The sequence below is a fragment of the Microtus pennsylvanicus genome, chromosome 21 (genome assembly GCF_037038515.1).
Source record: "Microtus pennsylvanicus isolate mMicPen1 chromosome 21, mMicPen1.hap1, whole genome shotgun sequence".
Classification (NCBI taxonomy): domain Eukaryota; kingdom Metazoa; phylum Chordata; class Mammalia; order Rodentia; family Cricetidae; genus Microtus; species Microtus pennsylvanicus.
Window position 1 is genome coordinate 15648630 of NC_134599.1, and position 56372 is coordinate 15705001.

At 39.0% G+C, this 56372-nt stretch overlaps 1 protein-coding gene across 1 annotated transcript; it reads right to left on the reverse strand.

Annotated features, from left to right (window-relative positions):
- Positions 1-239: 239 nt before the first annotated feature.
- On the reverse strand, positions 240-56157 carry Herc6 (HECT and RLD domain containing E3 ubiquitin protein ligase family member 6). Its single transcript, XM_075955503.1, has 23 exons — positions 55830-56157; positions 53802-53961; positions 52585-52661; positions 47927-48154; positions 46558-46655; positions 44619-44746; positions 40467-40603; positions 39935-40008; positions 37198-37316; positions 36317-36376; positions 33306-33405; positions 28685-28877; positions 25291-25454; positions 15583-15684; positions 14605-14712; positions 11003-11137; positions 9666-9809; positions 7237-7403; positions 5604-5667; positions 4739-4809; positions 2654-2837; positions 2446-2548; positions 240-1445 (listed from the first exon to the last, which is right to left on the reverse strand). Exons 1-23 carry the CDS (start codon positions 56056-56058, stop codon positions 1231-1233), a joined length of 3060 nt encoding a protein of 1019 aa, XP_075811618.1. The 5' UTR covers positions 56059-56157; the 3' UTR covers positions 240-1230.
- Between the last annotated feature and the right edge of the window lie 215 nt (positions 56158-56372).

Genomic DNA, 56372 nt, shown 5'->3' on the forward strand with positions numbered 1-56372 from the left:
GTTCCTTCTCCTAGTGATTTGTTTGTTTCTGTTGTTGCTGTCAGTAACAATCATTTTATAACCTTCTATGTTTATTAATTCACTTGGTTGCTTTGGAGTGCAGCGAACAACTCACATGTGAAGTCTGTTAAGTCTGATATCCCGCATCCTTACAGGAAAGGAGCTTTCATGGGAAGGACCTGTCACAATAGCATGTATACCACTCTCGGGACAAACCACAGGAGTCTGTGAAATCATTTCAAAGCTGTGTAATGCACTTTCCATTTTAACATTAAGTAAAACCAGTATGCAAGATGTGCTGGCCATTTCCCATAGTAGTTACATTGCTTTATTTATTTTATAACATCATCAAAAGACATATTTCAACTTCTTCACATTTTTCTAATGACATTAGATGAGTTTCTGATTGGGCTTAGTATTTTACCAGAATAACAGTACCCACATTTAAAATGGCTTCAGGAATGCTGTAATGAGTATAAGTATAAATATGTTCAAATAATCATAAACCTCAACACTTGGATTTTGAAAATAAATTATTTGGCAATTACTAAGTTCAAAAACTCAAAATATATTCCTTAATACAAAATATACATCTATATATCTCAAAACTATGCTGAAAGCAGTGTATACTTTTCCTTAATCTTCAGAGTTACATATTATTTCAAATCAATAGTTTACTATTGGTACAACAACATTTTAAATAAATATTATTTTTTTATTTTTAATTTACATGTATGAATTTTTTATCTGCACGTATGTCTCTGTGCCACATCTAGGCAGTGCCCTGGAGGCCAGAAAAAGGTATTAGATCTGCTAGGACTGGAGTTACTGATGGGATGTGACCAGTCATGTAGGTGCTGGGATTTGAACCCTGGTCCTCTGGAAGAGCTGCCAGCGCTTTAACCACTGAGTTCTCTCTCTAGCCCCAATACTGAATATTTTAAATATTTAGCATATTATTAAATAATAATTGTTGTTCAGAAAATATTTCATTCTAAACAAGCATTCTAATAGCAAGATTAGGAATATACCAAAAGTTTTACAGAATTTTATTTCACTAAAAGTATTAATTTATAACTTCTTTATCTCAAAAAACTGTCCAACTAATTATAAGTAAAATCCTTTAACCTTTTGTACCAATTGGATTAAGGAAAGACAGGAGAGCCCAGAAATCAAAGACCTAATTCCTAAGGCTGGTGATGAGAATGCTCAGAGTGGATTATTTCAGCATCAGGTCCATGAGGTAAAACCCTTGTTATTGTTGATTATCACTTGAAGTGCTTCCTTCATCCTTTCCATTGTAGAATATTTAGGCAAGTCTAGAATATTGTGACATGTCAATGCTCTTGGGTTATCCTCTTCACTGAAAGTTTGAGGACAACGAAATATTATTCCATCAAACTGTAGGCCTTTTATGTGAAACCTATCGCATCCTGTAAGAAACACTAGAAAGGGACAGTTTTGTTAAGGTATTGCATATAAAAAACCTCAAGATAAATAAGAAGAAATTAAGGATTAATAAATATTGAGGACACTTTTTGTACTGCACAGGGGCAGGTATAGCCTGGAAAAGTCATAACATTTGGGTTTTGTTCTCTACAAATTCATGCCAATAATATATGTTATCTCATCCCTACAGGGATGAGAACATGAGGGAATGGGATGGTTGAGTTTTGGGAGGGACAGAGTGGGAGTACAATGAAAGAAATATGTTGATAGAGGGTTAGGGAGAAACCTGGTGCTAGGGAAATTCCCAGGAATTCACAAGGATGATCCCAGTTAAGACTCCTAGCAATAGTGGAAAGAGTGCCTAAACTGGCCTTCCCCTGTAATCAGATTGACGAATACTCTAACTGTAATCATAGAACCTTTATCCAGTAACTGATGGAAGCAGATGCAGAGATCCACAGGCAAGCACTGGGCTGAGCTCTGGGAGTTCAGTCGAAGAGATCGAGGAGGGAGTATCTGAACAAGAGGGGTCAAGACCATGATGAGAAAGCCACCCAGACAGCTGACCCGAGCCCCTGGGAACTCATGGACTCCGGACAGTCAGTTGGGGAGCCTACATAAGACTGAAATAGACCCTTTAATTGAATAATAATTGTGTGGCTTGGCCTTTGCGTGGGGCCCCTGGCAGTGGGACCATGATCAATGCCTGGTTCAGGAGCTGGCTTTTTGGAGTGGGATGCCTTGCTCAGCCTTGATACAGTGGGGAGGGATTCAGTCCTGCCTCAACTTAATGTGCCAGGTATTGTTGACTCCCTGTGGAGGCCTTCCCTTTTCTGAGGAGTAGATGGAGGGGGAGAGGTGAAGAGAGGAGGTGGGGGGAGAAGGAGGAAGCGAGGGAGGGGGAACTGTAGTTGGTATGTAAAACTAACTTAAAAATTTAAAATTAAAAAAGAATGATCTGTTACATTAAAAATGAATACCTATTACAATACTTACAGAGGAATTTTTTCTTTTCATCCGAAGTTAATTCGTGGAAAGCCTTCCAAAAGAGTCGAATAGTTGGATGTGCTTTGTGATATTCTTTTTCATAGACTGAATTCTTGAGAACACAAGAAAAAAAGAGAGTTTTAGGGGGGATATGTATTGGTAATTGGAAAAGTCAGAGAAGGTTTTAGGGGGCATATATATCAGTAAACTCACTTACATTTTCAAATTGCTCCCAGTCACAATCAGCATTTCCAATTATTGCTTTCATTAGTTCTTCAGGATGGAACTGTCTAATTATATCCTGGTTACACACTGTGTAAAATCCTCTATGAAATTCCTCATAAATGGTTTTTACAGAAGTATTAAAAATGTAATCAACATACTTAGAAACGTACATTTGCCTTGAGGGAAGAAAAATTAAAAATGGCATACTTTATCAGTGACTACAACATTATCTATTTTGCTTTTTTACTCTATTGGGAAATAAAAGTGTATTTCTTCCGTGTAGTGCTATAAAAGTCTGTACAACACCAGAAGATGAAAACCTGGCCAGCTAGAAGAAAAGTCCTTAGAGACTATAATAGAAGGGTTCAGACTTTGGTATGTTCTGATTTATAATTCCAATCTGAACATAAGCGCTCCTTGACTTTCAATAGGGATATATCCCAATGAGCTCATTAAACAAAGAAAACACATTTATTTTTTATTTTTATTTTTTAATATTTATTTATTTATTATGTATACAATATTCTGTCTGTGTGTATGCCTGCTGGCCAGAAGAGGGCACCAGACCCCATTACAGATGGTTGTGAGCCACCATGTGGTTGCTGGGAATTGAACTCAGGACCTTTGGAAGAGGAGACAATGCTCTTAACCCCTGAGCCATCTCTCCAGCCCTGAATTTTTATTTTTTAGATCTTCTTCAGGGGAACCAAACTTTTAAGACAGAGTCTTGAAAAGTTTGTCATAAAAACAGCACGTTGAAAACACTTTCGGGAAAAGGAATCAAGGAAAATCAAAAATATTAAGGCAACAAATCAAATGATATGAAAAACTCCTATCCAGTCATCAGATTGCCATACAAAAGTAACGTTCTCAGGGCAGGCACTTCTTTTCCTCCCCCAGTCTCTCTTCTAGCAACAGCTAATTTGTGGAAACAAGTTCTGCAAGGTCTGTCTTAGGCAGAATGCACTTTTCACAGTGTGATAGATATCCTGGTGGCAAGTGACACAGTGTGAATGTGGTTTGACTCTGTCTCACAAAGATTTATATGTTGACATTTGTTTCTCCCATTGTTGGGTATTATGAAGATAGAAACTTGATCTGACTGTAGTGTTTATGGTGGGGCCTTGGAGAAAGATTCAAGTAACACAAAATTGCCACATAGAGCCCTGTGATTGAACTCTGGTCACCTTCTAAGGTGAGTGAGAAAGACCAAAAGGGACACATGTTCATGCTCCTTAGGTCTTGTCAGGTGCTGCCCGCTCACACTCAAGATGCTGCCAGCGAGAAAGCCACAACAGATGTACTTCTTAGATTTCCAGAACTATGGGACAAATAAAAATCTTTTCTTTTTAGTTTCCCAGTGTTTGATGTTCCATTATAGTGATGGAAAGCAGGCTAAGTGGGGCTACTCACACACACCCCCATCTACCCCTTAAACTGTCTTGTGAACTAACTTGTTTAAACAACCTCCTTATGTCCTCCCCATAACCAGTCATGTGATGCTGAATGGTTAACAGCCGTTTTCCAAGAGGAAGGTGGGGGAGAGTAGGGTATAAAAAGACAGAGGAAGGGAAATACAGAGAGAAGGCAAAGGGAGGGAAAACAGAAAGGACAGAAAGGAAAACCTCATTTGTAACATTTGCCAATTTTTCTAATTATTCTTGCCATGACTGACATCAAGTTACTAATACTTTAAATAATAACCTTTGAACATTGATGAAAAATTTGCAATCAGATTCCATAAGCTTATACTAGCTGGTTTATTTGATACATTACATGGTAGTCTATTTGGGTATCTGCTTTCTACCCACTCTAATATAAGTTACACATTTTGTCTTTTTTTCACAACTCCATCACTAGTATCTGGAATATAGTTTAGCATAGAATAGGGCCTAAAAGTCTCTTAGATGACAGAAATATTTATTCCTGACCATTTCTTTTCTTCTCCTACTTGTTTATTATTTTAAAAGACAAGGAACTAAAATGAACATCTGAGAAGTTCAAATATATTTTAAATGGTATTGATACAAACATGTTATGCCTATTCAAAGTGGATAGTTTAGGTCTTAGCTCTTACCTGTTGGTTTGGTCCACAGGTACAGAGATCCCATCTGGAATTAAGTCGTCATCTTTTTGATCCCAGTGTATCTGTAACCAAAATGCAATTGACTGATAAATACAAACCCAAGCCCACTGTTATTGTCAGTGCGTTTTCCCTATAAGATTTAAAATGACTCGAAATAGATAACCATTTTTCAGTTCAGTCTTTTGTTTGTTGCGACAGAGTCTGTATATGTAGCCCAAGCTGGCCTCAAGCTTGCTATTGTCTCATGTATCTCCTAGGATGCACCACCATGTTCAACTCCAGACTTTTAAACACACACACGCGTGCACGCACACACACACGCGCACACACATTTAGTTTCTCGCGATTTTTGAGACAGGGTCTCTCTATGTAATCCTGGCTAACCTGCAGCTTGCTATATAGGCCAGGCTGGCCTTGAACACAAAGAGATCTTTTGCCTCTGCCTCTCAGCTGCTGGAAATAAAGGCAGGAGCTACCATGCCCTGCCATATAAAAAAAAATTTAAACCCTTCTTAATACATGTTATATTTGTATATTTCAAGCACAAATTACCCTGTTTAGTTGAGAACATTGTTTGAATCAAATAAATGTTTGCTATATTCATATATAAAAAGTCTGTAGATATAAGCTATACAAAATGAAAACCAGATAAGAGAAAAATTGTTCAGAAATAAATTATCTTTTAAAATGTGGATATTCCATGTTGAAGGTTCTATAATAAAATGGCTGTGTGTCATACATTCCTTGGCATGGGTTCAGTCTCCAGCAATTCCTCACCAAAACAAAACAAACAAACAAACAAAACCCAAAAAACAGATTAAAGCTAACCTATAATCTAGGTTTTTCTGTTACTCACGTAAAAATACATGTCAAGTTTTTCAACATCAGCAGCCTCACAATTGAGAACTTCTTGCAAATTCCTATTGAAAAAAAATAGTTTAAAATTACATATTTGATATTGTAAAATTTTAAAGTAATAATCACTCAATGGGGAAAAATTAAGTAATATCGACATGTACAAAATTCAGTTTAAAATTTCTCTCCTACTCTTTCCCACTCATCTTCCTAGGATTATCTTGATTTAAAATTTGATTTGTTAGTCTACCTTGTTGATACTGCTGCATATTGTGAAATGATTACACAGAGAAGCCCTTACCTCTAACATGGGGAGAATTTATTTTGCAAAGTCTGGAGATGTCTTTGGTTGTCATAGTTAAAGGCTGTCATCTAGTGAGTAGTGTTCTCAGACACTATTAAACCCATGACATTGCCCAGAACAATGTCCCACAAAGAGAATTCAAACAACCAGATGCCTGAGGTTATAGTGCAGTAGATGTTCTTGTCCAAGAGGGAGCAGGCCCAAGGTTTAGACCCCAATCAAACACATTAATAGTAGAAAAGCTAAAAAAATCTCAAAATTGCCAATCTTGAGAAACTCTGCTTTAATAAAAATCTACAACTAATAGTCCATGAAAAAGAATCTTTTCTCTCAATCTTTAGTCAACACTTTAAGGAAAACTTGTTGGCAGGAAAAGGATATTTCACGTAAATTCACTCAGTTACTAGTGACCCTAAGCATGCTTTCATTTTTTGATAAACCATATGTGTATATATATATATATATATATATATATATATATATATATGTATGTATGTATACATATACATGTGTACTTATGGGACTATATCTATTTATAACATATATATTTGCACTTACGGCACTATATCTATTTAAAAACCACATGTATATGCACTTATGGTAGGCTAATTCATAAACCACATATACATACACAAAGCACTATATTTGTAAACCACATCTATCTACATAAATTTATAGCGCTATATCTCCTTATAAATAATATCTCTGTATACACATACTAATAGCACTGTATATATTTATAAACCACATTTATTAATATAGTGCACTTTTCACATTCCATTTGTAAATCATATCTCTGTACACACACAAATTTATAGCATTGGATCTATAAACCACTTCTATGCATATGGACTCGTACACCACTGCACCTATGTATAAAACAAATCTATACATCTATCCATTTATAGCACTATCTTTATTTATAAACTACATGTATATATGCATATACATACCTAGTACTGTATCTACTTATCAACCATATACATATGCACGTATACACTGCGTATATTTATCAATCATATATACATGTATGTGCACTTATAGCACAATATGTATTTATAGGATACAAACAATAGCAGATGCGCATTCTGAGGACTGTCCTGTGCACTTTCCACCTTGGAAAACAGCCCAGGTCCAAACTCTTTTTATTGTGTTGGTAGTGATCAGAGGAACATCTGACTTTTCTTCGCTTTGAAGGCTGCCAAGTCATGCTAATGCTCATCTGAAGGGCACACAGCATTACAAGTGAAGACCTTCCTTGTGTGTGATACGATTTATGCTTCAGCAGCTGGCCTTAATACTGTTCTTGACAAGCAACGCATGTACTTACGTTCCCAAGGAAAGACTGAGTTCTTTTAAATCTTCCAAAGTTGTCTTTTTTTTCAGAAGTTTTTTATACAAAGCCAGTGGGAAAGGAAGTTTGACAACTTTTAAGTTGGATAGGGAGAGTCCACACAAGATCCCAAAGAGGAAATATCTCTTCTTCTCAAACTTAGGCTAGAAAATAAAATAAAAAAAATCCTAATGTATTATACATAATTAGTTTTACAAAGACACAATTAGACTAATGAAGAACAAATTTTACCTCCCTTTTCTAATTAACATCACAAGTTAGACACAAACTGGGTTTAAAAAGAATAAACATTTCATACTCTCTCTAAGTTATAGTGAAATTTAAATATCTTCCATAACGTTCTTTCTGTTGTTTATGTTTGTTTGCTTGACACATACAGGATGTTCTCAAAACTCACTGTATAGTTGAGGGTGACCTTGCCTGTACCTCCCCAATGTGGGCTTATGGCCATGTGCCAGCACGCCCAGCTTCTTGCACAATTTTTAATATAAATTAAAAATACAGAACATTAAGTAGACTTTTGTTACTGATAGCGTATCTGAAATGTAGAAACAAACACTCAGGAGCAATTATAGTTTTCCTTTGTAACTTTAAGGTCCTGGCCTTCCGATTCACGGAGAAAAACAACCGTGAGGAAGGAAGGTGGTTCTGCATTGACGCTTCAAGTTAGCAGAACAAATGCCAGATGAGTGTGATGTGAACGCACACTCAGCAATGCAGCCCCGCGTGGAGGTTGACCATTGGAGTAGCTCTCACGGGCCCCTTTCTCACTCTGGCATCCTGTCTTACCGTGGCTTCTCTTAGCCTGCAGAAGATCCTGTCATGATACCCTGTGCCCAGAGTCCTCGCGAGAGCCAATGAATGTCAGCACTATGTATGCCCTTGGACTTCTAGAGCTCTGAGCTACATAGGCTGCTTAACAAAGAACTCTGGTAGCGCATTAAAGGGACAACAAGAATAGCAGGCTAATACAGCTGCCTTTACTTTTCCTCTCTGCATTGTGTAGTCCTGGGTAGAAAACCAAACCAAAACTAAGCTTTCCAGGACCAAACTGCAGCCCAAGGGAGGAAGTATCACTAGAATGACATTCGAGGATCCTTACTCCAGTGCCATTCTTGCGGTTAGCGGTCTGTGGGGGTCAGTAACTCAAAGAGTGATAATTCTCCCCACTTTCCTTGACGTAGTAACTCCTCAGAGAGAATTTTGAAATCAGTAAAAAGTAGAGTACAATCTCGAAAGGCCTCTCCTAACCTAGTCTGTTTGCTAGCCCTTAATTTGTAACATGTACTTTGGTGAAACTTTCCTCTTTTATCAAGCCATATGCTTTTTTTTTTAAATTGGGGGTATGTGTGTGTCTGTTTTCTACTGAGCAAAACAGTATGAATATGCTTAAAAGTGAGGGCTTTGCTGAATGTGGTGCATGCCTAATTCAAGTACTTAGAAGATAGAGGCAGGAAGATTGTGAGTTCAAGGCTAGCTTGGCATACATAGTTAGACACTGTATAATAAAATGTATAAAAAGACAAAATGAAAAAAATTGTAGTCAAATTAACTAACTTTCAAACTCAAAAATTACCTCTAGTATTCTATCAACAGTTTCTACTAATTTGAAACATTCTATACTATAACTCTCAAAATTAAGGAAAAACAACCACTCCTTAGAGATTACATAATCAGTTTTAGGATATCCATGTGATAGAATATCACTCCACAGTTGAAAAAATAAGAAATGAACTATGAGCACATGCCATGGCATGGATGCATCTCAAAGTAATTATATTCACTTGAAAAAGACAGATACTAAATTTGACCATATTTAATTTCATTTATATAAAAATATGGTTCACTCTTCAGTGACCGGAAGCAGAGCAGTGGTTGCTTAGGAAGGGTGGATGTAGGAGTGTGAGAGAGTCTTTGGCAATGATGTACACATTTGTTATTTCACTGGTTTGTAAGTATATCGTGAAATTGGGTATTTTCTGTGTCTATTATATTTCAATGACACCTCATTAATACTAAAATCTAATATGTATAGGAATCACCGAGGGGATTTTATATGAGTCATGAGTTCTGATTCTGTAGATCTTGAGTAGAGCCAGAGTGATGTTCTTTTATTTGTTTGTTTTGTTTTGTTTTCCTGAGCTCACCAGTAACAGTTCAAGCTGCCCTCAAGCTTTGCCCCTCTACATGTGCCTTGAACACGGGTTAAGTATGCAATACCACACCTAGATAAGTCTGGTTTTCTACATGCTGCCAGATCATGCCATGGCACAGCTACTGCTCCGTGAGTAAGGCGGTACTACTCAACATGGGGAAGCCGGGCCATACAGTCCTAATTTTACACTGTTATCTATGGTCTGCATATTGCAGCATTTACTATGTTTTATGAGAAAGACATAACTTACATTGACAGGAAACCACATGCTGGAGCTCTTTTCGGGATACACAAACATTCCATATTTGGGGTCTGTCATCTCTTCAAATATATAGTGGAAGAACTCTGAACTCGCCCCTGCACTCTTAGCACTCATTTCTTTAATAAATTCAACCTATAGGAAGAAAATTTATTTCAAGGCTCTTAGTCAAAATATAGCTTTTTGCCCTTAATGGAAAAACCTCGGGCCTGTCCTGACCATTCCTCGAATTCTCTAGAACTGCCAGACCCACACACTGCTTTATCTTCTCATACTCTATTTTCCTTCAGTGTTTGCTGCCGAGTTGTGAAAGCCAGGAGCCCACTGATTCTCAGGTTGATTAGACCATGAGTACATGGATCCTTTAGACTGACATACTCAACACTGGAAGAAGGAATAATATCTTCGTATAAATTTTGATATGCTTCAAACCCTTGAGCCATAACAATTTCCAGTGATTTAACCTTATTGTCTGTCTTCATATTAGCTTTTAGACTGTGCAGACTTGTCTCTAATGATCAGCCTTTTGGTTTCTCCAGCCTCTACCTCTGGTAAGCAGCCCTCTCAGTGACTGTGAGCTAAGCACCTTTGCAGTAAATTCGTTGTCATAGCACCCACTCCTGCATCTGGATTTCATGACCTAGTACTGACTTCATTTTACTCTGCCTGCTCTGACAATTCCTTTTCTGGCTAATTCCATTTCTTTCATTCATTTATATATCGAATACATGGTGCTGGAGATTGAATTGGGCCCTCAGGCAGGCTAGGCAAGCACTCTGCCACTCCCTGGCCCTATTGTTTGAATATGAGCATGCTTAAGCTTCATTCCTACAGTGTTCGTTCATCTTCTACTCTAGCTGAGAAAGCTTTTCTGCTGGTCTTTGAAAAAGCTCTTTGGCCTGGTCAGGACTCATAGTGAGGGCAAGGATTAGGAAGGACAGTCTTGTCATGCTTGGTCTATTTTTTATCTGTCTTGAAGCTAACATATTTCTTCTTAAGGACAGTCATTTTCTATAGAGGAAAGAATGTTCTATCGATATCCCCAGAAAGTATAAGAAAACTAGATACAAAGGGAGTCTGATTTCTAAAATCAAACTGTTTTGTTTTGTTTTCGACTTGAATTATTCACTGAGAAGTCATCCTCTCTGGTCTGAGTGTTATCCTCCAGGATTTGTTTTCTTTGGAAGCTTACCACATTCCATTCCCTTAATGGAAAGGGGGAGCTTCTAGAAACCTTAAGACCTTAATCACCATAGTTGTGAATGCAACTTCTTAATTATGAATGTCCCCTCCCACAATAAAAAGTTCAGCAAGACCTCTTTCTTTACCGTTAGTGGTTTCCTAAGGTCAGAGTTTTCAGCTTGTCCTAACTGGCACAAGGCATCTTCAACCAGGTGGCTTCGTCTGACTCTCAGTGTAAAGAGTACTGGTCTCATGCTTCCTTGAGGTGCCATGGTGTCACACTTTTAGAAAAAAACAATTTTCAGTTGGTTCTCCTTTGGACCTTTAAGGCTATCATGGATAAAAGCGAATGGTGAAACAAGCCTACAGTCTCTGTGAGTAGAAACTGGAGGATCAAACCTTCAAGATCTGGGGCCAGTGAGCTAGCTAAGAAGGCAAAGGAGCTCGCTGCCAGTCCTCCTAACCACAGCTTCCTCTCGGGAACCTATATGCTAGAAGGAGAGAACGGACCCAAGCAAGTTGTCCTCTGAACTCCGTATGTGGATGGCAACATAAACACAAACAGCACATAATTGTAAACATGTTTTAGAAAGAAATTAAAGACTGCCTTGATTAGATACCAGGTTCACATTCAAGGCCAGCCTGGTCTACCTGATTCCCCACTTTTTTACAAAAAATAACCGTAGCTTTTTTGTTTGTTTGTTTTTGGTTTTTTTTTGGGGGGGGGGTTGCTCCTTTTGTTTTTCTCTTGCTGAAGGTCTCACCAGGCAGCCAAACTTCCTTGAATTCATAATACACCCCTCCATAAACCTCCTGAGGGCACAAAGCACCGGGCTTGATTTACATCTAATATTTCTAATAAAATATCTTTTATGTCTTACTGCCAACACTCTATACATTTATTATTTAAGGAAGGTGCTATTAAACCTTTACAGTGTAAGATAATGCAATTACAGGATCAAACAAGCTGTGACATCTCATGTTTATGTGCAAAAATTAGTGACTGGGCATGAACAGTCAAGTTATTAAAACTGTCTAAGATCCCTTACTGTAGCATCAAACATGCTAAGTGAACGATCTGCCACCAGTCTTCAGAAGCCCAATGTTATCACCTAAACCTCAGAAATGACTCTAAGGGCTGTGGATGAGACAAGGGGAAATGTCAGCAATAGGAGGAAGACAAAGGGATGACGTTCTCTGAGAGGATACACTCTACAAATCATAACCGTCCATGTTGGAAGTCTCTAAAACTGCCGCCAGGAGTCACACTGTTTTGGAGCACTGTTCTGACCATTCTAAACAGGAGTGCCTTGAGCCTCCTAAATCATCCATACTTCTTCCCTACCATAGGCCTTGGTCTTGCTTTTGCTAAATTCCTTGGTATTAGGAGTTTAACAATGGCCTTGGCTAACCTTGATTTAACCTTCAACACACCTCAGAGCCTTCAGGTCTACCACATGGACAATAAAGCAATATTTAGAAATCATGATACAAGACAGTTCCCTTGGGGTCTGCCTTATAGTAGTGATAGCTTGATTAATGGATAACAAGTTTCTAGATTAGATGTGACTGCCCTTATAAGGTTTCTGTCATCTTAGATAAGGATGTATGTGACTCTGGACTGGGGAACTCCTACTGCAGATCTCTGCAGCCACCACATACTGAGACATTTATATAGTTCTACTAGATTGTTCTGTTATTCCCCTTTCCCCAATTCTTTATTGACTTCTGTGTTCAGAACTCTGTAGTTCTGAGATGCTTCAGCTACACTGACTTGACTTCTAGACCACATTGTCTAGAAGGATGCACAGGATGTCTGAGGGATGCACAGACCACTGACTGCAGCAGGCAGAAATACCTGTAATTTCTCTTGCCTAGTGAAGACCTGAATGGAGACTCTCCATCTGACCTTATGGTCCAAATTATCTCCACTTGTAAATTTTCCCACGCTCTCTTCTGTGAAAGTCCCTGAGCCTGTAGGGAAGGGTTAGGCTATGGACCCTATCACTGAAGATGTTGAGTACTTGACTCATAGAACATGGAGAAATCAAGAAGTAGATTTGGAAGCTGCATTCCTACTGACTCAGAGGCAGTACACACAAGGCAAACACAAGGGAAGTGTTTTCAGAACCCAACAGGGCAGTTGCACATATGAACTCATAGTGATTGGGACAGCATGCACAACAATTGAGCAGATTCAACCCAGACAAATCCCAGCGTGGAGTCATGGGACGAGATGAGTACAAACCCTCCACTTCTTGCTGAAGAGATACTGGTTTGTGATAACTGTTGAGAGGGGTGTGACTGCTGGTGGGCTCGACACCCAAGAGGATTTGAGCAACACAAATTGGACTAGGGTTTAAAAAGGGGACGGGCATGGGTGGAGAGAAAAAACATGAAGTTTGGTGGGTAGAGAGGTGAGAATGGATCTAGAGGGGTTTGATGAGACATTAATATGATGAAAATACAGTATATATGAAATTATCAAAGAAGTAATAAAATAGTATTAAATATTGATGCTTATAAGTCAAGCTCCAATGAATTAAAAAAAAATCTGAAGGCTGACACTAAGATCAGAGCAATAGTTAAAATCAGATAAAATGAGGAGAGGAAAAGAATAGCTTATTCGGGAAATGATGTCACGTACAGTCAGTGAGGACTGGAATGCAAAATGAGAAACTCAAATTAAACCAAATCATGATTGACTGCTCAGACTGGTACAGGCCACAAGGTCATTAGCATTTTCTGCTTTGGTGAAAGACTGAAAGAAGGGCTTTATACATTGCTGGTGGGAACAAAGATTGGCAAAATAAATACAAGGTTTACTCTAGCAACATTTAACAAATAAAGAGAAAAAGTTAAACATTGCACTGCTTTGTTATGTGAGTAATCAAATAGCCAGAATTAACCAAGAAACTTTTTTTCAGAATTCTAAATAATGACTTAGATATGGTAGGATCAGAAATACTGCTCTATTGAGACCTTAACAAAAGTAAGAGATGAAATAAAATTATTAGGTAACTTTTCTATCTGTGCAAAAGTGTTAAAGGTTGGTAAGAAATTCTAAAATGGAAGAAGCATGAGGTGACCCCTTAAATAATAAAATCAGTGCACACAAAAAAATGAGGTAACTGGAATTAGAAGATTGAAGGATTAAATGCTGGAAAGAAATTTGAGCTGGTATTTTTATTAAAATACTTCAGAAAACTAGTAGTGACTGCAAAATTAACTAAAGTAGTAGACCAACACATGTTTATACCTTTTGACCTTGGTCATGAGTACCACTATTCTTATTTTATATATGTTTGAATTTTTGTATCAAAAATGGTAACCCATATTGGCTTGAATATCATTTGACTATGTTTCCAAAGAATCCTGTGAAACTTTGTCTCCAGTGTGGTGATAATTAACTTCTACATTGGACTTCTGGAAGACATTCAGGTTATGGGACACTACCCAAGGAAGGGATTCCTATTAGCCTCACAGAGGTTATTCCTTATCAGAACAGGTTGTTATAAAGTATACGAGGCCAAACAACACAATTGGACCCTTCAATAGAAGGTAAAATCCTTTAGTGCTTTTCCTATATTAATGCTGGTAGTGAGAGATAGGGTAGTGAAGAAGTGAGGATAGACACATTGGGATTCCTACATCACGTTGATGAACTTCTAAAACTGCTAGTTAAAAAAAACACTTTATAAAGTATACAGCCTCAGTTATGTTATTATGGAAACAAAGACATACATACCCTCAGTTTTGCACATAAGTCCCATTGCATTAACACAAGTTTGGATGGCAAATTGAAGCTAAATAGAAAATCACTTAAAACAACAAGACCAGAGGATTCTGAAGGTAACTAAGAAAAAAAATGGAAAGAAAAATAAGCAAACAACAAATTGGATAATGAAAATAAAAATTACATTCAATCCCTTCCTGAATTTTATCACTTTATATACTGCCAGGATCTTTTGAGTCTATTTTTAAGACTCTAATTAGCAAGAAGCACCCCTTCCTTTTGTTCCTCTCTCAGCCTACCTGTTTTTCCTTGTTTGTTTTTAAGACAAATGTCATAAATCCCAGTTTGACATCAACCTCACTACATACCAAAGAACAACCTTGTACTTTTTGTTTTTTCAAAATTTAAACTATTTTTCAAAATTTAAATTACTTTATTTTTTTAAGTGTTTGGGTGTTTTGTTGTTGCATGTATGTCTGTACCCCAGATATGTGCAGTGTCTGCAGTGTCCAAAAATGCTAGAAGAGGGACTCTACCCTCTTGAAAAGGAGTTGCAGACAGTTGTGAACCACCATATGGGTGCTAGAAGCAGAACTCAGGTCCTGTGGAAGAGAATATCCAGTTCTCTTAACCTGTGAGCTATCTCGCCTCCCCCGGCCTCACATTTCTGATCCTTGTTTCTCCACTGAAGTGTAGAGATCACAGGCATGCACTGCCATACCTGATTTATGCAGAACTGGGAATCAAGAATTCAGGCCTCAATGCATGCTAAGCAGACACTCCCAACTAAGCTACAGCCTCAGTTGTAAATGTGCCTTGGAGGCACATTTATAGGACAATAATTTGTTTTGTGGGCAAAATATTTAAATTTTCAATGGCCATGCGATTTAGCCAATTTAGTATTATAATAAAGACATTTTTAGTGCACAGTTGCTAACAAATCCTGCCTTATGTCATGAACATTCTCATAAGGGAATATGTCATACTTACCTGATTGCTATACCTGTGGAACAGTTTGATTTCCTCCACAAAGGATAAGATGTCCGAAAGCTCATTTATGATGAAAGTACTTAGTGGCAGTCGACAGTTAACCTTAAAGAGAACAAGGCCTGGAATTTCACTTTCTACTAATAAATGATGTAATGCATGACACCTATGTTTACATGCGTAACTGAATATGCATTTGACAATGATGGAATAAGGATGTTTTAGACAAGTTGAGTTTGATGGGATAAGCTTCATTCAGCATATTTCATCGAAAAGTCAAGAGTTTTTCACATGGTATCTGTCAGTAATTAAAAAAAAATCCTGGCTTATCCATGGTGTCTTTTCTAATGCCAATCCCTCTGTATATTTGCAGGACAGTTGAATTCTTTCCTTTACTTATACTATAAATGCTTGTTGTCTGTAAATTTGTATGTATGTGTCTTTCTTACGTTTTCAATTTTACAGACACACACACACATATAAATAGTGCTGGATGAAATCCTTTATATATTCGAAAAGAAATCTATATAAGATGCATAATCAGAACAGCAGGTAATAAGTAGTTGAGAAGTACATGAAAAATATAACTTTCCCACTTTCTAGATAGGTGGACAAAATTGTGCTGGTCTTTGGAAAATAAGCTAGTGGGGGCTTCACAGGATGGAGCTTTCGTATGGTTCAACAATTCTACTCTTAGCTATATGGCCAAAAGAAATGAAAACATTTATTTACACAAGAACTTGTACACAACTGTAAATGATCAAGATGTTGGAATAACCAAAATATTCATCAGTTGCTGAAAAGATAAAAATATGGCAGGTTTAGAAAGTGAAAGGAAGAGCTCTATAAAACATAGAGAAAGCACAGAAACCAGAATAGTAAAGAGGGACTATGGGGATTGTATTGGCTGGGTTTGCTTGTCAACTTGACACAAGCTAGAGTCATCAAGAAAAAGGCACCTCAGTTGAGGAAATGCCTCTATGAGATCCAGCTGTAAGGCATTTTCTCAATTAGTGATCAGTGGGGGAGGGCCCAGCTCACTGTAGGGGGTGCCATCCCTGGGCTGGTGATCCTGAACTCTATAAGGAAACACAATGAGCAAGCCAGAGGAAGCAAACCAGTAAGCAGTCCCCTCCATGTCCTCTGCATCAACTCCTGCCTCCAGGTTCTTGCTCTGCTTGAGTTCTGTTTTGACTTCCTCCAATGGACTATGATCTGGAAGTGTGAGCCAAATAAACCCTTTCCTCTCCAACTTGCCTTTTGGTCATGGTGTTTGATTGCAGCAATAGAAACCCTGACTAAGAGAGGGAGAGAGAAGGAATGCTTGAAAGGCAATAGGAGGATACAAGTGATAGAAACAGGGAAGTGGGAAAATCAGGGAGACTACAACTGGGGAGCAGTGGAGGGGTCAGTGCAGAAAGGAAGTCAGAGAGCAGGTGAAACTGACATTAAGGATGTTTGAAAAAGCCATAAGAATCATTTTACCTTACACTAACCTAAAATTGCATGATTATATTTACACACACATTTACACAACACAGACACACATATAATGAATTTATGCTACTTGAGATGACATTGCTCCCCATAAAGACCACGTACTATCTAACAAGAACTCCAGTACCACATTAAAGAAATCTTTTTTAGAGTTATAGGTCAGGGCAGTTGAAAAGACTCCCAAAACATTATAGGATATTGCTGCTGCCTTTGATTACTTTCCAGAGGCTGAAAACACAACACACTTCAGAGAAAGGACTAAGAACATTAGATATGGGTCTGACCTGAAAGCCTCCTCCAGGGAGTCTAGGTTCTAGTCTCAGAACGTATTTTGAAAGATGCCAAGGGAGGGAGGCAACCAAGAGTTTTACCCAGCTGTGATGCTTATGATTCATGGCAGTGGCAAATATGGCAAAATATCTCTATAGATACAGAAACCTTGGTAGTAACCAGCAGCTATCAAATTGAACTTAAGGCCCATTCAACAGGAGGGAAATCATGCCGGGTACTGGAAACCTAAACAACTATCCAGGGAGAGCAAGGTCAGGATCTTAAAGGAGAACCTACAACTACCACTTTACTAGACCAGTATTATTCCCCAAAGCATTCTAAACACCTATCCTTGTATCCACTATAATTGTAGCTCTTACCCCTCATCAAGGATGCTTCTCTTTGTAGCAGATGTGGACCATTACAGCTACAGCAAACTACAACTTATCAAAGTTCAGAGAACAACTGATCTTGCGTTGTTCAGACCCAATGGATACATCTACGATGCCGATACCTGACTTTCATAGAACACTGTGAAAGAGGGGATGGAGAGACTATAACAGATAGAGGACCAGGAAGCCTTGTTGTATGATTGTGTTTTCTAGAAATGATGGGAAAGCTACACCCATGATGCCTCAATAATAAGGTCACCTAAATGATGTATGAGCAATGACAGTACAGATAGATATGCTGTTGTGGAAAGTGGAAATGTCACAGTGCTCCTCTCTACACAAAGGACCACAGTCAGCCCAATAACTGCTGAGAGGTAGGTAGTCATCTTCAAGGATGATACCCCTAATTGGGTATCTAACACTAAGTGGCCAGCCCTGGAATCGTGTACATAGAAGCAGCACTAAATGAACTCAACAGGGTGACTTCATACATATATGCATTTCTATACATATGTAACAAAAATAAAGAGTGCATGAATTTGAGAGAGAGAGAGAGAGAGAGAGAGAGAGAGAGAGAGAGAAAATAGGGAGATATAGGAGGTGTTGCTCTAGTGATATTTTATTTGTATTTTAACAAATAAAGCTTGCCTGAAGATCATAATGCAGAGCTAGACACTAGAGGCCAGGCAGTGGTATCACATACCTTTAATTTCAGTATTAGGGAGTCACACACCTTAATCTCAGCACTAGGGAGGTAGAGACAGGATTGATATGGCTGGGCAGAGAGAGGAATAAAAAACAGGAGGAGAGAGAAGCTCGATGCAGTCTGAGGAGCAGTGCAGTCTGAGGACAGGATTGCCCCTTTGGTGTGAGCATTGGTAGAGGTAAGAACTCTCTAGTGGCTGGACACATTGTTTCTCTGCTCTTCAGCATTAACCCCTATATCTGACTCCGTGTTTTTATTATTAATACCAATTTTAGAATTTGTGCTACAGGTTGCAGGGAAGTAAGGGAAGGGGGAAATGATACAACTGTATCTTAATTTAAAATATTTTTAAGAGCCTGCTTCAGGGCAGAGGGGTCTGGGGAGTCAACAGGGAGTGTTCCTGCCACTGGGGCTTCTTTGTATTGTCTCATCATGCCTCCCAAGCCTGCCTTTTTATCTGAAAGATCCTTGGAGCCCTGCAAGAGGCCCTGCTTCCCCTACTGAGCAGATCCAGAGAGCACAGCCTGCTTCAGGGCAGAGGGGATCTGAGAGCCTGCTCCAGTGCTAAAGGGACCTAAGAGAGGGCAGACCAAGAAAAACTCCCAAGTACACAATCAGCCACAGCAAAGATTGTACCAAGACACCAAGACTCTGCTGGCCTCATTTGAAGGAAGAGATGGGCAGGCGCCAATGCAAGAATTCCTCCAACTTCTTGAAAAGCAATATGTTAACACCAGAATCCAGCGAATACACAACAAGAAGACTTGAGCATCCTAACTCAGAAGAAGTAGAAGAAAACAATTTTAAACATAACCTAATGAAAATGATGGAGACCCTTAAAAAAGAAGTCAAAAACTCCCTTAAAGAAATGGAAGAGAAGACAAACAAAAAGAAGAAATTAATAAATCCCTCAAAGATACTCAAGAAAACCAAGAAAAAGCAATCAAACAGGTAAAGAAAATAGTTCAGGACTTGAAGACCAAAATGGAGGTAATAAAGAAAACACAAACCAAGGGATGGCTGGAGATGGAAAATCTGGGTTAATTAACAGGAACTCCAGAGACAAGTATAACCAACAGAATACAAGAGATAGAAGAAAGAATTTGGGCTCTGAAGATACAATAGAGGAAATAGACTCATTGATCAAAGAAACAGCAAATCCAACAATTTCTTAATTAAAAAAAATCCAGGAAATCTGGGACACCATGAAAGGACCAAACCTAAGAATAACAGGGATAGAAGAAGGAGAAAAATTCCAGCTCAAAGGCCCAGAAAATATATTCAACAAAATTATGGAAGAAAACTTTCCCAACCTAAAGTAGGATATTCCTATGAAGGTAGAAGAAGCTTATAGAATATTAAATAGACTAGATAAAAAAATCCCCTTACCATATAATAATCAAAACACAAAACATACAGAATAAAGAAAGAATATTAAGAGCTGTAAAGGAAAAAGGTCAAGTAACATATAAAGGTAAACCTATCAGAATTACACATGACTTCTCAATGGAAACCATGAGAGCCAGAAGGTCTTGGATAGATGTGCTGCAGACACTAAGAGACCATGGATGCAGGCCCAGACTACTATACCAAGCAAAGCTTTCTTTCATTATCAATGGAGAAAACAAGATATTCTAGAACAAAAACAGATTTAAACAATATGTAACTACAAACCCAGCCTTACAGAAAGTACTAAAAGGAAAACTTCAACCTAAGGAAGCCAACAACACCCACAATAGCACAGACAGCTGACAACCCTCCACCAACACAACTCAAAGAAGGGAAACACACAAACACTACCACCAAAAGAAAATAACCAGAGTTAACAACCACTTGTCATTAATATCGCTTAATATCAATGGACTCAATTCACCTATAAAAAGGCAGGTTAAGAGAATGGATATGAAAACAGGATCCAACATTCTGTTGTTTATAAGAAACACACCTCAACCTCAAAGACAGACACTATCTCAGAGTAAAGGGTTGGGAAAAGGTTTTCCAAGCAAACGGACCTTAGAAGCAAGTGGGTGTGGCTACCCTAATATCTAAAATAGTTGATTTCAAACTAAAATCAATCAAAAGAAATGGAGAAGGACATTTTATATGCATAACAGGAACAATTCATCAAGATGAAGTCTCAATCCTGAATATCTATGCCCCTAATATAAAAGCACCCACATATGCAAAAGAAACATTTCTAAAATTCAAATCACACATTAAACCCCACACACTAATAGTAGGAGATTTCAACACTCCTCTCTCACCAATGGACAGGTCAACCAGACAGAAACTTAACAGAGAAATAAGAGAACTAACAGATGTAAAGAATCAAATGGACTTAACAGACATCTAGAGAACATTCCACCCAAATAGGAAAGAATATACCTTCTTCTCAGCATCTCATGGAACCTTCTCAAAAACTGATTACATACTCAGTAATAAAGCAAACATCCACAGATACAAAACAATTGTAGTAACCTTCTGTGTCTTATTGGATCACCATGGAGTAAAGTTAGAATTTAACAACAATTCTAACCCCAGAAAGCCTAAAAACTCATGGAAACTGAACAGTCAACTACTGAACCACCCCTGTGTCAAGGAAGAAATAAAGAAATTAAAGTCTTCCTTAAATTCAACGGAAATGAAGACACAACATACCCAAACTTTGGGACACTATAAAAGCAGTGCTAAGAGGAAAGTTCAAAGCACTAAGTGCCCACATAAAGAAAACAGAGAAATCTTGCATTAGAGACTTAACAGCACACCTGAAAGCTCTAGAAAAAAGAAACAGACTCACCCAGGAGGAATAGAAGACTGGAAATAATAAAACTAAGGGCCAAAATCAACAAAATAGGAACACAGAAAACAATTCAAAGAATCAATGAAACAAAGAGCTGGTTCTTTGAGAAAATCAACAAGATTGATGAACCCCTATGCAAACTAATCAAAGGCAGAGAGAGAACACTCAAATTAACAAGATCAGAAATGAAAAGGGGGACATAACAAGAGACACTGAGGAAATTCAGAGAATCATTAGGTCTTACTACAAAGGCCTATATGCCACAAAATTGGAAAATATAAAAGAAATGGACATTTTTTTAGATAAATATCATATAGCAAAATTAAATCAAGACTAGATGAACAATTTAAATAGACCTATAAGTCATGAGGAAATAGAAGCTGTCATCAAAAACCTCCCAACCAAAAAGAGCCCAGGACCAGACAGTTTTAGTGCAGAATTCTACCAGAACTTCGAAGAAGAGCTAATACCTATACTCCTCAATGTGTTCCACATAATAGACAGAGAAGAGTCATTGCCAATGCTTTTTATGAAGCTACAGTATCCCTGATACCAAAAGCACACAAAGACTCATCCAAGAAAGAGAATTACAGACCAATCTCACTCATAAACATCGATGCACAAATTTTCAACAAAATACTGGCAAACTGAATCCAAGAACAAATCAAAAAATCATTTATTATGATCAAGTAGGCTTCATACCAGAGATGCAGGGCTGGTTCAACATATGAAAATCTATCAATGTAATCCATCATATAAATAAACTGAAAGAAAAAAAACCATATGATCATTTTATTAGATGCTGAAAGCAGTTGACAAAATTCTACACCCCTTTATTATAAAGGTCTTGGAGAGATTTGGAATACAAGGATCATATCAAAATATAAAGCAATAAACATCAAGCCGATAGCCAACATCAAATTAAGTGGAGAGAAACTCAAAGCAATTCCACTAAAATCAGGAACAAGACAAGGCTGTCCACTCTCTCCATATCTCTTCAATATAGTGCTTGAAATTCTAGCAATAGCAGTAAGACAACATCAAAAGATCAAGGGGATTCAAATTGGAAAGGAAGAAGTCAAACACATTATTTGCAAATGATATTATAGTCTACATAAGTGACCCCAAAAACTCTACCAGAGAACTCCTACAGCTGATAAATACTTTCAGTGATGTGGCAAGATACAAGATCAACTAAAAAAAATCAGTAGCCCTCCTATACACAAAGGATAAAGAAGCAGAGAGGGAAATCAGAGAAACATCGCCTTTCACGATAAACACAAATAGCATAAATTATCTTGGGGTATCACTAACCAAGGAAGTGAAAGATCTATTTGACAAGAACTTTAAGTCTTTGAAGAAAGAGATTGAAGAGGATACAAGAAAATGGAAAGATCTCCCATGCTCTTGGATTGGGAGGATCAACATAGTAAAAATGGCAGTTCTACCAAAAGCAATCTATAGATTCATTGCAATCCCCATCAAAATCCCAACAAAATTCTTCACAGACCTTGAGAGAACAATAATCAACTTTATATGGAAAAACAAAAAACCCAGGATAGCCAAAACAATCTTATACAATATAGGAACTTCCGGAAGCATTACCATCCCTGACATTAAACTCTATTACAGAGCCACAGTAATGAAAACAGCTTGGTATTGGCATAAAAACAGAGACGTTGACCAATGGAATCGAATTGAAGACCCAGATATTAATCCACAAACCTATGAACACCTGATTTTTCACAAGGAAGCTAAACTTATACAATGGAAGAAAGAAAGCATCTTAACAAATGGTGCTGGCATAACTGGGTGTCAACCTGTAGAAGAATGAAAAATAGATCCATATCTATCACCATGCACAAAACTCAAGTCCAAATGGATTAAAGACTTCAATATAAATCCGACCATACTCAACCTGATAGAAGAGAAAGTGAAAAGTAGCCTGCAATACATGGGCACAGAAGACCACTTCCTATGTATAACCCCAGCAGCACAGACAATAAGAACAATGAATAAATGGGACCTCCTGAAACCGAGAAGCTTCTGTAAAGCAAAGGACACAGTCATTAAGACAAAAAGGCAACCTACTGAATGGGAGAAGATCTTCACCAACTCCACATCCGACAAAGGTCTGACCTCCAAAATATATAAACTACTGAAGAAACTAGACATTAAAATTCTAAATAACCCAATTAAAAATGGAGTACTGAACTAAACAGAGAATTCTCAACTGAAGAATTTCAAATGGCCAAAAGATACTTAAGGACATTTTCAACTTCCTTAGCAATCAGGGAAATGCAAATCAAAACAACTTTGAAATACCATCTTACACCTGTCAGAATGGCTAAAATCAAAAACACCAATGGTAACATATGGTGGAGAGGATGTGGAGTAAGGGGTACACTCATCCATTGCTGGTGGGAATGCAAACTTGTGCAACCACTTTGGAAATCAGTGTGGTGGTTTCTTAGAAATTCGGGATCAACCTACCTCAGGACCCAGTACTCTTTGGAATATACCCAAGAGATGCCCAATCATACTACAAAAGCATTTGTTCAACTATGTTCATAGCACCATTATTTGTAATAGCCAGAACCTGGAAACAACCTAGATACCCCTCAATGAAAGAATGAATAAAGAAAGTGTGGCACATTTACACGTTAGAGTACTACTCAGCGGGGAAAAAATAATGACATCTTGAATTTTGCATGCAAATGGATGGAAATAGAAAATACTATCCTGAGTGAGATAACCCAGACCCAAAAATATGAATATGGTATGTACTCACTTATTAGTGGATTCTAGCCATAAACAAAGGACATTGAGCCTACAGTGTACGATCCTAGAGAAGCTAAGTAATAAAGTGAACCCAAAGAAAAACAGATATAGATCCTCTTGGAAATTGGAAGCAGACAAGATCGCCAGGCAAAAGTTGGGAGCATGGAGGTGGGGGTGGGGTGAAGGGAAGGAGAGAGGGGAAGAGAGAAGGGAGAAGGGGAGGGTTGGGGAGAGCTTGGGGGAGTGGGATGGTTGAGATGTAGGAAGGACAGATATGGGAGCAGTGAGGAAGTTATCTTAATTAAGGCAGGCATTGTGGGGTTGGCAAGAGGCTTGACTCTAGAGGGGTTCCCAGATGTCCACGGGGATGTCCCCAGCTAGGACCCTGGGCAGCGGAGGAGAGGGTCCATGAACTGGCATTGTCCCATAATCAGACTGATGACTATCTTGAATATCACCACAGAAAGTTTGTCCAGTGACAGATGGAGAGAGAGACAAAGACCCACAGTGGAGCACTGGACTGAGCTCCCAAGGTCCAGGTGAAGTGCAGAAAGAGGGAGAATATGAGCAAGGAAGTCAGGACCACAAGGGGTTGGTCCACTCACTGAGACAGTGTGCCTGGTCTAATGGGAGCTCACCAAAGCCAGCTGGACCGGGACTGAACTAGCATGGTATCAAACTGGACCCTCTGAATGTGGCTGACAATTGGAGCAGACTGAGAAGTCAATGATAATGACACTGGGATTTGTCTCTACTGCATGTACTGGCTTTTTGGGATACTATTCTATTGGATGTATACCTCTTTAAGCCTGGATGGATAGGGAAGGGCCTTGGACTTCCCACAGGACAGGGTACCCTGCCCTCTCTTAGGACTGGAGGAGGAGGGAGCAGGTTGAGTGGGGGAGCGGGAGAGAATTGGGAGGAGGGGAGGAAATGGAAATTTTGAATGGTATTATTTATAAAGTAATAAAAAATTATTAGAAAAAAATATTTTTGAAGCATGGGCTGGAGAGATTGCTTAGCAGTTAAGCTGAGCTGCTCTTCCAGAGGTCCTGGGTTCGATTCCCAGCAACTACATTGTGACTCACAACCATCTGTAATGAGATCTGGTGCCCTCTTCTGACCTGCAGGCATATATGCAGGCAGAACACTCTATACATAATAAATCTTTAAAACATATATAGTTTAAAGGTTTTTAACTGTCTGAGACCTACAGAATTATTATTTAATAAATTGGTGTAAGTATTCCTTTAGAGGATCCTTACCTTATGCACACGTTTCATCACTTCTAAAAGAACTTTCAGACTATGTTGATCCTGCATCATTAAATCTGGACGCCACAGCTGAGAGATGGCAATTATGATAGTGGTCTTTAGCATCTGGACCAGTGCACTCAGAGAAGAAACGTCCAAAGATTTCCAGCATTTTTCTGAGGGTATGAAAATCAAATATGGTAAATACTTTCCTCCTCTCATCCCTAAAATCCCGAAGTTTCTTCTGGGTTATTTATAACATATCTACCATCATAACCATAAGAAAACTCCTCTACGGATATTATCATAGACACCACACTACTCAACAGATGTAGGGGAAAGATTTATTCTGAAAAAAAATCATTAAAATTAAAGAACTCAAACTCAGGATTTGAAGAACCTTGTTAATGGCTCATACTTATGATTAGATTATTGACCATGGTTTTCTTTGTGTTTATTGATTTTATTTGATTTGCTATTTCTGAGATAGGGTATTGTTATGTAGCCCAGGCTGGCCTTGAACTTCTGCCAGGCTTCTCATCTCATCATATGAGTATTAATTTCTTTACATTCAACCTAGCAATTTTGTCAAACAGCTGCAAAAATCTAAAGCTATTCAGATGAATATGCAATCAATATTATTCATATTATGCCTGATTTCAGATTTCATAAACAACTGTAGCACACAGATACACTTGCTTTAAACAGCAGATAACTCACTTTTCACACTACTGCGATTAAACTGGATTTTGGTACTTTTAAATAGGAGTTCTCAGACAATAACTTTAATAAATATTAAAATCCAAGTTCTCAGAAGGCATTGGCAGGAAGATGGCCATCCTGGGTTACAAGAGACTCCATCTCAAAAAACAGCAACCAAAAAGGTTAAAATAAATTACCAAGATAATGCAATTAAATGTTATAACCGAGATGCATACCATGCAGATCATGGACTCAAGTACACAAGAGATTTAGTACACTGCATAGTCCAAAAATAAAACTTATGACTTAACAAGGGTGAAGGGGAAATTGAAAACTTGTCAGAAAGAAACAAAATCTAACATCCATAAACTGTATGGGTTAAAGATTTAAACATGAAAATTATAATAGGAAAAGAAATTTTAACATTTTAGAAACATAGATGAACTCAAGAACTTGTTAAATAAGCCAGGAACCTGGAATGTTTTCCTGAGTGTACACTAAAAAATTTGATCTCATAAAGGCAGAAGGAACAGTGACCATGGAAAGGAGGATAACTGACTGGTACAAGTGGGCTGTTGGAAGGACTTCCAACATCCCAACATTGTAAAGCAGTTAATAGTAATAATTAATTGTTTAAAAACAGCCAGTAGAGAGAAATTCAAATATTCCCAACATAAAGAAACAATAAATGTTTGAGATAATACATATGTCAGTTACTTTGATCTGATTTGTATACACTGTAAAAATATCATACTGGGGCTGAAGATGGCTCAGCAGTTAAGAGCACTAGCTACTCTTATGGATGACTGAGCTTGATTCTCAGCACCCATACGGCGACTCACAACCACCTGTTACTCCAGTTCTAGGGGATCCAACACTGTCTTCTGGCTTCCTTGGCCACAGACATGAATGTGGAGCACAGAGACACATGTAGACAAAGCACTCAAGTACATTAAAAAAATCGAAGATAAAAAATGTCATACTGTACTCCACAAATATGTATAATTACAATTAGGGAAGGGAGTGCAGAAAAATGCACAGATCAATAAAAGCAATAAAAATATCTTTAAAAATAAATCAAATGGTAGTACAAAGGATTGGAATACAGCTTACTAGTATGCTGTCTGCCTAGTATACACAAAGTACCAGGTTTAGTCCCCAGCTCCATACATATGTACATACATACATATATTCAAAAATTATGGTGGGAACCTGGAAACTTTTTTTTAAATTTAAGAGTGAGGCAGGCCTTTTGGTAATGTAACTCCTAGATCTAGAAAGGAAAAGCACTTTTTGAGAGAAAATTTTCATATAACCCAGGTTTCACTGTTTAGCCAAGGCTGTCCTGAATTCCTTCCTGGTCCTCTTCCTCTACCTCCCAAATGCTGGAATTACAAAAGTTCACTCCCACACCCAGAAAAATCTCTCGAAAAAAAAATGCAAATGCTGGAGCTAGAGAGATGACTCCATGGTTAAGAGGCAACTGAACCCAGGTTCAGTTCCCAGCACCCCCACAATGATTCACAACTGTTTGTAATTCCAAAGCATCCGATATTCTCTTCATGCCTCCACCAGCTCTGGTACATGTTTGATGCACATAAATTCACTTAAAGTGTACACACACAAATTTTATTTATATATATTACACATATATAATTTATATTTATATTTATTTATATATTTAATAAAAAATACACTGCTCATTCAAGCAATACAAATGCACATACCATTTAATTTTAATTCTGTAACTGTGCTTTGCATTTGCCTTTTCCTTGCGTGTCTAAGTTTATGTCCATCCAAGAAATACACATCCTCACTACTATAGCAGAAGAAGAATGGAAGCACCGGGTAGCACTGGCAATGTGAGAGTGATGGAAACTTTAAAAGTTGGCTTAACATAGCCCTTAAGCAACTCCTGTCTCTCTCTTGAGAGAGGGTTGTTATAAACGAGCGTGTGCACACACATGTGCACATGCACCTGCACAGAGGACAGAGCAGGATGCCCAGTGTCTTGATTAATCATTCTATGCCTTATTCCTTTGAGAGAGGTTCTTCTACTGCATCTGGAGCTAGTCTAGTAGCCCACAAGCCTCAGCAATTCCCCTTTCTCTGTTCCTCACAGCTCTGGGGTTACAGGTACCTGCAACCATGCCAGCTTTTTCTGTAGGGGCTGAGGACTGGAACGTGTGCACTTACCCACTTAGCCATCTTCCCAAGGACCAAAACAGGGAGATTTGTTGTTCACCCACAGAACTTAGAGTCTGTAATCTTTTTCTAAGATGCTTCCGGGATCGTCTATAGTTCACGTATATAAACTTTTGTATTTTTTAAGCATTAGACCTTCAACATTCACTTAAAATTATGAAAATTCCATGATTTTGAATAAAATAAGTGATAAGTTTAACCTTGCTTCTTATCACTCTACATTAAATGTTTGAAGTTTTCAAAAAGTGAGCAAAAATCGTAAAGTCTGATTTACCATGATTGGACACTGTATGGTTAATGGACTCTAATGCTAAAGTCCTAGCTACATCGAAGAACAACACTTGCTCTGTGGTTAGAGTGGTGGTTTGTGGTTAATCTTCACAAAACTTCACATACCATGTACTCGAAAAGGTATTATGAAATGTATCCAATGTTTGCTACAATTTCTACTTCAAATGTGATTCTACTGAATATATTTGTAGAATGATATAAAACTTACTCAAAAATTCAAATGATTCTGTATTCATTTTACAAATAGCCTTTGCAAATTCAACTGTCAGGGTCTCCCAAAAGTTCCTAGGGTCCTGCATCATGGGACATTCCGGGAGCAAAAGAAAAACCAATAGAGCATCTTGATGTGAAGAATTGTATGGAAGATCTTTGATAATCTTATCCTGAAGACATGTGATTATCTGTGAACAAAACGGGGGGCAAGGAAAAAGGCTGGGGTTATACAAGACATGTTATTGTGAAAGGTTTTACTCAACTGTCTTCCAGTTAGGAAGTTCATTTAAGTCCTTCTGAAGCTTATTGATAAAACACCATCAACTCTTACACATTCCATGTACCTTTGAGGTAGAACTCATTTGAGCCCGCTGTCCATTTCATTTTAGAGTACTTGAAGGAAATAAAGTGAAATCACACGGAAATGGATATACACAGTAAATAGTGAAACTAATGCAAAGGCCCCCAGAAACAATTCTGTAAGCTAATCGCTGTGGCACACAGGTGGAGTCCATTACTCAGAAGGCTGAGGTGGGGGATCATGTGAGCTCACAAATTAAAACCAAGTTGAGTAAGGGCTTGCCTACTGTGTCTGAAACCCTGGTGTTGACTCATATAAACCAGATGTGGGTGTGCAACACTCAGAGATAGGAAAAGGGATCAAACATTCAAGGCTATCCAAAGAGATGGAGGCCCATCTGTGATACGGCAACCTTGTCTCAGAAAGAGAAAAGAAGAAACGGGAAGAAAATGCTGTTACCCTCTCACACAGACACATACAAAACCCACTTTGTCTTTACTTTTTTTTTCACAGTCTACGTAGCTCTGAATTGACACTTATTTTACTCAGGGATAGACTTTTAAGATACAACATACATAAAAAGTAACAGTAGGAATAATTGGAGGTTTGGTGGTGGTGGTGGTTTGTATTTTATTTTGGAAAACAAATTTTATTTGGAAAAGTAAGGAGTCCTTCTGTGTACTTCAGAGTGCCCTCGAACTCTTGAGCCCTTGAGCATCTTTGCCTCAGCCTCTCAAGCGCTAGGATTACAGGCATGGGCACTATGACTGTCTATATGGTTGTCTTTATATTTGAGTGAACATTTATTGAGTATGTATCACATGCTAAGGGATCACATGTGAATTATTCTAATAATTGTGTGAAGTAGTTTTTGCTTTGTTTCTAACCTTTTTCCCTCTACAGATGAAGAGGAGGAGTCTCAATTGAAATACAATAGAGAGAGAAAGCTACTCAGTTTAAGCTCAAATATCCATCTATCTGGCTCCACATTGTAGGCCCATATTTCTGTATGGTGTGGCAACCAGGCAATAAAGTCATAGGTCCCATCCAAGGGGGTCACGTAGCTCTGCAGACAAGCTGTCTCTGCCTAACAATGGTCAGGATGTTTGGAGGATATCTTATAGATATGCTAATTCAGGCCTATGTGACAGCTAGCTTACAGGTAGATTGTGGACGTGACAAAAGGCCATTCACCTGGTTACCTAGGATATGAGTCTAATGTATTTTCCCGCTCAGTTTATGTGTTGGTATATAAACTATTTGGATAATAAACACGGGGAGATCTTCAGGAGATCATCAGGAGAATGGACCCTGAGGTGCCCTTCCAAGATGACCATGTAAATTATGTCTGATTATTCCTTGTGTCTCTGTACCAGTCCAGCTAGGGAAGATAATTATCTGTGTTGGACCCGCACGGCTTCCAACACCAAATCAGCCTTGAAGAGAAACATTTTGTCCTGTCTTCTTTCATTTTCCTTCTAGTGTCCCGTCAGACATTGGCATTTCTCAGTGTCTCCTGGAGCTGAGTGAAGCCTTGTGACTGAGTCTTAGCTTCTGAATGTTAAGGCAAAATGCCACCCTTTCAGTTACAGCCTCTATGGCCTCTCATGTGACCAAACTCAGGAGAGCCAATGAAGGATTGTATAGTCTTAGGGTCTTAAGACATTGGAATGAAGCCAGAGTAAAGAAAAAAATCATGAGAAAGTTCTCCTCCATCCCTCATTGGACTTTAGTGAGAGGATTAAATCTTCATTGGATTAGGTCCTTGAGGTTCAAAAGTTGTCTGTCAGAGCAGCTAGCATTAAAATTCTCCACCTAGTAGATCTTTGCTTTGTTAACTATAGTGTATGTCTGTACATGACATAGAGCTAAATAAGATGATATATGCAGCATTGAAGTGTGAAATTCTCCATGTTATTTTATTACATTTAACCCTCTTACAGTTTGTTCTTTTCAGGTCTAACAGAATTCTTTAATTTTAAATAATTGAGTTTATTTTATCTTATTTGAAGACAGAATCTCATGTACTGCAGACTAGCCTCGAACTTGTCACAGGGCTGACAATAAGCTTAAATTCTTTGAAATTCCTGACTCTACTTCCGGACTGTTATAATTACAGATGTCTTTCACCATGTCCTGTTTTTAAAGGGTTCTAGGGAGCAAATAAATAATAATTTCTGTGGATTGCTAGTAGGTGTTAAATAGAAAAACTCCTCACAATGTCAATAACTACAAGAAAAATAAATAGTAAAGTTACTTCTTTCTGTATATGACATCATGGAGTCTTGGATTTACTATTGTGCATGGTAATTCACAACAATGTGCAGCATTATTTCCCAAAAGATTTCATTAAGAACCCCCTTCCATGAACTTCCCATGATGCAAACACTTCTCAGAAATACACAGAGAAGAGAACCTGGAGTTATCTCCCTACCAACTAAATAAATTCTTGGCCCAAATGTACTGAATATCTACTATTTTTTATTTTGAAAATGAGAATATAGTATTTATTACATAACAACCAAAAGTTCCCCCATTCTCTTCCAAATGTAGAATGTACTTGGATCCCTTTAAATGGCATGGGGATTAGCCATATGTGTGTATGGTAATGAGAATTAAATTATGACTCATATAAGTAAGTGCACTATTACTGAAGATTACACTAGCACTAAAGATTACTTTAAACTCAGGTCAACTAAGATATAGCTATGGCAAAAAAAAACAGTCATTTTGGAGCTCCTTCTACATCTGATTCAAGCAGGGACTCTTAGGAGCAAAGCTGTGATAAATCCCTTTGAGATAGCTTTATTACTAAGAAGGAAATCAAGCACTCAGACCACATACACCTGGATGAGGAACTGTATAAGGAATATTACAGGTGAACATTTTTTTCTATCTGTCTCTGTAGAAACCCATCTTTTCTGCCCATAGATGTCCTCTCTCTCTCTCATTTTCTTTACCCTAATAAGTTAGTACATAAGCCCTGTCCCTAGCTTTCAATGTAAATGAATACAGCCTGTCTTCCTTTCAACAGATTGTCTGTGTCTCCCAAAAGTTCATATGTTGAAATCTTACCCTTCAATACAGTAAAGAATTAAGACAAAAATTTTTGTTGATGATTAGTTCATAAAAATAGAGTCTACATCAACGGAATTAGTGGCCCTATAAGTAAAACTCCTATCCCTTTCTTTCTACTACATGAAAATACGATAAGGACATAGTCTTCTATCAATTTCCCCCTTATCAGATACTGGTTATGGTGGCATCTTAATCTTAGAGCTTCCAAATATCCCAGCTCCAAAGCTCTAAGAAGTCAGTTTCCTTTGTTTGTAAGACACCCACATTATACTATGTTGTGCAATCCCAAAGTGCCAAGACATCCTGATACCTGTCTATTGTTAATTTGCAGCTTCCTGTAATCACAACCTAAACTTGTAGTTTCCTTTCTACACAGTCCAGAACCACAGACTTTAAAAACAAACTTAAAATCATAGGTAAAGAAAACATTACCCAAAGAAAGGATAGGATGAATAGGTAGCAGAGGTAGTGTAGGAGGTCCTTCTGTATTTGTGTTGCTTTCATTGGTTGAATAAAGAAACTGCCTTGGCCTTTTGATAGGGCAGAACTTAGATAGGCTGGGAAGACAGAACTGAATGCTGGGAAGAAGGGCAGTGTGGCAGACGCCATGAAGCTCCTGCCTGAGACTGACACTGGTTAGAATCTTTCCCAGTAAGTCACAACCTCATGGTGATACACAGATTGGTGGAAATGGGTTAGATCAGGAAGTGAGAGTTGGCCAAAAAGAGGCTAGATATAATGGGCCAGGCAGTGTTTAAATGAATACAGTTTCTGTGTGATTATTTCGGGGCTAAGCTAGCAGGGTGGCTGGGACCAAAAGTGGGCCCCTCTCCTACCACACAGAGGTTCACCAGAAATACGCCCAAGATTCATCTCAAAACAGACATTGGTCTTTTAAAACCACTCTCCAGATGATCTCCTGCTTCCTAAACCACAGTTCTTTTTATGTGCATTGGTAGATAGATGCTTTGTATCTCACTACTGCTTTCCTCATACTGAAAACAAAAAGACTGCATCTGTTGTGCATTTAGAGGTTTAAAAAGAAATAAATGCCACCACCTATTACAATGTCTGGATTATAGTACCTTCATAAAGGAGACTAGCCCCCTGTTTAGTCTCATTCACAGGTCCTGGCCACCTACCTCCCACCAAAACTAAGCTGCTATTATATTATTCCTATAAAAAAAAGTGTGATTATGCTGCATCTTAAATAAGTCAAATAAATAGTGGCTGTTACCAGGTAAGAAATCCATGGCACTTCTGCTAACTTCTTGAAGACATCCCTTGCCATTTTTAAGTCCACATCAATGAAATTCTTCTCCCCAGGATCTCTATAACTACAACAAATGTTAAAAACACATAAACAGATGAAAAAAAGAACAGCATGATATTATTTTGTTTTTATCTTACCATGCACAAAATATTTATTTAAAGCTTTCCTCTTTTCAAAATGACAGACTAGAGTGACACGGAAATTGTTCAATGTGCTCTTGTTAAAAAAGGAGAAAACAACAGCTTGTTATCTCTATGTCAGTAGCTTCAAGTATGGGCTGCAATTTTAGCAGGATTTTGTTTTATGTCATTTTACTATATTCTACTTTATGGTACCAGGATTGAGCCCAGGGCTCAATCTCAGACATAAGGCCTTACACCTAGTATAACAACTTGATCCCTAGCAAGATGTTGTATACTAAATCCAAGAAGCCATCAACCCAGACTGAATTGCCTCCTCTCCACGTATGGTTATATATATTTGTTTGTTTCCTTACTTATTTGCATATTTATCTATTACTTTTTGAAACAAAGTCTCACTCTGACCAGGCTGGTCTTAAACTTGTGATCTTCTCACCTCAGCTTCTAAGTGCTAGGATTACAGGTGTGCACCGTTATGTCTAGCCGCCATTTCGACTTAAGCTTTATATTTTCATGGTTACATTGGAGGTGGAGTGATGCAATAATAGCAGTTGTGCATTGTCAGCACAGAGGTTTTATAGTTCATTTTAGAAACTTTTTGAAAGATGCATTAACTCATTAATGGAAAACATTAACACACAGCTTGTGCATTGGGAGTCTCTGAATCTCCTACCTCAAAGCCCTGCCCTTGCTATTTCCACCAGCACAGGATTCTTACTCAAGTCTTCTCAAGCCCACCCCTTTCTGCACTGAAATAATGCCCAAATCCTGTCTAGTTAGCAGCTTGATTTGGTCACGTTTCATGACCAGTATTGAGCAAGTCTAGCAGCTTAAAAAAATAATAAAAGTTTGTGCTTGCTGAGTTAAATATCACTATTGATATTAGAATTAGAATACTTATACAAGCTCTAGCTGTAAATTTCTCTCCAAAATTCTTTCTCCTTTGCAATCTTTGCCTAGAAGTTTAAAATTCCCAGAAATACAGGAGCCAGTTACAGGACAGCTTGTGCTGTTACACCGAGAAACCCTGTCTCAAAAAAAAAAAAAAAAACAACTAAAAAATTACAAAAAGCAATGTGAAAGTCCTTATCCAAACCAACTAAAGAAAAAAAAACATAGTTAATAAAATTCCCAGAAAGTGGTCATGAATATGTTTCTTCTTTTTAAAAAAATGGTATTGTAGAAGAGGAAGAAGACACTTCTGCCTTGTTCTTGGCCCTGAGAACTCTTTGGGTAGGTCTAAAACATCAAGTAGTACAAGGAAGATTATCAAAAGAAACACATATAAGCTTTATTAAAATTGCATATATATAGGGACAAGATAAGTCTAAATAAATGACAGACTATACTTTTAAACCAAAAGATATGTTTTTGAAGGAATGATAAGACGAATGGGTGGGTAGACTCAGGCAGTAACTCCTAAGGATGTGAGTAGGAGGAGTGTGCATGTGTGAGTGTGTGTGCACGTGTGTGCATGCGAGTGTGCATGCACACACGTATAGCCATGAGGGTTACTCCAGTGAGTATCCATATGTGTTCCTCACAACTCCCCTTACCATTCGACTTTCTTACTTTGATAGAGGGTGACACCTTTCCCTTGGCCCTTAAATCTTGATTGCTTGCTGCATGTAGAAAGAAATAGGCCAGATAATCTGTTTAGTAGTTAACATGCTGTTGTGGGGTATTTGTACACAGGTATATTTCTGTGATTGCTATAATAAAAAGCTGACCAGCTAATAGCTAGGTAGGAGATACAGGCAGGTCTTCCAGAAGAAAGAGGAAGTAGGAGGAAGAATTTAGGTGCATGAGAGAGATGCCAGAGGACACAGAGGGGAAACAGGAGGTGCAAGATGGAAGAGAGGTAAAAAGCCATGGGGTAAAACAGATTAATATAATGGGTTAATTTAAGTTCTAAGAGCTAATGGGACAAGACTAAGCTCTAGGTCAAACTTTCATAATTAATAAACCTCCACGCTGTCTTCTGTGAGCTGGCAGCCCAAAGAAAAATCTGTTACATCATGCCTTAGGTAATTTTAGCAGGAAATAATCAATATATGAATTTGGCATATTTTGAGTTTGTATGATCTTAACTCCTGAACTATTCGCATGGAAGATTCGCCTTCATGCAATGGGGGAGTCTGAGGTTAGCATAAAGAAAGGGGACATCATGTGCCAAAGAGTCTTTCCCTTCCAAATTAGAAGGGACAAATGGGAAAGAGATGGCAGAGTGAGTATAGGACGGCAGCTGTTCATTACAACTACCCTTAAATAATTATTCATGCTATTAGGTAATGTCAGCACTTGGGAGGTGGGGGCCGGGGGATCAGATATCAGGATTCTCCTCACCTACACACAAGATCAAGATTAGCTGGACTACATGAGTACTACATGGTCTACTAAGTCTGTCCTAAAATTCCAAAACAAATTGACTAACTAACCAACTCTCAGAATCAGACCTACTATCAAACCAAATGAGAGAGAAATTAAATTTTTGCGATATGTGAAAGACAAAATGAACAAGGTCTCATTTCTTTATTGATCCGAATCAGCAAGAACTGTAAAATGAACTTCTAGTTTGTAAACAGTAAAGAAATATCAGGCAGAGCTGATGATCTGTAGTTATAATAGCCTGAATAAAACACCATTCCCTCCAACAAGACAACAGAGGAAAACCATGGAGGAGTTAGTTTATGAAATGAAAGAACCCTTTGTCAACCAGAGAATTCTCTGTTGGACTCTGTGTGCTGACAAAATTCACACTCAACCTGGTACTAAAATTTTCATTTTAAATACCCCCAGTATTTTAAATTAAGGTAATTCCCATTGAAGTTTTACCTTTTCTTCAAAAAGCTTGCAGTCAAACAAGCAGAAGATGAAAATATAGTGCTGATTTCTCTGTAAATATAATAAAAAAAAGGCAAAGTCACAACTGGACAGAGTGTCCAATCTTCTGAAATTGTGAGGTAACATTTTCATATACCTGGTTCTCAACCTGTGGATCATGACCATCGGAATTATTCAGATATTTCCATTATGATTCATAACAATAGCAAAATTACAATTATGCTGTTGCAAAGAAAATAATTTTATGGTTGTGAGTCACTACATTATGAGGAACTGTATTAAAGGGTTGCAGCATTAGGAACGCGGAGAACTACTATCATATACACATGTGCTGTGTGGTACTTATAGCCAGCCTAGGATTCGTGTGGCCTGGGCACTGCAGGCTAGATACTCTTAAAGTCTGCTTTATGTTATGTCTGAATAAAAAAAGAGCTCCACATTCATTATCAATATTCAGTTATGAATATATTACTTGTGGTGATTTCTACCTAGTCTCACTAAAATGCTTCATAGTTGATTTTCTAGGCATTTAAATAAAATCCACCATGCTGAAGGCCTAAATTCTGAAATGCTAGTGATTCAGCTATGAAAACCTGCAAACAATGCAGCTTATTGTTAAGATTCATTCCTACATCTGCCTTCCTTGGAAAGATATGTAGTGTATACATTCTCTCTGTAGTTCTGGTATACTAAATAAAAGACTAATTGCTATGCACATCAATGGCTGATCCAACCAAGAAGTAGAAAAAGAGAATCACACCCAAAATAAAAATCCTACCACGACAAAGTCAAACCTTCTTTCTTACAGCTAAGACAACATGATCAACATTTGAGAAACATGGGAGTGGCTATAGGTCATTAAGCTGGGTCACCTTTCGGCTTCTTTACGCTCTTTATTTTTTCTTGCTGCTATCCACTTCTGTATCAGTGACTGGTTGATTCGATTAATTTCTGGCAGAATTTTCATGGAAACACTTGTAGACCTAGGATCCTTCAAGGAAGAAAATAAAGGCAAAAATGACCAGGAAAACGCCACATGTATTGAGTAACAATCAATAAAGCACCTGGCACACACGAGTCCTGCCTTCTTGGGCAGATGTTTGGTCACTTGCGCTTTGACGTCAGGATGGTCCGAACATTTGGCTTCCTAACTTGGGCCATTTCACTTGCTCTGCATTTTAAAAAGTGTAATAACACAAGAAACATTGAAAACAGAGACTGAAATGGGTGCTTATGGATCAAAATTCATCTTACCATTATTCACATGGCCACAAGATGAAAATAACACATGCCAGTCAGTAGGTGAATGCAATTTCAATAAGATAAATATATAATATGCAATAAAATTATTTAGCATTGAAAAAAATGATATACTAATATAAGATGGATATATCCTAAAATATGCTAAGTTCAATAAATCAAATGAAAACAGAAGGCATTATGTGATTCCACATGTGAAAAGGATGTCCATATACCAACTTTGCAGAAAAAGCAGTGAGGAATTATTATTTAATAGATATCAGGTGTCTGTTTGGGGTGATTAAAAGGTTTGAGAGGTAGTGACAATAGCTGATTAGGCAATGTGTTTTAAATGCTAACCAGTACCACATATACACGTCTTATATGTAATTTCAGATAGGGCCTCACTATATAGCCCAGACTAGCCTGAAACTTAAAGTCCTCCTACTCAGCCTCCCGAATACTGGGTACTTGGTGTGATTATATATATAATATTTATATTAAAGAATAAAAATTAAAGTGGTTGGGCACAGGGACACATGCCTATCATCTCTGCACTCGGGAGGCTGCTGTAAGAGGATCCTAGTGCCAGCTCAGACTAGATACATCGTGGGAGCTTGTACGAAAAGGTGAAGAGCGGGGAGCGGCATTAGCGTTCTGCTGTAAAGTATACCTCCGGCTCTACTGAACTGGTCAGGAATGGCAACAGTCTATATCATTTTGCTTTTCAAGAATCAAATAAAATCCTCTTGAACAATATGTGTAACCACTACGCTTCAAGTCCTCCTCCCCGTACTGGTGATGGGGTCTGAGCCAGGACCTTGTTCACATAAGCGGAGGTACCACTGAGCCACACCTCCACACCCTACCTGTGCTCCTTGATCTAAATCCTGGTGACTTTGTAGTTTATCAAAAAGCAAGATTTATTTTCTCTTACATCCAAGGATCTCAGGACAATGTGGCACCCCCTACTGGCACTTATGTGTCATTTATTTTCTTCAAAGTCCTTAGCCTCTCTGTATTTATGACATGGGACTGTGCCCTCTGCTGCTCCTTTCTTGGAAACTTTATCGGTCCGTGTCGCTTGTGTGCGCGCCACGCTCCTCTCACCATGTTTCCTGTCCTCATTCTCGGCAGCTTCAAAGTTGATGCAACATCTATCTTTTACTCCCAATATCTCGGCTCCTAATCTCGCCTCCACTCCTTCCTCTCCTCATTTTAGCTAGTCAAGACCTGGATAAGCTTTCTAAAGTGAAGTGATTGACACCTGGGGATAGAGAATTCTTTGTTGTGAGGTCTCCTACACTAGTAGGATATTTAATACTTACTGTTCCTAGCCCTTATCCACTGGATACCAGCAGCAGTCATCGTCAGGGTACCAACCTAAAATGTCTGCAGAGTCCTCCAAATGATTGTTAGGATGCTTAATCGCACTTTCTTGAAAGGCCCCACTTTACTTCCAGGGCATCAGTTGGACTATCATTAAGAATTGCTCCATTTTAAGCAACCATTTGCAGCAGTCTTTCTGCCCATCGCAAAATATTTTCTTGATTTATTTCTTTAAAATGAAGCCCCGAGTCCAGCATTTTCCATGCCCTCTGTGATCATCATCGTGCATTTCAGCTCGCTTAGCTCCCAGACTTCACTACACTACCCCTCCCCCCTCAGCTCCTTTATGTCTCCCTTATCGTACTGTGAAATTACAGATGTTCAAGTCTGGATTACTCCAAAGTCAATTTCCAAAAGGCGAATGCCACTAAAGACAGCTTCACAGCGTGCTGACCAACCACAATCACTGGTCCATCTTCCTTCGCCTTTTCTCACATAGCCTGCTTCTCTCATGCTCACATCCACCTTGGTCATCAAGCAAAAATGACCACCAACAAACCCCCATTCACAGTCACAGTGGACTGTATTTCTGCTCTGGCATCTCCGTTCTGTGCTTATCATAGTTGTTGTCAACTTGACATAAAGCTTAGGGATTCTCAACTGAATTGACTCTTACCCCCACTGCCTCCATCCACTGCCTACCATCCCTACTTTGGGGTCAAATCCAGGTTTTTTGCGTGCTAGACGCGTATTCTCCCACGGAGCTACATCCCCAGCCCTCTGTTCATTATTTGAGTCAAAGTCTTGTTAAGTTGCCCACTCTTCTAACGTTCAAAACCATTCTATGTGAGAAATCTGAAAACATAAAAAATCTACCGTCTCAAACCCTAGCCTGAAATTAAGGGAAAGGTGTGCATAGCTCAGGGGAGAGAGTTTGCCTAACATATACAAAGCTCTGGGTTTGGCTTCCCAGCACCAGAAAAAGAAATAACTCCTGAAATCTAGAGGAAAAAAATAAGTTTAAAAAGAAATAACACCTACTGATACCCGATGAGTTGTAGCAAAGTTGGTATATGCTCCAGCAAAAATGTCTTTGACTTGAATATTCACAAGGTCTAAAAAGGTAAAAGAAAAATTTCAGAGTTTTACCTGCAAAAAAATTAATCTATACATAACTAAGTCAAATTATTCATTTGTCGGAAATTTATACTCTCCTAATTTTTTATTACAAATAGCATAAAAATTTAATTTTGACCAAATCAAATGTTACTTACTCACTCAATAAACGTTTTTGTTTCTAGGCATTTTCACAATGAGTTGGGGTTAACATGCTTGGGCATTTGCTTAAACATATCAAAGGATGTTGTTAAGATTTTTAAGTAGCCAACTTGACGACTTCTTTTGTATTGGTTAAGTCTTTAGAAATGATCACCCATTACTCCAGGGGGGGAAAGTGGCAGTTTTAAATTAAAGAACTAAGAACCATAAGCATAGTTAAGTGGGATCTTGTGGAAGAAGGCTGAACGGCATGTCTTCTCTAGTTAACCAGCCGTGCTGGTGGGAGCACTCGTACCTTTTGCAGAGAGCAGGCAGGTGACACCAGGGTTCTCTGCTTGGGCCTCCTGGCGGGTTGGGTTGCTTGGGAGACTTGGTCCATGGCCTACAGATACCACCTGACGAGTGGTGTAGACATATGCAAGGGTGTGATAGCTGCAACATAAAGTACAAATACAATGATATGATATTCCAGAGAACCGGACACTCCTGAATTCAAGGAAAAACAAAACGATAGATTTACCTCCACCACGCAGCCAGCTGTCTCATTACAGCGCTAGTGTTGCAACAGACTAGGTGACGTCACTACAGGTGCCATTAACTTACTAGTAGTATTAGCGATGGGGATTTATTATAGTTCCTATCATATGGCTTTTTGTTTTTATTTGAAATCGAGTCTCATGTAGACCAGGCTTTGCTACTATCTCTCCATGGCACACAGGATAATCTTCACTTTCTGATCCTTCTGCCTTTATCTCCCTAGTGCTGGGCTTAGAGGCATAGCTCACCACCTCCACACCTGGTACCACTGCCATGTCTAGTACGTGTGGTTGTGAGGAATCTACTCCAGGGCTCAGTGAGTGCTAATAAAGGGGGTAAATTCTTCCACTCTTACAACTGAATTCAGGTTTCAAATGTCTGAGAGCTGCAAGGGACCATTTATCCACAGCATCCTTTCATTCAGAGATGAGGGAAAGAGCACAGATAAGGCCTTACTCAGTGCCACAATATCTCAAAGACGAATCCAGCAGCCCCCTTCTGAGTCAGGTCTGGACTTGCCCAAGCTTGTGCAAGTATGTCCAAAAATGGTAAACCCAAACCTCAGGCAATTAAAAGTATACTAGAGTAACTGCTGCTTGCTTAACCAATTATGTACGAGATGACTACTGTCCCTGAAACTCCCCTAACTGCATAAGAGGACCTGCGTGCCTTTCTTTATGGTTGCCATTCTGTACAAGAGGCCTATCCCACATACACTGGCTGTTTCTGCAGAATAAACACACTCTCTGCTCTTGCATACTATTTGAGTCTGGGGTCTTCCTTCACCATTTTCTTGGACCCTTACTCTACCGGCAAAGACTCTACCAGCTTAGCTACATATCATGTATTTAAGTACTTATTCTTAATTTTTAAAATTTAGCATGTAAACTGGGTGGTGGTGGCGCACGCCTTTAATCCCAGCACTTGAGAGGCAGAGGCAGGCAGATCCCTATGAGTTCAAGGCCAGCCTGGTCTACAAGAGCTAGTTCCAGAACAGACTTCAAAGCTGCAGAGAAAGCCTGTCTCGAGACCCACGTTGGAGCACTGGACTGAGTTCCCAAGGTCCAAGTGAGAAGCAGAGGGACGGAAAACATGAGCAAGAAAGTTGGGACCGCGAGGGGTGCATCCACCCACTGAGACGGTGGGACTGATCTGGTGGGAGCTCGCCAGGGCCAGCTGGACTGGAATTGATGGAGCATGTGATCAAGCTGGACTCTCTGAATGTGGCGGACAATGAGGGCCGACTGAGAAGCCAAGGACAATGGCACTGGGTTTTGATTCTACTGCATGGACTGGCCTTGTGGGAGACTAGTCTGTTTGGATGCTCGCCTTCCTGGACCTGGATAGATGGGGGAGACCTTGGACTTTCCACAGGGCAGGAAACCCTGTCTGCTCTTGGGACTGGAGAGGGAGGGGGAGAGGGAAGGGGGAGGAACAGAGGAGGTGGAAACCTTTGATAAATAAATAAAAATAAATAAATAAAATTTTAAAAAAAGAAAGCCTGTCTCAACAAACAAACAAAAAACACAGCATGTACAATATTAGGCTACATCATGATGCTCTCAGATGTTTTCTTTCGTTGCTTCTCTTTGCCAGGTGTGCCCACATCTCTCTGTGTCCCTCCTCCCTTGCCCTCCCACCCCGGTAGCATCCTTTCTGACCTCACGTCACAAGCGCTCCATTGCTCTCCTTTCACAATGTCTTTTCTCCCTTTTTTTTTGGCCCCCTTTTATAGCTTCATGACATATCACGCTTTCACCCACATGTATGCATACAGACAAACAGTAAAAGCTAAGATTTGCCTGAGAGAGCACATGCGCTTGTCTGTGTCTGAGTCACCCCCCTTAATATAGTAATTTCCAGATCTATTCACTTTCCTCAAAATTTCACACTCCGTTTTTCCTGATAGCTGAAGAAAATTCTATTGTATATTCGTATCACATTTCCGTTACCAATCGTCTATCAAGGGATGTCTAGGCTGATACAATTTCCTTGCTTTTGTAAATAGTATGTAAGTATTCATGGGAAGATATGGATTCCTCTGGGTGTGTGCCCAAGAGTACCACAGCTGGGTCCAATGGTAGCTCTGCTTTTTAAGTGTGTGAGGAATCTCCATGCTGATTTCCATGGTGACTGCACCAGTTTAAACTCCCACCAGCACTAGATTATTCTTTTCCATCCTCACCAAGATTCCTTGTGCTTTTGTCCTTGGTAACAGCCATTCTGACACGGGTGAGGTGGAATCTCAAAGGCTAAACATGGTACACACATGTTTAAAGATCATTTGTGCTGCCTACGGAGAGAACCATGTGCTCATTCCATGGCCCGTTTCTTAGCAGTTTGGGTTTTTTTCTCCTATGTTCTAGATCCTAGCCCTTTGTCTGAAGCAGCTGGCAAGAATTTTTTTTTCATTCTGTTGGCTGTCTTTTCACTCTGCCGGTAGACTCCTTGCTTCCAAATGCCATGCAATTCAACTTGTTAATTCTTGGAGCTGCTTCTGTTCTATTTGAGTCCTGCTCAGAGAGTTCTACTATGCCTGAGTCGTGAAGGATTTTCCTCTTGTCTCCCTCTAGCACTTCCAGGGGTTCAGGTTTCAAATTAAGGTCTGTAATCCACTTGAGTTAACGTTTTGCTGTCTCCTGTATCTGTGCATGGATGGTGTGCAAGCATGTAGGTATGCATGCCCACATGAGTGTGGGCAAATGTACGTGTGTGTTTGTGGGAGCTGTAGGCTGATGTCAGGAATCTCCCTCCATCACATTTACTAAGATGGGGATCTATTATGAGGCCAGGCAAAGATTGCCGAGATGACTGGTCTCTAGGGGGTACCTTGTCTTCGCCTGCCAGGGCTGGAATGACAGGTGGACTGCCATACCCGCCCCTGGCCTTTACGTGGGTCCTGGGGATATGATTTCTGTCCTCACGCTTGTGCAGAGAGCACTTCAGTCCCTGGGCTACTTTCCAGACAAACTTTGAATTAACTTTTAGGCAGGGTGAGAGGAATAAATCTAATTTCATTTTTATTCAGGTGGATAGTCACTTTTACTGGAGCCATTTTTTCAATACGCTGCTGTTGTTTTTTCCCAGTAAAGAGGTAGGAAGCTGTATCTGTGTAACTTTATCTCTAAGTCTCATATTCTATTCCATGTGTTCTAAATTCAATCATTTTTTAATGTGCTGGGATAGATACAGAAATACTCAAATTGTCCTCATAATTAGGCTATCTAAAACCGTGAATATCTTCAAATAGTCACCATGTTCTGCATGCATAAGATTAATTTGTTTTATCAACTTAAGCAGGCAAACACTACCACCTTTGCTATTTAACTCTCTCCTATCCTCTACTCATAGTAAGGTGGTCTATATATACTAAACTTCTAATGCTTATTTGTTACAAAATTATTAGCATAAGTGGAAATTTTAAATTAAAATATATTTAAAAGAAGCAATTAAAAAAATGCCGGTTGGCAGTGGCACACACCTTTAATCCCAGCACTCAGGAGGCAGAGGCAGGTGAATCTTTGTGAGTTTAAAGCCAGCTTGGTCTACAGAGCGAGTTCCAGGACAGGCTTCAAAAGCTACAGAGAAACCCTGTCTTGAAAAACATAAATAAATAGATAAAAGTGTAGCCACATGGTTTGGGTTTCTTCCTTCCATCCTTCCTTCTTCCCTCCCTTCCTTCCTTTTTTTCTTTTTTCTTTCTTTTTTGATATTTTGAGACAGTGTTTCTCTGTGTGACAGCCTTAGCTGTCCTGGAGCTGACTCTGTAATCAAGCTGGCCTTGAACCCACTATCTCCCGAGTGCTGGGATTAAAGGTGTGTGCCAACGCCAACGTTGTCCAGCTTGTTTTTGTTTTCTAAGTAATAAGCTTAATGCTTTCTATTAAAACACTTTTAAAATGCTTAATACCTTCCACACTCTATCATCGAAACAGGGCCACCAAGTCCTTCCACGAGTTGTGGGCCTCTTCTCTCACTTTGGGGACTGTGCTGAAGCTGCCCAGAGCTATTGTCTCCAAATGTAAACACTTTCCCATCCTGTTTAAAAATAAGGAAACAGATTAATTTCATGTTTTAAAATGTAACTATCACAAGATGAAAGCAATATGTGAAATTGATTTGTATATTTTATAATTTGATTTATAAACTTCCAAAAATTTATTCCAAAATTATCTATATTCATTTAAAAATTTCCAAAAACTTATTCCAAAATTATCCATCTTATTGTTCCAAAAGTTATTTAAAAAATTATCTATGAAATTTCCTTTAAAATTATGCACAAAATGTTAAAAATATATTATACATTGAAAATTGCTAAGAGAGAGGCTAGAAAGATGGCTTAGCACTTAGGAACATGTACTGCGGAGGACAGAGATTGATTCCTAGCCCCATGCCAGACAGCTCACCACCTCCTGGAACTCTAGCTCCAGAGAATCTGAATCCTCTTGCATTTTCACTCATTTACACACACACACACACACAGACACACACACACACACACATACACACACACACATACACTTCTAGATTTCTCTTGTCAACTAAGATTAATATGATTCAAACAATTGAAGTCATGGTCTTGAAAAAAAGAAATAAAAATAATAAAATAATTTGGTCGACTAGGAATATAGCTAAGTGGTAGAGCATTTATCTTAATTCCTATGGTCCTTCATTTTATCTATTGAAATCATAGTCATTAGTAGTAATAATACTATTTAAAAATCATTTGGTATATAAACTTTCTTTCTGACATTGAAAATCAGCTCTAAAAAGTCAAGGATTCTACCACTGATACACTACCTGGTCCTGCAGAATGTAGTCTTTAAACAAGCATTTAAGTTTTAGAAATCATTTTCAAGCCTGTTCTTTATGATGGTGAGACCTCTCTGTCCCAGTAGAATACACTGGACAGCCGGGTAAGAGGCAGATAAAAACACTAACCAAACTGGCTTGTCGTATCAAGCAAGGGATGTGATGAAGTGTGTTCTTGTCTGTTAAGTGGATTATTGAAAATGATACAATAAATTTTCCTGTGCACCTGCACTGACAGTGACAAATGGCCTAAAATGGCTTCTACATTTGCTTCTACTCCAGTATCTTGAGAAAGTTTCTGATTTATGTTCAGTTTTCCTCTTTAGACCTTTGCACATTAAGTAGGTATGTTTTGAGATTGAAATCCATCTTATGTCATATTTGAACATTTGCGTTTTTAAATTTATAAATTTAAAATCCTAATTTCCATGAACTGGAGAGAATGACTCAGCAGTTAGGACTTGTGTCCTAGCAGAAGACATAAAGTCTGTTCCCAGCACCCACAAAAAGTCTAACAACTGTCTGTAATGGCAGTTCCAGGGACTCTGGCCCCCTCTTCTGGCCTCCATGAACACTGTGTGTGCGTGTGATGCTCAGACATACAGGCAGACAAAACATCCATATCCACAAAATAAATCTTTAAAACAAAACCTAAATTCTATTATAGTGCTATTAGGAGGTGGACTGGGGCCTTTGGTAGATGATGCAGCCATGAGGGTAAATCCTTCATGGATGGAATTATTCTCTTTATAAAAGAAGACTCGAGAGAGGATACTCTGACCCCTTCCACCACATGAGAACACATCAGCTGACTCCTAGGAATCAGAAGGGTTCCCATCGTCATATGTAAGTCTGCTGGCTCCTTGATCTTGGCCTCCCTGGCTTCTAGAGCTCTGAGAAGTGTGTGCATCCCAATTGGCAGGGCTTTGTTACAGTAACCTGTACAGGCTCAGATCGCTTGTTTTTCACATTAGACAGGACACATATCATTTTACCATTTCTCCAACGTCTAAACAGGAGGAGCACATTTGAATTACCTTGGTAAGCACTGCAGTGTGCTCATAACCACAGCTGATATAAACCACACCCAAACTCTTCAGGGCACCAATTGAATTAGGCTTGTGGATTTTCACTGCTGAAAGAAAGCAGACTTTCTAGAATATAAGAGAAAGACTCAGAGACCAGCATGGGTTACAAAGTGAGACTCTGGTGTGTGTGTGTGTGTGTGTGTGTGTGTGTGTGTGTGTGTGTGTGTGTGTGGTATGGTAGCTCAGAATTTTTTATAATTCTATAACTTTTGTAGTATCCACATCTCTGTCTTATAGCTCAACAGGATTTTAAAAGTGAAAAATTCAGAAGTATTAAAACATGATTTGAGGGGGAAAATCCGCACTTTAATACTTATTTCTGGAAACCCTTAACTTTCTAGAAAATATCAAGCAATTAACTTCAAATATACCAAGGCTCCCAATATGTTTTCGTAATTTGTATTCATTTCTGATATATAGTAGGTGTCAGAACATATGTTAGTGACACAAAGAATACAAGAACTTATCTTAAGAGAGTTAGGTGGGACGCAAGTGATCTCCAAAGTACTGGCATATAGTAGGTGCTGATATAGATTGGCCAGATTCAAAGAGAAAATGGAGGAGAATGGAGTTCTTTGAGAAGACTTCTTAATGAATTGGATTTTAGAGCGACGGGTACTCAGAGACTTTTTTTTTCTTAACACAGGAACTAGTCATTTCCTGTAATACGATCAGTGATTCCCAAGCCCAGAATGGCTGAAGCCTGACTGTCACTCACAGACATTCTGACCTAATGAGCATGGAGCTCAACCTGGGCATCAAGACCTTTAAAGGTAGACAAATGGTTTCCATCCCAAGCCCAGAGCTTTGCAAACGTAAGTGACCTGGCAAAGGAGCAATCAGGAAATCAGTTAATTAAAAATGCTAATCAGTTGACCATAAAGTAGCGAGATTAGCCTGGATGATCCAGGTGGGTCAATGGTATTCCTTTAACGGAGAGAATGAATGCAAAAGAGCCAGTGTCACAATGGCATGACGTAAAACAGACGTAATCTGCCACCGTAGACTTTGAAGCCACAGGGAATATCCTATTCATGTTAGAGTTCTACTGAAGCTAGGAAAGACAACAGAGTGGATTCTCACCCAGACCCTTCAGGGAGCAAGGCAACCCTGCCGCCTGAGACCAGGTAAGAGACTACTGACTACATAAAAAGTGCATTGTTTTGTATAGCTAAAAGTTCTGTGGTGTTATTCCCAAAGCAATAGGACATTGATACAGTTTCCAAGGCGATGCTAATGTGGCAGGGTTTGAAAACCACTGTGATGTGCCATTGAACAGGCTAGTCTTTCAGCTACAGAGGAAGAACTATTTCCTTACCTTTGGCTTTTTCCCCACTGAAGGCCAGCTGCCCAACACTGTTGCTTCCCCAGCCAAATGAAGTCCCCATGAGAGACAGAGCAAAGCTGTGGTTGCCACCTGCAGCCACCTGAGCCAGTGGGATTCCCTCCAGGGACATCACCCTTTGGGGCCTGTCTTGGGAACTGCAGTTCTTCCCCAGGCCCAGCTGACCGTGACTGTTACTTCCCCATGAAAACACTTGGCCATCTACAAAAATAAAGAACATTTAAGAATTGCACACCAATTACCAAAATAGTAAAAAAATTATCACCTTCGTTCCACACTTCTTTTCCCGTTTTATTGAAGTATAATTGACAAAAGAAACATATATATTTGAAATGTTGAAGTAATATTCTAATATCCATATACACTCTAATAAATGCCACAATTGGTAATTAAATTGCCTCACACAGGGCTTTTGTTGGTGGTGTTTTTTTGCAAATTAGGCTTGCAGGGCTGGAGTTGTATAGATCTAGAGCATGCTCAGACTAAGCAAGTAAATAAGCAAACAGGAAAGTGGAAGAAAACAAAACCCTGTGTTCTTCGTCAAGGTCATGTCTATAAAGCATTATTGTTATGGTAAATACATTACAGAGCAACAGGTTTCCAGTCCGCGTTTATCTACACGTGAACACTTCTCGTTCCTCGCAACCACCATTCTACGCTGTTTCTAGGAGTCCAGCTTTCTTTGATTTCATGTGTAAGTGAGGTAGGTAGTAGTTGCCTTTTTATGTTTGGCTTAAGTTTCTGCTATAATATCATTCAAGTTCACCCATGATGTTGCAAAGGGACAAGGATAAAGGAGGAAACAAGACTAAAATTATCTGATGAGAGGCAAGGCGTGGATGTCATCAAGTTTGTATTATTCAGGAGCCCCTTCAAAACAATGTCCATTCTTTTCCTTTGCAAAGACAAATACTTGGAGTTTTTTTTTTTTGCCCTTGACTTGTGTTTCCTATAGCATTCAAACTAGAATCCTAACTCTCACCTCCCTGCTGCCAAGTCGATGCAGAATACAACCATTTCTCATCTCTCTATTATAACCATTTTAGCCAAGTCACCATGGGAAATTATAGTACCCTCAAACTACTATTTCACCCCTCCCCCGCTCCCAACAATCTTTTCTACCAAGGGGTGGGGGGGGGTCAAAGTGAGCCTGTAACAATTTAATTCCAGTTCCCAAATCACGTCACCCTGCAGCTGCCTTCCAGGGATCCTGGCACCCCACCCCACCCCCAGCCCCTCTTCTCTTTGGGACTGGCCCTATAACAGGCTCCTTTCCACTAAGGACCTTCTGCTGGTCCATGTGATAAGGAGACACGGGTAACCTTTCTGCATGCTTTGGCATGACCCTTCCTAACTCTGGTCACCCCGTGTGGACTGGGATAGATCCATTCTCCAGTCCAAGCCGAGTACACACATGCCATACTAGAGTCTAGTCTCACAGCATGCCTTGTCCACGTCAGAAACATAGCCAACCAAAGAAGTCCGCATGCCCTTGTCTTCTTGTAGAAACAACATGAAAGATGAAGACAGTATATACTCCCCAAGATACACCCGTCCTGTAAAAGATTCTTCAATGAGAATTACTCAGATGGGCAATGAGGTACAGAACCTAAATAGAACAGCATAAACTTTATCGAAGAATTCAAGGAGTTTTAAAAAAAGGACACAGTTTAGTGAACATAGAGAACAAATGCCTGTCTCGTATTCAAGAAAAGACAAACGTGAGAGAAATGATGAAGCCAATATGAATTTGAGATACAAATATAATAAAAAGATAGAAATATTGAGAGGCTCTTAAGAGGAAATGGAGATGGAATTAAAAAGAAAACACCAAAACACTTTCAAAGCTCGATAACCCAGGTAGAAAACTCAGAGGAAAGCCTCACAAGTAGAACTGATCAAGCAAAAGATGTAATATCAAAACCAAAAATAAAAAATTAGACAACAAAATAAAAGAATGTGAAAACTATTTTAAAAGATGGGAAGGGAACAGGCATTAATTGTGAGAGAGCGTGAAAAGACCAAATCTTGGCACTAAGGCATGTATAGAGACAGATTCCAGGTGAGTGCCATAACCAGAACTTAGCGTGATCACAGAAGGATACAGTCCCAAACTAAAGAAAGACCTACCCAGAAAGACACAAGAAACACACAGAATACCAAATAGACAAGACCAGAGAAGAAATCCCTCAGAGCATGCAACAGTTAAAACATTAAAATGTACAGAAGGAAGGATATTGAAAGTTGCAAGAGAAAAAAATAAATAAAAGAAAACCCATCATAATAATATCTTATTTCTCAATGAAAAGTCTGAAAACAAGAAGAGTTTGGAGCAATGTATCCAAGTTCTAAAAGACCACAAAAACAAAACTGTATATCTGTACCCACTGAATTTATTAGCCATATATGAGATATAAAGAAAAAAGTTTCTGTGATACAAACATGCTAACAGAATTCATACATACAACAGCAGACCTGAAAAGAATATTGGAAGAAATGCTTCAGAATGAAGACGGGAATAAACATAGCTAAGAGACTGCAGAAAGAAAAAAAAATGAAGATTTAATTACTAAAATACAAACTAAGAATAAGAACACAGACAACAAAAAAAAACAAGACTGCAATCAACACACACCTTTAAACAATAACTGTAAGTATTAATGGACTTGACTGTCAAATTAAAAGACAAAGGCTGAATTTAAAAAAACAAAATCCATATTTCTGTTAATTACAAGAAAACAATTGTAGTTTTAAGGAAAGAAACTACTCTAAAGTAAAAACATAGAAAAAATATTCCCAACAAATGGGATCAGAAAGCAAGCACGCTTTGCCATCCTAATATTTGACAAAATAGACTTCAAACTAGAATGAATCAAAGAGATAGTTAAAACTCAAATAAATTAGAATTCTTCTATTCATTGTGATCAAGGGACCAGTTAACCAATAAAACAGAATCCTAAACATCTAGGCACCAAACTCTAGTGCACACAACTTCATAGCAACTATAGGATCAGAATTAAAGATACAGATTAACACCAACTTAATAATAGCAGATGATGTTACCACCCCACTTTCTCTAAGTATAGCGAGGTTTAGAGGCTATCTAGAGAAGAAAACATATACAAAGAAATATCAGGGAGCATTGAAGAAGAGAGACAGAAATACTGTAAGTGTCAGATGACAGAAAATCTACTCAGAGAGTATATCTTCTAGATAAGACAGAGAAACTGCAATATGACTGTTGTATAAGGCTTGACCAATGATATCAACTGACAAGCCACAATCAAAGGGAGAAATCTCTTAGAGGCCTTCCCCTAGAAGAAGAACTACAGGCAATAATGACTGCTGAGAGAATGAAAACCAGTCTTCACCAGGCATGAGTCCCAAAAGTATTTGTCCAATGTCAAGTGCTCAGCTCTGGAATCATATACACACAAGCAACTCTAAATCAAATCAGCATGACATATACATATATATATACATATATATATATGTAGGTGTGTATCAATAAGAATTAAAGATTAAGAAATCATGAGTTTGAGAGAGGGGGAGAAGGGGGAAATAATATGATTATATTTAATTAAATAATATTATAAATGTAACATAATTATTATAATAATATATAGTTTACAGATGTGTGTGTGTGTGTGTGTGCGCATATCTCCAGGACTTAGAAATATCTCTGTGTAGGAGCTCTTGCTTAGCACGCCTTGCAGTTCAATTCTTAGAATTGGTTTTTCGAGATAGGGTTTCTCTGTAGCTTTGGACCCTGTCCTGGAACTTGCTCTGTAGACCAGGCTGGCCTCGAACTCATAGAGATCCACCTGTCTCTGCCTCCTGAGTGCTTGGATTAAAGGCGTGAGCCACCACCGCCCAGCTTTAGTTTCATTTCTTTTCTGTGAATTATTGCACATAAAAATACTAACAATAACTGGGTGTCTTTTATGTTAATCATTTTTCATTTAATTTGAAGCCACCATGACATTCCTCACAAGATAAAGTAGATTTTCTCCTGACCATGCCCCATCAAGAAATCTGAGCTGAGGAGGAGGATGGTGAGGTATGAGAGAGATAAGTGGGAAAATACACGGTCCTGAATCTGACATCCCAACTTTTCTTCTATCTAAGGGTTCAGTTTACTGATGAGGATAAGACATTGGGCATAAAGGCAGTGTTAAAGTTGGCCATTCATGTGAAAGGGAGATCCCAGATTGCGGTGAGACACACACTACTTTGAATAAGAACAGAGACATCTGAAAAAAAATAAAGATCACCATATCTGATGAAATCTACAGTTAAAATGTTCTAAATGCAGCTAGATGCCCATGCCTTTAATCCCAGTACTGGGGAGGCATAGGCAAGCGAACTTTGTGAGTTCAAGGCAAGCCTGGTCTACAGACTGAATTTTAGGATAGTCAGAGCTACACAGAGAATCCCTGTCTCAAAAAAAAAACAGAAAAAAAGAAAGAAAGAAAGAAAGAAAGAAAGAAAGAAAGAAAGAAAGAAAGAAAAAAGTTCTAAATGCATTCAAATGAAACTTGGTGGATCTAGTGGATTAAAAACCCATGGTTATAATTTATATTTAAAATATTTTTCTAGTGACATTCAGAGGCTCCCAAAGTATTCTTTACCTTCCGATAATGCCAAGGTGTGGTAGTGTCCACAGGAAACTTGGATTATTTTTATGCCATCTGGAAATTTTATTTTTCTATAATGAAAAAAGTCACAAAAGTCTGTTAAACCTTGTTTAGGAAGAATTAGCAAAGAAATTACAGACATTTAAAAGTATTCTAGATAATGCATCAGATCTTAGAGAATAATTTTATCCTCTTGTGCTTCTGTAATACCGTTATCTCAAAGAGCCACACTGCTTTTTTTCCTTCCTTCTTTTTGTGATTTTAACTACTGAGGGGAAGGGTTTCCTCCCAGCCTCTAAGAACTCCAGATCATCTCTGTCCCCCCTTGTGAAGACAGGGGAGCATTTGGGGTTCCCCCAACTATTTTGCACCTTTTAGATCTCTTCATTAGGCCAGACGGACTATTCTTTCCCACACTGAGCCTGCTAATGCCTCTCCCGCCGTTATAATTTCCAATCTCATGCATCTAACCATATTCTTTGATCATGCATCACTGTGACAAGACATTGACTACCTAGGAGGACCTGCTGCCCACTCCTTCCTAGTCGAAATTCTTCATTTCAAAGTACAGCATGCAGCCCAAGCCACATTCCATCAGTTGGTTTGTCTGGTTTGGTTTGGTGTAGTTTGGGTGTTTGGAGTCTTTAAGAAGAGGAGGGTGAGAAAAGGTCTCACATAGATCTAGCTGGTTTCTGACTCCCTAAGCAACTGAGGAGGACCTTGAACTCCTGTCTCTATCTCTGTAAAGGTCTATGTATTCACTGGAAGAGTATGACATGTTCCATTAGGCTTTTTCATCATAATTTCATTCATTGAATATTTGGGAAACACATAGGATGTGGCTTAATGTGAGAGGCTCTGTTCTACTCAGATGCAAGGGAATCAAGTGAGATTTCTTTCTGAATTCTTGGTTTCATGATAGTTTGTACTTAAAATAGTTGGTTTTGAATTTTATTTACTGTAGGAGTCCAAGTGCTTCCCCGTATGTATATTATAAGAAATGAAATTAGGACTCAAGAATCACATATCATTTCATTCTGATTTTCTCCTTCATGAGCTCTAATTAAACAATGGGCTCTGCAAATGATTTTCTGACCACTTCTCTTACCCTTGAGGCTAGGGATACCTTAGGCAAGGTCATCTTTGTGTCCTGGTGTTTGAGTACCTATCATGCAAAATTATTGGGGAAAGGAGTGAATTAAAATACTTACGTAGGCATTAAGTTTATTTCCTTACATACTTCAATCCCCAGCTGCCCTTGCGAACCTGCTCCCCATGCAAAGACCCTTCCTTTGTGGCAGACAGCTATGGAGTGCTCCTTCCCACAGCTCACGAGGTTAACGTGCAGAGTATCCAATGCCCGGATTGGTTCTTTGGAAACAAAAATGAAGAGAAAACTCCCATAACGTTATAAGCTTCTAGAGTTTAAGACAGTAATTGCCTTCAAAACGCAAGACTTTACTCTTTGACTCCTTCAATGTCTGTTAAACCAAATCTAGAGACCTTACTAAACACCCGGAGGAAACAACCCAATATGCTCATAGTATATATGGGGAAACACAGCGGTGTTATTCTGACTGCCTGGACACAACTTGGCTGACAAGGCTTATCACCTTGAGTTCCTACATAAGCAAACTGAAACCCAGCTGTTAATGACGTCACAGCCCAGGGAAATGAAACTGAAACACGCCCAGCTAACCTCTACACAGAGAATAGAAGCTGTCCAGTAACTTTAACCAGGCTCTGACCACTTTAACCAAGAGAATTATTTTGTCTTGCTCCCTTAAGCTCTGTATAAGTTTGTGGAAATTTCTGTCTGGAATCTGCTCACTCCCCTCAGGGTGGCCTGAGCCCTTAGACTCTAGTGCTGGTCTCTTCATGAGTAACAAATACTACAATTAATGCTTTAGGCTATTAATGTACATAGGTTACCTTTTTATTTCATTCTGCTTTTTCTGTTCGGTTCTTTTTTGCAATACTAGGGCCTCATTCATGTCTGGCAAGTGCTCTATCACTATTTCTTGATGGTCCCACACAGTAAAGTCCCAGGCTCCTTTCTTTTGTTAAATAGAGTACACAAGTTCCTGAATCTAAGCACCTCTTTGGGTTTTATTTTCTTTCTGTGAATTCCCATGCAGACAAATTACTCTCTAGGTAAAAGATTGATAAAATTAAATGCTGTTTTTTGCCTGTTGGTTTTTTCCTGCTAAATTTGCAGCTTGCAGGAACTGCATCTAAAAGAACAGAGGGCTACCTCTGTCAGAATAATTTGAATACACAGTTATTCAAATTATTCTAAACACATAATCAAATATGGTTAAGGCCTGAGAATGTAATATAGCCCGATGGTAGAGTGGATGCTTAGCATATAAAATGACAAATAAACAAACCAAAAAACCCTAGAACTTTAGTTAGATCCATATTTATAGGAATATGAATCAGTATAATATATTAAAAAGCCCCAATAGAGAAATATATTTTGGTAAAAACACAATTTGTTTAAATACGATACTTTACAATGACATGATTCTATAAGGATCAAATACATACACAGAGAATAAGACAAGCAGGAACTATGCCCTGTTATTAGAGCTCTTGGTGTGACTACAGGTGTCTCCTTTTGAAAAATAATTTTTATTTATTTTTATGTGTGTGTGCGATACTGTGTGCATATGTGTGTGCTGGTGCCCACCGAGGCATCAGATCCCCTGAAACTGGAATTACAAGGTGATTACTGGCACATAGGTGCTAGGAACCAAATCCTTAACCACTGAGCAATCTCTCCAGACCCTACAGGTGGCTTTTTTTTTTTACTAGGTTCCTACAACAGCCTTAATGCCCAAAAGTAATATTATACTTTTGTTTAAAATTAGGAGAAAAAATGTTCCCGGGCATTGCTAAATTAGTTAGAGGTGTACAACCCACTCGGTCTGGAAGACAACCCCCTCCCCCTCCCCTGAAAGTCTGAAAGGCAAGGGGGAGGGGCCTTTTTTCTGTCTAGAGGAACGCAGCTCTGACTGGCTCATCGTTTCTCAAAGAAGAGGAATTGGAAACCGAAACAAATGCTAACTAACTCTAGAGTCCTGGGAAACGGAAACCACTGACTTGAGCAGCTCAAAGCAGGGTAACCGGCTTCCAAGTATCCTTGGGGGAACCGGCTTCAAAGTATCCCTGGTCCAGAGACCGAGACATCCACATCCCGTCCCGTCCGGGCACCCGCTCCTGGGCTGGGTACTCACCTGGCCGTTGGGTATTCTGCTCTCTCTTCTGGCCCAGCTGGCCAAAGCTGTTGTCCCCACAGGAGTACACTCGGTGGTTGCTGAACAGTAGCAGAGAGTGGCGCTCCCCACTGGCTGCCTGCAAGAGCTCACCGCCATCTCCCGCCTTCAGGCGCCGAGGCTCCGGACAGTCCGCAGTCCAGCAGAAGTACATCTCTGCACAGCCCTGCCACCTGCGACTCTTGCGCATCAACTGGGTCAAATGGGCTCCCAACTGCGAGTGACTGGGCTTCCTAACTCCTCCCAGGAATGTTACTTTATCTCTGACGTCACGATTCTTTCTTTCGTGTGAGTGTCCTCTTGTCTGGTGCCGCTAACCGCTTCCTCCACGCCCTGCAGGTCATCTTAAAACCTGGCTGCTTGAGTTTGAAGCACTTGAGTAGCAGAGAAAACAGAGAAAAGGGAAGTATCTCCACCATAATCAAGCCACTTCTGAGTCCTGCTATCTGGACAAATTGCTAGGTTTGTGAGCTATTTATTAAGTGACAAATTCACAAGGTATAG

Bases quoted from the DNA above. Each gene is read 5' to 3' on its own strand.
- Herc6 (XM_075955503.1), bottom strand. From the start codon at position 56,058: ATGCGCAAGAGTCGCAGGTGGCAGGGCTGTGCAGAGATGTACTTCTGC. The intron at 36,377-37,197 runs GTGACCCAGCTT...TTATATTTACAG, and splicing joins GAGCGTAAAGAAGCCGAAAG to AGAAATCAGCACTATATTTT. The intron at 4,810-5,603 runs GTGAGTAACAGA...TTTTGGTTACAG, and splicing joins AACTTGACATGTATTTTTAC to ATACACTGGGATCAAAAAGA.